Source organism: Vigna angularis, chromosome 7, assembly GCF_016808095.1.
Source record: "Vigna angularis cultivar LongXiaoDou No.4 chromosome 7, ASM1680809v1, whole genome shotgun sequence".
NCBI lineage: Eukaryota > Viridiplantae > Streptophyta > Magnoliopsida > Fabales > Fabaceae > Vigna > Vigna angularis.
This window is the reverse complement of record NC_068976.1, coordinates 7,381,903-7,453,991: the sequence shown is the minus strand read 5'-3', so window position 1 is coordinate 7,453,991 and position 72,089 is coordinate 7,381,903. Positions and strand designations below refer to the sequence as shown.

Sequence of the window (72,089 nt, the reverse complement as noted above, 5' to 3'; positions counted from 1 at the left end):
ACTTCACAAAGAACGCGAGGATGGGTGTGTTGGAAGTCCCACATCGACTAGAGATAAGGTCAATTCATAGTTTATAAATGGGTGCAAACCTCACTCTACAAGTCGGTTTTGTGGGGTTGAGTTAGGCTTAAAGTCCACTTCTAACATGATATCAAAGTCATGATTAGAGCCTATCCTAGCGATATTTGTTGTTTGCTGAGCATATTGTTCCACCTGCTATCGGGTCGCTATCGGACCACCCATTAAAAATGTCTAATCCCACGCTCGAGATGTATATATCTCGGCGTGAGGGGGGTGTGTTGTAAGTCCCACATCGACTAGAGATAAGGCCAATTCATAGTTTATAAGTGGGTGCAAACCTCACCCTACAAGCCGGTTTTGTCGATTTGAGTTAGGCTTAAAGTCCACTTTTAATATCTATTGCTTCGCATAAGTCCATAATGAAATTTGTGGTTCTCATGATGGTGAAAAAGTAGAATTATTGTTGAAACGATAAGAATATATTAATCGATAATTATGACTCGACCCACTTAACCTATGAGACAATTATACAACTCACAACAATTTTTTTTAAACAATTATCTCACAAAGAATTAAACATGTGAATTTGATTCTTATTCGTTATAATATCTAAAGAATTAAACATGTGAACTTGATTCTTATTCGTTATAATATCTAAATTGAATTTTGTAATATAAAGTTAGTAAATTATCTAACATTCTTATTAAGTTATTAGCTTTAAAGATATTATGAAAGAACTAGAAAAATCTTTGTCATCCACGAAAATATTGAATTATTATTTAATTTCAAGAAAATAATATATCAATTGTATTTTTATGAGATGAGATTACAGTGTAAGAATGGTATAAACTCTTGTGATCCAATCACACCAACACAGTCATTCCAAACCTTTTGACTCCTCTGCATGATTTGAACATCAGTGCTCTTGAACTTTGTCTTGGTCAAAACAAATTTTGTCATATCATCGTGACACGCTTTTCCTACATCGCTCACAAGTTCTAGCTAATGCTTCCGGAATCTCCCTTGAAACTCCTGTTTTCACCATTAAACCCAGGCTAACTGTAAGTACCATCATGACACAAAATTTGTGGAATGTAGTCATTGTTTCAGAGGCGAAGCTTTTCACCATGAATTGGAAAATTTGATGATGGCTTTGAAATGGTTTGGAACACTGTATTTATAGATGAATTTTTATAACTTATTTACTTTAGTCAGTTCTTATCATTTTTATAATTAATTTGGATTAAAAGTTTGATACAACGTATGCTTATAACTTATTTCATGAATCAACGGTTTTTCCTATTCCTTATGTTTGCATGCAAATTAATTGTTTCAAACATAAATGCATAACACCTGCACAAATCATATAACATCTTTTACAATAATTTAATTTAGAAGAATTATATAAAACATATTTTACAAAAACTCCGACGTATATTTCAATTATTTTTTTTTTACTTTTTTTTCCTGAAAAGTAATATTTAAGGAGAAATTAATTGAATGCCTGATAAGTTGACTTCAAACACCATGGTGTACGTACACATTCTATATGAATTAACATCAGTAGGATTAATTCTATGTTTTATAGAGATCAGAGACATAAAAAGGGACGGAAAAGAAAAGATGAAGAGAAGAAAAATTGTTTTTATTGTTATTGTTATGTATGATTATTAATATTGATTTACTTATTTTTATTTTAATAATGAAAAGATAAAAAATTATAATAAAAGAAAACCTAATTGATGTGTCCATAACGAACACTTCATATCAACTTCATTTTAACAATATAATTTATTCTGTAACATGTTCAATTTTATTACTATATATTATTGTTTTATTTGCATTTCTGGATAGTTTTGTTAAGCAAGGTCATTCTCCCACTCATTCCCTTCTTCTTGCTCTATTTTTTTTTCTTTTTACTTTAGCATCTTCCTCCTTCTAAACCACCACACCCTTTTACATTTTCTCTTTTCCATTTCTTCCCAATTTCCATTAGCCCATGCAAAGGAACAAAAAGAGTACAGTAATATGAAGTTGAAAGAATTTTAAAATATATTGGTCAAGTTTTTTTCTTCAATCCACACTAATTTATATATTTTCAGTTTGACAAATTTAAATAACAACTAAATATATTAAGGTGATCATGGATTATAATTTTTAATATTTAGTCTACGTGAAATTCAAATTAAATAAAATATATTGGATTCAAAATCTAGATCCATTTCAACTAAATTACATTAATTTAAATTTTTTAATATAATCTAAATTGAATTAAATCTAGGTTAAATACATTTTCTCAATTACATTAAATTTAATGTGAGGTTGACCTAATCAGCCTAACGTGTGATCAACTCAACTCAACTTGACATGATCTCAAATCATTATAAGTTAAACTTATTGACCAAAGAAAAACTTTACACAAATTTGTCAATTATAAAGTATCTAGAAAAAAAAAACTAGAAAAAAAAATTAAATAGTATTAATGGAAAATTTTTAGGAAGAAAATATTTAACAGTCATTGTCAAGAATTGAAAGAGTATTATTGCAATGTCTTGATATAATTGGAGCTTATATTACTTCACATAAGTCCATAATGAAATTTGTGATTCTCATGATGATGAAAAAATAGGATGATTGTTGTAACGAAAAGAATATTATTAATCGATAATTATGACTTACAGTCCACTTAAGCTACATGAGACAATTATATAACTCGTAACAATCTTTTTTTTTAAACAATTATCTCACAAAGAATTAAACATGTCACCTTAATTCTTATTCATTATAATATCTAAATTGAATTTTGTAAAATAAAGTTAGTAAATTATCTAACATTCTTATTAAGTTATTAACTTTAAAGATCTGATGAAAGAAATAAAAAAATCCTTAATCCACGAAAATATTGAATTATTATTTAATTTCAAGAAAATAATATATCAATTGTATTTTTATGAGATGAGATTACAGTGTAAGAATTGCATAAACTCTTATGATCCAATCACACCAACACAGTCATTCCAAATCTTTTGACTCCTCTCCACGATTTGAACATCACTGCTCTTGAACTTTGTCTTGGTCAAAACAAATTTTGTCATATCATCGTGACACACTTTTCCTACATCGCTCACAAGTTCGTCACAGCAATCTTCAATGACAGTTGTGTTACCATAAAACACAGCAAAGTATATGTCTCTACCACAAATTGGATCTAAATTTGAAGCACAATTAGCCAAATAACTTTCGTACGATGGTGACACTGGCCCAAGCCAATTTGATGGTGCCGAAGCAACGTTAGAAAGCACAATGTTGAACGTCACTGACAAACTCATCATAAAACATAACAACATCACACAAAAGTTGTTGAATGTTGCCATGTCTGATTATGAAAGAAGTTCTTGATGATGATAACTTAATTACAACGACACGTTGATGATGGTGCTGAAATAATTTTGAGAAGTTATATTTATAGCTAAAAAATATTGCTTCTAATTAATATGAATGGTTCGGTTTTAATTGTCTTTTTGAAAAGAAAATCGAAATTTATGTTAGTGATTAATTAACAGTTAAAATACAGAAACCTTCTCTTAACTTACATATTAACGTTTCCACTTATGTTTAATCCAAGAACACATTTAATTGCATGGGAGAAACAGTAAAGACACGTTACTACTGGTAACTTCATATGGTAGTAACATTGTAGTTAATTCACATGAACTTCAAACTTTTCAAAATAAAAAAAATAATAAGAAATGTTAAGACGTTTTTTTTCTTTATTTTTTAATAGTTAGCATTAGCACTCACGTTTTTTCTATTGTTTAGTTTAAGTGAAATTTAGGTAAATTTGCTAGGTCATACAACCAAAATTAGTAGGACTTGCTTAAACATCACGAATATTATTAGTAATTATGATTTTACCCTAGTTCTTTCTTTTCTTTTCTTTTTTCTAATACAATAATTTGTGTTTGGACTTGTACATAAGAAGGGGCTCTTCAATTATTTTGGTTGTAATGCTCGTAAATTATTTTTGTTAACGGTTATCATATTTATTTTCTAAGATACACAAGTATTTAGTAAAGTCATAAATACTACTATGAATACAGAAGGAAGGAGAGCTATATAAATAAAATAAAAACTTTATTCTCTCCCTTTATTTACTAGCTTTTTTCTTTTTATAAGACCTTGTGCACATTAAAAATGTCTTATAGTGATACTTAGTCCTAATTTAACACAGTTTTTTAGAACAGAAAAAATACAATTGTCAGTTATAAAAGGGTGGTTGTAGTTATCGTTTGCTCATGAGATTGGTCCATAGTGGCGAGAAACAGTTTGAGCGGATAAATAAAAGTGAAAGGCTTCTCCGTATAACGACGAGCATCCATGGACTCTTGGATAGTGGTATAACGAGTATCTCGTGTGGAGTGTGGCTATGACAACTTGAAATTGAGATTGGAAATTAGCCAACGTATCCATGATTTTTTACAATAGACTGTATATCACTATTTTATTAGTTTGTATATTTAAAATGGATTAATCTTGAGCTATCACACAACGATTGTAAAAACGTCGTAAAAAATAAATTTTTTTCTAAATAAAAATAGGAAACTTTATTCTCTCTTTATTTACTAGCGTTGTTCCTTTCTATAAGGTCTTGAACACACTAAAGTGTCTTGTAGACATTTGACCCTAATCTAACAGAAATATTTCTTTAGACCAGTCAACTCTTACAAATTATAATCTCTAAATTTATTGGACTTAGGTGACTATCCATGTAAATCTAAATAATAAGTGTTGTTATCAAATAGCAATGCTCGTAAATTATTTTTGTTAACTATTATCATATTTCTTGTCTAAGAATCATGCACAATATTTAGTAAAGTATTTACTTTGTTATTAACTTATTTTACTAGTTTGTAAACCATATACAAGTATATTTAGTATGATATCAAAATAATTGATGTTCAAAAAGTTGTAGTTTATAAGTTTATCTATTTTGACTGATTTTTTGAACTTTTAGCTCATAAATCATTTTTTTTCTACTACTCTCCGTTCTTTTTTAACATTTTCTTTTTTTATTAATTTGGGATGTAGGATTAATATCAACGGTCCAAAATATAGTGAATTGTATAAGGTTTGAAAGCAAACAGTTTAAATCTTAATAGTGTATAGATGTAAATCACCTACTTGCTTATCTCAAACTTGTATTTATAGAGTTTGGAGTGAGCTTTGATTACCACGGACCTAATTATGATCTAATTGTGGATAATCACAATTTACCTCTAAGTTGATCAATATTAAGGTTAATTATTTTAACTCATGACCCTGGTTCACTTCCATGATCAATATTAAGGTTAAACTAACACCAGTTTAAATTGAGAAAAAAAAAGTTTTACATTTATGAAAAATAAATAAAAACTAAATGTCATTAATATACATGAACTCGTCTTATTTTAAAAAAAAATAACTATTTCAAAAGAAAACGTATACCAGTTTTAAAATATAAAGAAAAGTACTAAAAAGTTAAATATTTTTGAAAATATATAAAATCATAATTACATAATAATATATATTTTCTTAGATAATAAAAATTTTGTTTATATAATAAAATTTATATAGCTTGTCATGTCTATTTTGTCATTCTACACATTGTGATTTATCAATAATTTTATCACACGCTTATAATTCATAAGTTAGTTTTCAATTCGAAATTTATAAATTAAGAGTTTATCAACAAATAGTTAAGTGTGTAAATGAGAGAAAGCAAAATCCAAATTCTACCTGAATTTAAAGATTGCTTTTGTTGGGAGTATGAAGAGATGCCTGATTGGATACGAACTTGGTTGAACATCGATTGGTTATTAAAGAAGCCCCTCGAAGATTTGCACTTAAGTGGTAGATAAAATCAATAAAGAAATTGAAAAGTTGCTGAAGCCAAAGTTTATCAATATGTTGATTGGATTTCGAATATAGTTATAGTAAATAAGAAAAATGGCAAAATGAGTATTTGAATTGGTTTTAAAGATCTTAATAAGACTACTTTAAAAGATAAATACTCTGTATTAATTGCACATATGTTAATTAATTGATGAGGTGGCACGAAATGAAATGCTAAGTTTGTTAGATGGATATTCTAGAGACAATCAAATTTTCAAACCTATAAATGACATTTCAAAAACAACTTTGCAATGCCCGGGGCATTAGAAACATATGAATGGTTGGTAATGTCTTTTTGATTGAAAAATATTGAAGCTACATATCAAAGAGCTACGAACTTGATTTTTCATGATTTAATTGGTGATTTTATGCAAGTATATATTGATGATATCGTGATCAAATCGAAATCGAAATGCCTTCATTTAGATAATTTAAGAAAATCTTTTGAAAGAATGAGAAAACATGGAAAATGAATCCATTAAAGTGTGCTTTTGGTATAAGTGCAGGTGAGTTTTTAGGATTCATTGTTCATGAAAAAGGCATCGAGATAGATAGAAACAAGGCCAAACCAATAATTGATATAAGATTCTTGATAAATAAGAAACAACTATAATTTATTAGGAAAAACTTATGTGTTTTCTCTTTTTTTTTTAAGATTAAAGAAAGGGTAAAGAATTCAAGTGATATAAAGAACACGAGAAAACTTGAGCAGGTGAAGAAAGCCAATATTGATACCAGTAACTCAAGGAAAATCATCAAAGTCATATATAAATGGAGGCGAATGTACTATTTATTATTTGATTAGAATGTTGATAAACGTTGAAACTCGATACATCGACATTCAGAAATTGTGTTTATGTTTATTTTATTCTTATTTTAAGTCGAAGCATTATTTTGAGACATCATGAAGTTATTGTCTTTTCACATAACAATGTATTAAATTCTTTTATTAAAACCTATTTTTCATAATCGAGTTAGTAAATGGATACTAGTATTAACTGAATTTTTCCCATTTGAAAGTTTAAAAGTGATTAAAGGGTAGTTGATATTATGACTCATCATACATAAAATTGTAGGAAAAAATTACTTTATTTAGAAAATGACCAATTAATATTAGATCAAGCATCAAAATAATAATGTTTCCCCTAAAGTGTTGTATGAAATGCAACCAAATTATTCAAATAATTGTTGGGTACAAACAAAGTCCCACGTCGGATAAAATAAGAGATGAACATGAATTTATATACATATAAGATACATCTATTGGTAAGAGACCTTTTGAAATATCAAAAGCAAATCTGTGAGGCTTTGATCCCAAACAAACAAGTTAATTTTGAACATATATTTCGAAAGTTTATTTGTGAAGTCATTGATTTGGCATAAACAACCTAGAAGTATAAAATTTTAAATCTAAATTTTGATAAGTTGATCCAAATAAAAGAAAAATATACCTAACTAAAGATAAATATAAAATATCTATCTAAGATATCTAATAATATAATATATTTAACAAGTTGTATAAAAATTGTATGGGGATTATTATAATACCTTGGTATAAATGGATCTTATATTGTTATGATAGAAGTCTATAATGAAATTTGTTGATCTCATGCATGAAAAAATAAGATGAATTGTTGTGTCTATAAGGATATTATTGGTCAATAATTATAACTTGATCCATTTAACCTACATCATGATATAATTGACAAATTTTCTTTAAATAATTGTGTCACGAAGAAGATTAAACATGTGACCTTGATTCTTATTCATTATAATGTCTAAATTGAATTTTGTAAAATAAAAACAGTAAATTATCTATACTGAAGACATTCTTATTAAGTTATTAACTTTAAAGATGTTACGAAAGAAGTAAAAAAAAATCCTTGCCATCCATGAAAATATGGAATTATTATTTAATTTCAAGAAAAAAATATATCAATTGTATTTTTATGAGATGAGATTACAGTGTAAGAATTGTATAAAGTCCTATGATTCAACAACGCCAACACAGTCATTCCAAACCTTCTGGCTCCTCTCCACGATCTGAACACCACTGCTCTTGAACTGTGTCTTAGTCAAAACAAATTTTGTCATATCATCGTGGCACACTTTTCCAACATCGCGCACAAGTTCGTCACAACAATCTTTAATGATAGTTGCGTTACCATAAAATACAGCAAAGTATATGTCTCTACCACAAATTGGATCTAAATGTGATGCACAATTAGCCAAATAACTTTCGTACGATGATGACACTGGCCCAGGCCAATTTGATGGTGCCGAAGCAACATTAGAAAGCACAGTGTTCAACATCAGTGTCGAACTCATCATAAAACATAACAACATTAGACAAAAGTTGTTGCTGAATGTGGCCATGTCTGATTATGAAAGAAGCTCTTGATGATGATGATAACTTAATTACAACGACACGTTGATGATGGTACTAAAATAGTGTTGAGAAGTTATATTTATACTTGAAGAATATTGCTTCTTGGTTCAGTTTTAGTTGTCTTATTGAAGTAATGAAAATTTATGTTAGTAATTAATTAACAGCTAAAATATATAAACGTTCTATTAACTTACATACTAACGTTTCCTTTAACCCAAGAACACATTTAATGTCATGGGAGAAACAGTAAAGACACGTTACTATTGGTAATTTCATATATAGAATTCGATTGTTTATTTAGTTTTTTTTTTTTTGTGTGTTATTTTTCTGTTGAGCTTTCCATATAAATATAACAGAAATCCAAATTTTTTCATATAATAGGAGCATAGTTGTAACTAATTCACATAAACTTCAAACTTTTCAAAATAAAGAATAAAGAAATGTTAAAAACTACACGTTCTTCCTATTATTTCTTTTTTAAGTGAAATTTAAGTAAATTTACTAGGTCCTATAACTAAAAATAGTAGGACTTACTTACACATCACGAAAATTAATAACTACAATGTTTACATTCGTGTTTTCTCTCTTTTTTTTTCAATACAATATTATTTTTTGGACTGGCATATAAAAAAATCGTTCTCTCAAATTATTTTTGTTGTAATGCTCGTAAATCATTTTGTTTTAATCATTATTATAATTATTGTCTAAGAGTCATACACAAGTATTTAGTAAAGTCAATTAACTTGTTATTAACTTGTTTTAGTAGTTTATTAATACTAGTCAAATATATTACGTAACATATATCAGAATAATTTATTTTCAAAATTTTGAGTTTATAAGCTACAAGTTATTTTCATTTTTGTTTTAACTTTTAGCTCATATATCATTTAAATTTTTTCAACTACTCTCCATTCCTTTTAACACGTTTTTATTATCTTCTTAATTTTCTTATGTCTATTGATTCATGTTTTCATTTTTATAAATATTATTAATTATTGTAGTACTTTTAGTATTTTTTTTCGATTTTTTCTTAATTTTTTTATGCAGTTGAAATTAAAAAAGAAATTTAACATTACAAATTCAAATAACTAATATTTTAATAAAAAAATCTTATGTGAAAATTACACATAACGAAAACGATAAACAAAAAACTAAAGATAGTTTAAACTAAGAAATAAAAAGTTTTACATTTATGAAAAATAAATCAAAATTAAATGTCCATAATACACATTACATAAAGTTATTTTAAAAAATATTTGTCCACATAAAACATATACAACTTTTAAAACATAAATAAAATTATTAAAAAAAATTAGGTTTAATACCTATTTTGGTCTTCGGTTTGTAGGGTCTGTTCAAAGTTGTCCTCCTTTTTTTCAAAAGTTCACTAACATCCTATATTTTGCAAAAACGATTCACGTTAGTCCATTTTGCTTACGGCGTTAAAAGGGATAACGACAGAGTTGTTCAGCTGGCAAAATCAATTGTTGATTCATCCTATGAGCAAAGTGATTCGTGCTACAGTGAGCAAATTGTTGTTCCCAAATTTAAAAGCAAAGGGTTAGGGTTGTTGGTGATTCATGGTATAGTGACGGAAAGGGTTAGGGTTAGGAATGACTTCTTCACAAAGTTGTTCTTCTTGTTCGAAGACATAGGGCAAAGGATTTTCGCATTCTTCACATGGTGGTGGTTCGAGGGGAGGTGGGATAACCCGTATTTGCAGGTGCTGCTCGCGATGAAGGACAAGGTTGTCTCGAGGTGTAGAAAACGAATATGATGGAGTGATTTTTCGATTTGAGATTTTGCATATTAAGAGTTTTCTGATTTAGGATTTTAGAGTTTCTATGCAGGTTGTGTGATTGAGGCTGAAGAAAGAGGAAATTGAGGTTAAACGAAATGGAAATAAGTTGATTGAGCTTAAACTTGACTTCTTCTTTTAAGAAAGTTGAGTCATGTAGCTTCCAAAATGGAAATAAGTTTATGGGAGGAGTAGGAAGAGACAAAATCAGAGTTGAATTTGTAGTGTGATAAATGAAAAAGACCAAAATGTGCGACCAAGCACTCGAGATATAGAAGATAAAGGGTAGATGAGAAAAGCATAGGCTAAAACGTGAATTCAAAGGTCGTTTGGTGGGTGGCTCATTTATATTACAAAATTATTGTCATGTAATAAAAAAGCAATTAATATGCATTAATCAATCTATATTGGAAAGAATGAATAATATGAAATTGAGAAAAATGAATAAGAATTCACAGAATTTTCAATATTTTCTCCCCTTTCCCGTGACTGAACTTTTATTATTCTGAAAGAACATAGATAGAGCCATTGGAAATTGTATCACAAATAGCTAAAGTCTTCTCTAAATTGACCACAATGTCAGTCATGGTTGGTCTATCTTTCCCTTCTAATTCACATAATGGATATCTATATAGGCCATTAATTCCACTTGAATATAGCTCTCTTTATCACTCTTTGTCGTCAATACATTTTTATCTCTTTTTTTCCTTCTTGACCTATACATTCAATTTTGTTTTTCAAATTTTTCTTTGTTTGTGATTTTTCGTTTTGACAGAGGAGTTTACACGGGACTTGACTTAATGATCTCATGTATATTAATTTTCCGAATTCTTTATGCTATTTTACCAATATCAGCAGCTCCATTTTCAAAGATGAACAATAAGAAATGAGAGAACACGACACAAAGAAGAAGAACGAGATGGAAGTGTCACTAACAATGACGCCAAAAACGGCGTCGACGACGTCTTCAGTTGCACCGCAGTGGCACAGTGGATGGTGTTGGCGATGCTCCTTGGTTCCTAGGTGAAGAAGCAAATCCTAGTTCACATCATTTACCCCCAAATTGTTAATGTTACCCTAAATCGCAAATTGGCCAAATTCACAAATTGGTGAAGAAGCAGATTGTTGAACCCAAAATCGCCAATTGATTTTACTTTAAATGTAATTTCACATCTTTAATCCCTCAATTGATTTTGACCCTCTGATATAACATTTCCACGTTATTTACTTTTATTCTTAACATTTCAAATGACCTCACTGTGCCACGTCATCGAGAAGTGTACAAATAATTCAGTTTTCGCCATGGGAGAAAGTCTGTCGTTAGCGTTTTTAACGCCGTAAGCAAAAAGGACTAACGTGAACCGTTTTTGCAAAATATAGGACATTAGTGAACTTTTGAAAAAAAGGAGGACAACTTCGAACAGACCCTACAAACCGAGGGACCAAAATAGGTATTAAACAAAAAATTTAATAAAAATCTAATTATTTTTAAAATATACAAAATTATAATTACTTAATTTACTTACCTTGTTTAATATTTGAGTATTTCTCCCAACTTTAGGGTGTGTATGCGTGTGTGTGTATATGCATGGGTGTGGGTATGTATGTACGTGTGAATGGATGTGTTCGTGTGAGTTTGTGTGTGTGCGTGTGTGTGTGTGTGCGTGTGTACATGTATGTGTATGTGTGCGCGCGCATGTCTACGTGGGTGTGTGTGTTTGTTTGTGTGCATGTGTGTGTGTAAGAGAGAGACAAAGAGAAAGTGTGAAAGAGAAAGAGAAAGTGTGAACGAGAAAGATAAAGTGTGTATTTGAGTGTGTGTGTGGAATATTTAAAGACTATACCACATGAACCCAACCATCTCTAATTTGTTTATGATATTTCCTTCAAGTTGTTCTTTTAATAACTTTTTCCAAACTTGAATGACACTAATGATTTTAAAATGTTTTTCCTTCAAGATGGTCAATTATTTTCAATTAGACTCAAGGGTTAAGTTCAAACATGAAGAAAATTTTCTTTTAATACTTATTGCAAAAAGGTTTTATTCTTGAAAAAACAAAGTTCATTTTTTAGGTCAAACTATGATGCAAAGAAGAAAAGAAAATACTTATTCTTATGTAGACATGCAAATAAAAAATAATTAGCAATGAAACTCAAACAAAAAGTTAATTATAAGTGAGGTAGCACATAGTAGTTATAAACCTAAAAGCACAAAATCTCACAGGATTCAATTATTGGTTGCCAAAAGCAATATACACTCTGCCACAATTATTAATTACAATAAAACAATGATAATTTCAGTATATAAACATGAGAACAACGAGAAGCATATGTTTTCACAAATGACATCATAATCTCAATATATATCTAAAATCACTTTTTGAGCAAAAAAAAATGGTTATCAATTAATACCATGCACAACTCACTTAAAGTGACAAAACCAACTATTGTCATATTTATCAAACTATCCAAGTCACTAAGCATTAATTTATTATGCCCGAAAAATTAAAATTTAAAATAAAAAGAAAAATCAAACCGTTTTTGGAAGGGATAGCTTGTTGCACCAATAGATTGAGAACTAAACATAGTCTATGTAGTTAGACAAATTAGTATAAAAATATAATAAGTATTTCTTTTTTCTTTCATTATCTCTTCACATTACTATTTTATATCCACACTAACTTAGAAGAAGAACCATCTATTGAACACGAATAAATAAACATTTGAATAAGTAAATCAATAAAGCACTAAAGTTACATCTTTTAAACCTCACAAGATGAAACTATCACAATTGATTATTTGATATATAAAATTATCATTTAATTATTCATAATCAGACTACTTTTGTGAAAAATGTGAAAAAGTTTTCAAAAGCACAATTTAATCATTCCTTCATGTGTAGATTGATTAGTCAAGTTTAGGATGGATCTAACCAGGAATCTGAATCAAGAACCACTTAAGGCTATCAAGATCATTGGATTCTAATTATATGATTAAGAAGACAATTGATACTGAACATATGGAGGGGTAATGATAGGACTCCTAATAAGGATCATAAGGTGGGAAGTGTACATGGGCATGTTACTCAGCAAGGAAAAATTATAGAAGAAATAGATAGGCCCAAAATATGGAATGTTTATGTAAGAAGAAAGAAAGTGGGGTTAGGAAAAGAAATAGTGAGAAGTTAGTTAGGATAGGGAATGACGTGTCAAGAATCCAAGGATGGGAAATTCTGTTATAGGAGATAGTAGGGAAAGTGTGAAGGGGGTACCGTAAGAAAGTGGTGAGTTGGTTAGGAGGAGAGTCATCCTCTGCAAGAGTCTAGTGCTCTGGTTTCTCCTTGTTACTGTAAATCTACCAGCTCAATAACTTTTATTGCATAATCTTCTCAATAATACAAACTTGATATTCAATTATTTCTTGGTTCTTATCATTGGTCTGACTTGCCGGATCTTGAGAAGAGCTAGCATTGTTGTCCATGCCACCCAAAATGTCCGACTGAGTTGAAGCATTGGAGGAGAGATTGTTAGCGATGGAAGTGTCAGTACGAGAGACATTGGGGGAATTTCGCCAATTAATGTTGGAAGAGTTTACTAAGTTACGTAACGAGCAAGGGGGAGATCGTCGAGAATATTCATTTTCAGATATGGAGTCAAGGGCAGAGTATAGGATGGCAGCAAAGAAGGTGGAATTGCCATCATTTGATTGTACTGACCCTGTGGGATGGATTACGAGGGCAGAGACATATTTTGAAGTGCAAGGCTCAATAGAGGAGGTGAAGGTCTGATTAGCCAAATTAAGTATGGAAGGTGACACCATTCATTGGTTCAATCTTCTACAAGAAGCATAAGTGGGATTGTTGTGGACCAAGTTAAAAAGGGAGTTGATCGGTCGTTATGGTGGTCGTACTAGCGATAATCCTTTCGAGGAGTTGAAAGATTTGTCGCATACGGGTAACGTAGATGAGTACTTGGCAGAGTTTGAGTACATCTCGTCTCAAGTATCTCGTTTACCGGAGGAGCAATATCTTGGCTATTTTATTGGAGGATTGAGATCGGAGATTCGACGGAGGGTTCGCACCTTCAACCTTGTGAATCGTCTCCAAGCCATGTGCTTGGCTCGAGATGTGGAAGCAAAATTACAAGGAGAGGGATTTTAGCGTGGAGGAGGAGTATGGGGTTGGAAAAGCAATCGAGATTAGGGTACGGGTCAGGGAGACAAATTTGGATCAGGGTCGGGTCAAGGCCCAAATTTAGGAAGATTAGGAATTAGATTAGGCCCAACACAGGGCACCCAAACTAAACCCTTATCGGTAGGAAGTTTGAGCCCTCATGAGTCACGCTCGGTGACACAACAAAGCAGTCGCGTGTCCGGAGATCATTCTCCAGCTGCCGATCGGAATCGCGGCACAAAGCATTTGCCTTACTCTGAATTGATGAACAGGAAAGCTCAAGGGCTTTATTTTAGATGCGGTGAAAAATATCATCCCTTGCATCGATGTACGGAGCGACAACTAAGAATTGTGGTGTTAGCTGACGACGAAACAGTAAATGAAGTGGGGGAGGTTATCGAGAGTGAGATGCGAGAAGAGGAAGATGATCGTACCTTGGAGTGTGGTTCGATGGAGTTGTTCGCAAAGGTTGAAGTGTCATGGGGTGGTCGGATTCGCCCTTCAGCTCTGCGCATAAAGGGTCGTCTCAATGGAGTAACCTCGAGAGTGTTGATTGATAGTGGGGCTAGTCACAATTTCATCTCTCCTCATGTAGTGGCTGCTCTAGAGTTGAAAGTGGACAAAATAAATTGGTTGGGGTGTGTCTAGGATATAGGCACAGGGTGTGATGGAAACCAATTCCCAGCTGGAAACGTGTAGGAAGAGGCTCTAGACTAGAGGAAACCAATAATGAATAATTGTGCAGCGGATGGTTGAAATGATGCAGTGTTTGAGGTGTTTTAATGGAGGAAAGGTGTATGTGTGAAGCCTCACAGCTCAGAGGGCCTTCCTATAGAGGAAGGAAGCTTGAGGAAAGGAGAAGAAGTAAGAATTCAAAGGTGACTTAAGAGCACAGAAGCTGGAAAACCAATTCTGCAGCATATCATTAAGCTCAAAAGTAAGTAAATACAAAGAAAAGGTCCTCTTATTTATAGGTGAAGAGGAGCCTAATTTCTGATTTTAATTCCCTCCTAAATTCAAATTATTCAGCATAGAAGGCACATTTATTTTTATCAAGCAAGGTCCATGCCTCATTCCAGCTCAGCCAGCAAGGTGTATGCTTCTTTCCAAATAAGCCAATTCACGTGGAAAATGCTGGTGCATTTTTCCATTCCGTAAGCACCTCCTTTTTGGCTCCTTTGCTTGGTTCTATTGATTTAACTTCTTGGATGGCTCAATCATGGTCTCCAAGATTTATTAATTTCTACAAAACAAAGTATAAGTGCTTTAGTTAAGAGAAGAAGGATTTTTATAAGTAACCTTCCATAGAAGTAAAATGTTAGGTGATCCTTCTTCTTCTTGAATCTTCCTTGCCATTGCTCTAGTAAGAGGTCCAATGTGATTTCTTGATGGTTTTCCATCAGACCCTCCCTCTTGAAAAAGATCTGTCCTCAGATCTGCTTCATCCTGTTGATCATCTCCTGTGAAAGGAATTAAATCGCAGATGTTAAAAGTAGGACTGACACCATAACTTTCAGGAAGGTCTAATATGTATGCATTATCATTTATCCTTTTGACCACCTTGAATGGACCATCTCCTCTTGGACTAAGTTTGGATTTCCTCTGAGAGGGAAATCTTTCCTTTCTCAAATGAAGCCAAACTAGGTCTCCTTTTTCAAAAACGATTTTCTTTCTCCCTTTGTTGTTGTATTCTGCATATTTTTGAGTTTGTTTTTCAATTTGGATTTTAACTTTCTCATGTAACTTCTTGATAAACTCCGCTTTAGAAGCACCTTCTTTATGAAGAAAAGAAGATGATTCTGGAAGAGGTAGTAAATCAAGAGGTGTGATAGGGTTAAAACCATAAACAACCTCAAAAGGAGAAAGATTAGTAGTCTTGTGGACTACTCTATTATAAGCAAATTCAATATGAGGTAGATGTTCATCCCAAGATTTGTTATTTCCTCTTAATATTACCCTTAATAATGTAGATAAAGATCTATTTACTACTTCAGTTTGCCCATCAGTTTGTGGGTGACATGTAGTAGAAAATAGAAGTTTAGTTCCAAGCTTTTCCCATAAAGTTTTCCAAAAATGGCTTAGAAACTTCACATCTCTATCAGACACTATAGTTTTGGGTAAGCCATGCAATCTCACTATTTCTTTAAAGAAGAGTCTAGAGATATAGCTAGCATCATCTACTTTGTGGCAGGGTATAAAATGAGCCATTTTACTAAAACGATCTACTACCACAAATATAGAATCATACCCCCTTTGAGTTTTTGGCAATCCTAAGACAAAGTCCATGCTTATGTCCTCCCAAGGGGTATTAGCTATAGGAAGAGGTGTATAGAGTCCATGAGGCATAATTTTGGACTTAGCTTGTAAACAAGCTATACATTTAGAACAATGCCTTTGAACATCTATTCTCATGTGTGGCCAATAAAATTTACTTTTCAAAATGTTTAGAGTTTTATCAACTCCATGATGGCCCATGAGTCCTCCTCCATGACTCTCTTTGATAAGAAGTTTTCTAATGGATCCTTGGGGTATACAAAGTTTTCCTTTATTAAAAAGATACCCCTCAGAAAGATAGAATCCATCAAAAGGCTTCTTAAGACATGATGAATAAGTGGATGCAAATGTTTCATCATTTTCATATAACTCTTTTATGTCATCAAATCCTAATATTTGGGATCCTAGGGTTACTAATAATGCATGTCTTCTAGATAAAGCATCCGCAACAACATTAGTACTCCCCTTTTTGTGTTTGATGACATAGGGAAATTGCTCAAGATATTCCACCCACTTTGCATGTCTTTTGTTTAGCTTTGCTTGCCCTTTAATGTACTTGAGAGATTCATGGTCAGTGTGTATGATGAATTCTCTAGTTACCAAGTAATGCTCCCAAGTTTTTAAAGCTCTAATGAGGGCATACAACTCTTTGTCATAGGTAGGATAGTTCAAGGTAGGCCCCCTAAGTTTTTCACTAAAGTAAGCTACGAGATGTCCTCTTGTATTAAAACAGCTCCTATTCCTACCCCAGATGCATCACATTCTAGTTCAAAGGCTTTGGAAAAATCAGGCAAAACTAGAATAGGTGCATGTGTTAACTTGTGTTTCAAAGTCTCAAAAGACAACTCTTGCTTATCACCCCAATTAAAAGGCATATCTTTCTTGACTAGCTCATTTAAAGGAGCAGCTATGGTGGAGAAGTCTTTCACAAATCTTCTATAAAAACTTGCTAACCCATGAAAACTTCTCACCTCTCCTACATTTTTAGGGGTTGGCCATTCTTGTATAGCCTTGATCTTCTCTGGATCAACATGTACACCTTCTTTTCCCACTTTGAATCCAAGGAAAATCACACTTTCTTGACAAAAAGTACATTTGTCAAAGTTGGCAAAGAGATGATGTTCTCTAAGAAGAAGCAAGACTTTTCTGACATGGTTAAGATGTTCTTGAAGGCTTTGACTATAGATTAGGATATCATCAAAGTAGACCACTACAAATCTGCCTATGCATTCCCTAAGCACATGATTCATTAATCTCATGAATGTACTTGGAGCATTGGTCAAGCCAAAGGGCATGACTAACCATTCATACAAACCAAACTTGGTCTTGAAAGCAGTTTTCCATTCATCTCCTTCATGAATTCTTATTTGATGGTATCCACTTTTAAGATCAATTTTGGTGAAGAGATTTGCTCCATGTAATTCATCCAACATGTCATCTAGCCTAGGAATGGGATGCCTATACTTGACAGTTATGTTGTTGATGGCCCTACAATCTGTACACATTCTCCAAGACCCGTCCTTTTTAGGGACCAACAACACAGGCACAGCACAGGGACTTAAACTCTTTTGGATCCACCCTTTGTTCAACAAGTCATTAACTTGTTTCTCTATTTCTTTTGTTTCCATAGGGTTGGTTCTATAGGCTGGCCTATTGGGTAGGCTTGCCCCAGGCACCAAATCTATTTGATGTTCTATTCCCCTCAAAGGTGGTAATCCACTTGGTACCTCTTTGGGAAATATATCATCAAATTCCTTTAAAAGTTTTTGCAACCCCTTTGGTAGAGAACCAAGTTCATGAGTGATTGAAACAAATGCCTCTTTGCAATAAAGAAGGAAATGAGGTTGTCCAAGAAAAAGATTTTTGGAAATATTCAAGGTTTGAGGTTGGACAACTTCATGGGCTGAGACTCTCTATTTTGGCCAGCTACACCGAACTGGTTTTTCTTTGCAGAGTTTGTGAGTCATTCATACTTGGTTTTAAATTCTTTGCCAAGTTCTGATTCAAATTTTTCCAGTATTGTCTTTGTTTCGTTAGCATCTAGTGTAGTAAATGAATCTGCAGAATTGCATTAAAATTGTTTACAACAGTGATTGAACTTAGTTTGATCTACTGAGTTTGTGATCCATAGTGTGCTTCACTGTTTTCACTTTGCTATCAATTCTGCAATTGAGAATAAATTTTTGTTCACTCAAGGAAGCCTAAACCAGTGATATTGAAACTATAATTGTGGCTGAGAGTGATTAGCCTCTTGTTTTCCTTTGGATATTTTTTTTTAGTTGAATCATTTGTTTCTATCATGACTCATATCTTGTGAAGTTGAATTGAAATAGAGTCAAATTATATGTTGTGAATTGTAGCAAAAGAAAGTGAAAGTATAAAAGCATGAGTTCTTGTGATTTGAAAAAGAAAAAGCAATTAGAAAAGAAGTATTGATTGAACCACATAAAGAGTCAAGTGGCAAGTGCAATTCACAACACAGTTTCACTCTTAATGTTTCTCTCCTTTTCCTGGTTCATCATATAATTGGATTGGAGTGAACATTTTAGAGCAATTGGCAATGCATTATTCTATTTCAGTTGCAAATCTGTTTGGTCATGTATGATTCAACTTGCTGTGATTTTCTTGTGTTTTTAATCTGTTCTAGTTCTATTCCTTAGGTTCTATTTGTTGTGCTTACTTTGATCAAAAGCTTTGTTTCTTGCTTGTCATTGTTGAATGTTCTGGTTTTGTCTCAGTGCACGTGTAAACTCTGATCTGTTGTTCCTAATTGAAGTTTTTGTTGCTTTCATAATCTGATCTAGAGTTTATCTTGAGTCAGTTTCTCTGCTGTGCTGTCAGTTTCATTATCTGGCTTACATTGTCTTGTGGCTGTCCTGTTCTGGTTTCTGATTTTGACCTTAGCCTAGCCATTCTTGATTGAGAAGCTTGTTACACTCTGGTTTCTGGAATTTGAAAGAAGGTTTGTGTGCTTGGTAGCATCTTAGGTGGTGGTGGTCTGAAAGACTCTCCAGCTTTGAACTGCCAAGGGAGAATCTCCCTTCCAAACCTTTCCATTTTGAGTGCTTTAAGCTTTAAGAGAGACTGATTTTTGTGAGCTTTGTGTGGCTGCATCTAAGAGCCAAATTTCTTGTTGAGAGTGTGTTCTTGTTTAAGTGCTGAAATAAGTTTTGAACTTGAAATGTGCTAACCATTTAGTTGTGCAGTTTTTGTTCTGATTAACATTTACAGGGAGTAAAGTTGTTCAAAAGCAGTTTGTAAGTGTGGGAAGTCTAACACAAGAGTACCTCAAGTGGAGCAAAAGGAGCTTTGCTACCTGCATAAACTACACCAAGCTGAATAGGGAGTCTCTTTATTCTATTGTGTAGTTTCATGTTAGATTTGTGCATGACTAAAAATAGTAAACCATAATTGCTTGAATATTCTGTTTGGATATCATATGGTTTCATTTTTTTCCTTAACATGCGCAAACTGTTTCTTTATGTTAATTCAGACTAATAAATTGGATGTTGTACTTGTTGATTGAAAGCTGACATGATCTTTTAAGGGTTCAGCAACACCAATGCAGGGAGAAAGTCTAGATTAGGGCTGGGATTTGTTTTCTGTATTGATAATAATCCAATCTGAATTGTGCTGTTATCAATTCTGAATTTTTATTGTTTTTCTCTAGGATCTTGGTGTATAGATAAACTGCAGCATTGAGTGGGATTTGGGAGTGCAGACCAGAACCTTCACTGGTACAGTTATAGCACCTCAACAGAGTATAAATTAAGCAACCAGAGGCAGAAACACTTCTTGTGGGAGTGTTGAACTAAAGAGCTGATACTTGAGAGTTTAGCTTGAGCAGAAATTTGCTGAGAAGACAAAAACCTAAGCACTTCATGTGGAAGCTTTGAACTGAAGGGAGTTATTTACTTTAATTGCTTCTGATTGTTTACATTGCTTTGGTTTAAAATTGTTCATTGTGGACTGCATGAACTGCTGATTTAGTGTGAATTTTCTGTGTAGTTTGGGAAAAGCAATATTGATGGTACTGTAGCATATTGTAAATTGTGAGCTGTTTCCGTGAAGACAGTAGCAGCCATCTGAACTAAAGGGAGTTTCTTTTATCTCAAATTGCTTTTGATATGCTTAAATTCTTTAGTATGGCCTGCAATCATTAGGATTAGAATTGTTTGATCTGCTGATTTAGTTGGAATTGTTTGTGCAGTATAAGTTGAGACCATTAATTGAGCAACAGCAGATTCTTAGTGGAAAGCTTGGAAAGCTTGTGCAGCCAAGAGAAAGGGAAGTTCTTACTGCCCTATATCTTCTTTTGCAATCTGTTTTAACTAAGTGAATACTCACAGCAGTTTTGTGCATTTGTGATTATAGGATAAACCAGAAGCTAGAAAAGGGGCCAAAGCTGGCCGAACCAGCAACAGGAGTGTACATCTTTTTGGCACAAGGACTTGGCATCAAAAGTGGATTGTAGTTGACCAGGACCAGGACCGTAGCATAGTTTGCTTTCTTTGTATTTGATTTGTTCAAATTGTTTGTAATAGGCTGGTGTTAGCCACTGTTAGCTTTAGCTTTTGTTTTGTAAAAGGGCCTTTTATAAAGTCCAAGTGTTTTGGAAGAGTCCTTGGTGCTCTTTCAAAATCTTGGCAACTTTACTTGCTTTAAATTTAGCATAGGTAGATAGATGAATGTGTGATTTGATTTGTGTTTCTCGTAGGGGTCATTAAGAGTCTGCTGGATTCTTAAGTGTTGTGTTTGTTTGATTTTGTGTTTCACGTTTAGGGGTGATTTAGGCTAAAAGGGATTAAACTCTAAGCCTTATCACATTAGAGTCCGAGAGTTTAGTCTTTTAATTGTGCTTAATTGTTTGTGATTGTTTGAGTTGTGTACTTTGTTTCTAAAGGTGATTTTAGTTTAAGGGGTAATTAGTTAGTAGCCTAAGACATTTCTGGCAAGGCAAGACTTGGTACTTAAGCAGCTCTTTAGCTCACCTCTCTTACCTGGGACTTGTCTAAGTGAAAGTTTTGAACCCTTTAGATTAAGAAAACTTTTAAAAACAAAGATGTCTTCTTATGGTTCATATAGGTCTTCTAGGTTAGATAAAGTTGATGAAATGTTTAAACAAGCTAGGAATCTTCCATCCTTTGGTAAAGACATAGGTGCATTAACATATCTAGCTTGGGAAAAAGAAATTGATAAAATAAATCCTTGGTTTTATGAAGAGAGTGAATATTATGTCCTTAGCATATATCTCTCTAAGTTAGAAGAGCATGCAAGTGAGTGGTGGGATGAAAGACAATATCATGTTAAGAAAGGTAGAAAGTCCTCCATACGTGATTGGCATGATTTAAAAGCTTGCATGAGAAGAAAGTTTGTGCCTTCAAGCATTAAAAGAAACCTAGAACTAATTAGGGATTGCATTAATGATGGAAAATTATTTCTTGAGAGTTTAAATGATCATTGGTTTCTTCGTAGAGAATTAGAATTTGGGGCAAGACTTAAGGAGATCAAGGATAAGAAAAGAGAAAGAGAGATTGAGAGAAAAGAAAAGGAAGAAAGGAAAGAAGAAGAGAATAGAGAGAGAGAACAAATAGAGAAAAGAGAAGAGAGAAGAAGAGAGGAATTAAGAAGAGAAGAAGAGAGAAAAGAAGAAAAGAGAGAAAGGCAAGAAAGAGAGAAGAAAGAAAAGGAGAAATTGTTACTGATGACAAATCCTATTCTTTCAAAGACTGTGGAACCTAAAAGGGAAGGTTTCCAAATCTTAACTTCTTTTCCAATAATTGATTACTTTTCAATTTTTGACTTCTCTTTCAAACCAATTGTCATGAAAACATTTTCAAAATATGACAATTCAAATCTTGAGTTATTGTTATCTTTAAGAAAACAATTAACTCAAGATAAAATTGAATTTGGACTTCTAAAATTTTCAAAGATTACTAATCAAAGTATTAGAAGTTCTTATTCTCTTGTTTTTAAAGAAAAATTCTTTCTTGGATTGATATTAACCGAAGATATATTTGATGTGTATTGCAGATTCGTGTTTGATCCAGGAGGAAGAAAACTAGATCTAAAAGAATAAGGCCACTCCAAGATGGCCATGCCCCTAAAGATTGTGTGGAGCTTCTTCATAAGGCGATTGCCAGATTTGAGGACAAATCTTTTTTTTAAGAGGGAGGGTATGATGGAATCGTACTTGACGTAGTCCTCCTTTTGTATTTTTACTTTTTATAGTTTAGCTCTTAAGGAGCATGGGTTACTATAAATACCCAGCTCCTCTATTGGATTGTTACTTTTGAGATTAATGAGAATTAGACTTTCTGAAATAGAAACTATTCTCTCTTGAAAGTAAGGCTAGAGAGTCCAAAGACTCCCTCTAGCCACCTTCCAAGCACACTCTCATTCTTCCATTTCTCCAAAATTTCACGGTGCTACTCATTCCTCCACGTTACCTCTCCTTCGCTGCCACCTCGCATGCGTCAGCGTTTTCATTTCCTTCTTCAGCCACGCGTCCGCTCCCTCATTCCACATCATTTGTTTTTCTTCTCACACATCAGACACGCACAACCACATTCTCTCTTTCGTGAGAGCTTTTCTCCATCTCGCAGAACCACGTCTCGTTCTTCTACTCGAGAGTCTCCTCGTCGCCAGCCATTCTTCATCACAAATCCATCTCTTCTCCTCCGTAAGTATCAGATTCACAAGTTTTTTCATCTTTCTTCCACTGTCACCAAATCATCTGCACATTTGTCTAGGGTTTCTTCATCCTTCATCATTTTCTCTGATTTTAGCCGATTAAAATCACTCTTGATTCGTTCCAAACCTTTTCCACCGTTCAATCTTCATTTTGAACCGATTAATCGGTTCATATTGGGTTTCCTTCCATTTCTAGGGTTTCTATGGAGTTTAACCCTCTATTTTTGTCATTTTCTGCTGCGTATTCTTCGTCGGAGAAGCTTCGAGGAGGTCCGGTTCGTGTTCGCGCAGCTTCAATCGACCTCTCCTCGGGCGTTCGTCCATCAGGGTGTCTACTGCGGGGAAATGTGAGAAGTTGGACGTTCAATTAGGAGAATTCTCTACTATAGTGGAGCCATATGTGTTGAAGTTGGAAGACATAGACATGATTTTAGGAGTTTCTTGGTTGCGGAGATTTGGGAAGGTTACTTTTGATTGGGAAGAGATGACTCTAAGTTTTCTTTGGCAAGACAAATATCTAGAACTACAAGGTCAGAAACTGAAAAAATATGAAGCAATGTCTCCAACAAGATTACTTTAGCCCTTGCCTATTCCAGATAAAATTTGGGAAGATATTTCTTTAAACTTCATTACGGGTTTACCAAAATTGAAAGGGTTTCAAGCTATATTTGTAGTGGTGGATCGGTTGTCTAAATATGACCATTTTATTTTGCGGAAACATCCTTACACTGCAAGGAAGATTACTGAATTGATTGCTAAGGAAATTGAATTATTTTGGTTACAGGAAACAACTCTAAACTGAGTTCTTCTTATCATCCTAAGCCAGATGGTCAAACGGAAGTGGTAAACCGATGTTTAGAAGCTTTTTTACGATTTTTTGTGTCAGAACAACTCAAGAGTTGGTCATATTGGGTACCTTGGGTAGAATTATTATATAATACTATTTTTCACGGATTGACAGGAAAGACTAATTTTGAAATCGTTTATGGGAGAACACCACCTACACTAGTGTGCTTTACACAAGGAGAAACGCGTGTGGAAGTTTTAGCCACTAACTTGGGTGATAGAGATGAAGCTATTCGACAATTGAAATATCACTTGTTGCGAGCTCAACAGCAAAAGAAGAAATTTGTAGACAAAAAATGTAGATTCATGTAGTTGGAGGTAGGAGAGTGGGTATTTATCAAATATGCAGACAAAAATGTAGATTCATGCAATCGACGTATTAATCAGAAGTGGGCACATCGGTATTACGGGTTTTTTTTGGTAGTGGCAGAAATTGGAGAGGTGTCTTATAAGGTGTAGTTGCCGAAATCAGGCAAAGTACATCCAGTTTATCACTTTTCTCAACTGAAAAAGGCTATTGGAAACTATGCAGTAGAACCGACTTTATGAACAAAGTTGAGTCTTGAGGACAAAGATAAGGAAGAGCATGAGGCAGTGTTAGCAGCCAGGGAGATTCCGAAGGGTGGTAACATCATCAAGCAATGTCTGGTGGAATGGAAGGAAAGAACAGAGGAAGAGACAACTTGGGAAGATGAGGTGCTACTACAAAGTCAATTTCCTTCTTTCAGCCTTGAGGACAAGGCTGCTCTTGCAAAAGGGAGTAATGATAGGACTTCTAATAAGGATCATAAGGTGGGAAGTGCACATGGACCTGTTTCTCAGCAAGGAAAAATTATAGAAGAAATAGATAGACCCAAAATATGGAATGTTTATGTAAGAAGAAAGAAAGTGGGGTTAGGAAAAGAAATAATGAGAAGTTAGTTAGGATAAGGAATGACGTGTCAAGAATCCAGGATGATAAATTCTGTTATAGGAGAGAGAAGGGAGAGTGTGAAGGGGGTACCGTGAGAAAGTGATGAGTTGGTTAGGAGGAGAGTCATCCTCTCGAGGAGTCTAGTGCTCTGATTTTTCTTTGTTACAGTAGAGCTACCAGCTCAATAACTTTTACTGCATAATCTTCTCAATGATACAAACTTGATATTAAGTTATTTCTTAGTTCTTATCAGGTAATTTTTGTCCTATGCAGAAGAGGTGCAAACAATTTCGCAAGAACCGGCTCGAGGTATACACCTAAAGCTATGCAGGCTTTTAAGAAAAGTCATGCATGAAGTATACATGAATAAGTGAAGAGTGATCCTGTTCCTGCAAATTCGAGGCACCAACAGTTAATGTTGGTCTGAGAAATCTCCTTTTGAGGTCTGCAGGTCTTCAACAGAAACTGTTTAGGTTCTCAACGTATTCAGTTGAGCCTTGAGTGTAATCAGTCACTGCAACTGACTTTTCATTTCTAGGTTTGGTTTACTGCTATCTGGTGTGTGGAATTTTTTTCAAGGTTTGGTTGACTGCTGTGTCTTTTTTGTATGGGGATTTTTTGGTGATGTAGTGGTTACCAAGTATTTGTATTCCTTAAATGCAAATAGAAAATAGCCACTTTCTTTATCTGGCTTTGCTTTGTCTCTACAGGTTGGGATACCCAAGTCTCTCTCTTATATAATTCTTTCTTGCTGACAATAAATAACTTCGTCCTTTTAGTACTTAACCTGCGTGTGACGTCGTTTTTTAAATTTAAGGTTTAATAGGTTCGGAAGTCCCTATATTTGCGGATTAGTTTCAATTGGATCCTTCAATTTTGGAAGTGATCAATTGAATCCCTGTTTTGATAAAATTGAATCAATAACGTTCTTGCCGTTAATTTTAGTAAACGGTGTTAACTTTCTAGCGATGTGGCATGCTGAGGTGGCTTTTAATTAACACGTGGCACGTTGTGTGTAAACCTTCTCCCCTTCCCCTTCCCCTTCCCCTTCCCCGTTCCCGAAACCTTCTCCCCTTCCCCTTCCCGAAACCTTCTCCCCTTCCCCTTCCCCTTCCCTAATCCAATGCTTCTCATTACTTCATTCGATCCCTTATCTTATCACTCTCCATTCTCCACATTCTTCTTTTTTTATTCTAAAGGTTTTACTTTTAATTCCTTTTTATTGTTGTTGTAACCTGTAAATTCTAACACGAATTACAAATGTTAACGATTCGGTGCGTGCGTTCGTTCGTCTGTGCCGCCTATATATTTTCATACCGATTATGTCGGTTATGTGGCTTTCTGATTCCCCGTTTTTTGATGAATTAGGGTTTCGAGTGACGTTCAGAATTTGTAATGGATTATGAGGCTCATGGTTTTGGTGCCAATGGCGAGGGAGAGAGCAAGAGAGTGGGTGAAGGCGTTTCTGAGGAGATTGTGGTGGGGTCCGACAGTTTGAAGAGTTTAGATGTAGAGGAGGATTTTCAGGAGGCAATGGAGCCACGGGAGCAGGTTCGTGATCAAGGATCGGAACTCCGTCCGGAGGAGGCGGTAGTTGATAAACTGGATGATACCAACGCTGGTAGTTCATTGACTTCAGCTTTGGTGGATGAACAAAGTTCAGATGTCGTTCAGGAGCCTGATTCCTCTAAGGAGGCCATTGGGGCTGATTCTGAGTATGGGAACCTGGGTGAAACTGATTTAATTGCTAATCAGGATTCGAAATGGGATGAGCCGGGAAATGATATTGTTCATCTGGATGGTGTTGATTCTGGAGTGTTTGGAGATGATGATTTTTTTTATGGAAATGGAAATGGTGATGCCGAAGATGAAATCTCATCCTCTTTGAAAATTCCCTCAACTAAGGAGACATTGCCTATTCAGGAGGGTAGTGCGGCTGATCCAAACGACGGAAGTAATAAGGATGATCAAGCTCAGATTTCAGATGAAAAGGGGAAGGGGAGAAGGTTTCGGGGAAGGGGAAGGGAAAGGGAGAAGGTTTGCCACGTGCTAATTAAAAACCATCTCAGCATGCCACATCGCTAGAAAGTTAACACCGTTTACTAAGATTAACGGCAAGGACGTTATTGATTCAATTTTACCAAAACAAGGACTCAATTGATCACTTCCAAAATTGAAGGACCCAATTGAAACTAACCCGCAAATATAGGGACTTCCGAACCTATTAAACCTAAATTTAATTAGAGAACCATATGCGTTAAATTCAATGGTCTTGAACTTTGCAGACGATCATTGGACAGGGGCAAGAATCCATAAACAGTTTGCACCCTTTTCCTGTGACAGATACAATATAATCAAATTAACATGGATTTATTCGATTGTACAATAGCAAAGACAGTGTGACAAAAAGTCACTAAAGACCAGATTTCGATGTCAATTGTTCGTGTAAACTAACTGAGGTGTTTTTACTTTGATGTCAATAAACTTTTCATGTTTCCCTAAATCGGAAAGCAAAAGGACAGGCACTATAACTTTAGGAAAATCAAATGCCTACTTATTCCCTTTTAAGCAACACTTTCACAGTTTACTGAAACCAATTACAGGGCCTAAAACAAAAAAAAAGAAATTCATGGCACTACTCATAACTGCTGAAAACAATAATCAAATACAATAATTGTATCTTATATATTTTAAAACTAACACCGAACCTCTAATTAACCTAAACCAGAGTTAGTTCTTGACACAGGCCTCGACAACGAATGATTAGGAGCAGGCTGCACATTACTAGGGCCATTGAACATCGAATTTGAAGAAACAGCCTGTGATTGTTGTATCATAGATAGGGGCAACCTTTGCCCTAATCCAAACATTGAAGGCCGCGGGACAAAGGACATGTGTGGATGAACTGGTTGGCTGTTGCCATACCCTGAGATGCTAGGCTGTGAGGAAGAAGCAGAAATCATTTGCTGCCTACTGCTGTTATTATTATTAATCATGGAAGGACCAACACCTGATACATTCATTGGAGGAGTGGTTCCACCGTTTCCAAGACGTGCTGAAACAACATGGGACCGTTCAGAAGCAAACCTCAGCCTCAGCTTCTCAACTTGTTCACATTCTTTCATCAACTGTGTTTCAATTTCTGCAAACTGCTTCAGCTTCAGTTCCAATCTTTTCAACTGCCAATACACATAACACGTTATACACACCAAAACACTAGCACAGGCCGCTTTTAAATTTTCCCAAATTGTTTTCATTCACCTATACTGCAAGAAAAATATTTAACTAGTGCATACACATACATATATATGCACCCAGATTGAAAACGGTGGACACATGGATAAAGTATGTAGCCAGTTAGGCTGAAGCAATTAAGTTAAGAAATAAAAATGAAGCAGTTATACCTTAGTATTAACAATATTAGCACATAGCCTCTGAATTTCTCGCTCTTCATGATCAGCAAACAATTTAGCTTTCATTGCTGCAGCAGAGAGGCCTGCTTTGGCAGCATCTTTGACTTTCTCAGCAGACAGCAGGGTCGACCCAGCATCATCTTGAGCACATGAACCAGGTACTTTTAACTTGTCCTCTGAATTCAAATGAATCACTTCTCAAAAAGAATTACACGCTGGGTATTACCACTTCACCAGACAATGGGGGTATAAAGCAACCATAAAATAACCATAAAAATGAAGCAACCATAAAACTAACCATTTTTCTGACTCGAGTTTGCAACCACTCCATGATGGCCACCAGCTCTATTATTTATGCTTTCTGAATTTGCCCTTCATAGAAGCAAATAAAAAATCCTAATTATATGAACAATAAAATAAGGCTGGCTCTTGGTGCAGGGGAAAATAAAATTATGGACGAAGAGAAATGAAAAGAACAATAGCAAATGACAATGTATCAGTGTACAAGTTATAAATGAAAAAGGAATAACTAGGAGAAAACACTTCAAACAAGAAATGAAAGTCACTGACACTCACCTGTTATCATTTTCCAGAGCTTCTATATCTGACGCGCTCCCTGAATTATTCTCTGACAATGCAGCTAATGCTGCGTGAGCACAAGTTGCAGCTACTCTTGGTCCAACAGCAGAGGCTAAAAAGGAAACCTTTACAATGCACCCACCAAAATCAAATACGTAAGAATCCAATCAAAAGAACTCCAGAATATAATGGACAGACTGATTTGTTGTGATATTCTGACACTATCATCACTAATTGAATCTTTGGGAAAGATTTTCTGGATGATTTTTTTTTCTTTCAAAAACTGTTAAAGCTGTCAAAAACAATGATTTTACCCAAATAAACTGAAGGTTTAATTGCTTCCTTTGTCCCCAGTTTGGTTGAATTGTGTCAAATTCATCCTTATTTATAAAAAAGTTTCATTGTCGTCCTCACGTGGTGTAAAAGTTTCATTGTCGTCCTCACGTGGTGTAAAAGTGTCAATTGAATCCAAACATAGAAAAAATTTGTGTCAAAGTAGTCATTTTTCCTATATCTCTGTGTCTTCCTTTCATACAATCAAGTACAGATATTCATTTTACCTTATCCAATTTAAGGCTTTTCATAGCTCCAGAGAAGTGACATATGAAAGGAAGACACAGAGATATAGGAAAAATGACTACTTTGACACAAATTTTTTCTATGTTTGGATTCAATTGACACTTTTATACCACGTGAGGACGACAATGAAACTTTTTTAAAAGTAAGGATGAATTTGACACAATTCAACCAAATTGGGGACAAATGAAGCAATTAAACCTAAACTGAATCAAACACACATTGAGATTTTCTCCTTCAAAGAGGTGAAATGCAACTAAACAAGTTAAAATGACAAGATATTAGATGCAGCACTGATAACCACCTCATTGTCTTCTAATTAAGCATAGTACATCCATTAATAAATGACAAACTGAAAAATATCATTTCCAGTCACATACCAGTGCCATAACTGGATTTCCAGAATTTGCAAAAGGAAGCCTGTTATCAGAATCTTGGTTGTTATGTATGGGTCCTACAAGAACACGGATATGAAATCAAAACCATATCACAAGCAGAGGTTACAAAAGTTTCTGTTTTGGTAAGACAAACCTGCTGAATCCCCATTTGAGCAACAATGCAATCTTCCATTACCCTCTTGATTATTCATATTGGATGACAAGGAAATACTTGATACATTGATGTTTTCTAATTTTCCATCTTCTACAGGTAGACGGAGAAAATGAAGAATGCATTGCGCTTTTGACTTGGTACCAACATGCTCAGCAATTTCATTCCAATTCTCATTGTAAATCTCCACTGCTTCAAGCAGCAATAAAGTCTCTTGATCAGTCCAACTATCCCCATCTAGATCACCATATTCTGTAGTTGAATCCACTGTAATGAAATCTATACTAGAATGACCGGCAACAAATCTCCCATCGTGAAAGCAATCAGTGCAGAGTAAAATATCAACCTGCAATATGGGAGGTCAACCACAAATAATGACAAATGTTTCCAAAGAGCTTCTACAGCTTAGTTTTGGACTTGGGTCATCATAATGTACCCATATTTGTAAACTTCTAGAAATATCAATGAGCGTAATCCTTCCTTGTAGCAGAATGGAAACTTTTAAAATAACATAGTAGATAAACAAGTACTGTCTATCTTATAGACTGGCAATCACTTGCCAACTGTCAGAGTTTGTCGTGGTTAAATGGAAGACTGGCCATTCAAATCTGAATTTTCAAGACATGAAGACAAGCTGCAGCACAAAGTGCAGTTTTAGCTTCAAATTAGTACGTTCAACTATAATTGACATGGAAAGATATGTTTAACATTTGTATTATAAGAATAGGACTGAAGCCACAATGAGTACAAACACAAAAGAAAACAAAATACATGAAGATTATTCCAATTGGTTCCCTTTAGCGGAGAGAAGCACACAGGAATTCAAGACACTAATCTATAATAAGGAGTGGGCTGGTACTCTAATTATGAAAAGAAGTCTACCAAAAAGGTATCCTGAGTAAATTTCTGGGAGTTGATAACAAAGCCAAAGTTGACTTTTAGTTTCTAGCCTTTTGTATTGTATACTTGTTTGCACTTTGTTTATACCACTCCTATAGCCTATAGGGCTCTTGTAGACTATGATCACATGACACAAGAAAAAAAAATGCTTATAGAATGCTCTATAATAAATTAATATCAAAACTCATCAGATATTTCTCCATTGAGACCTTCAAATATCTGTTTCTCCCACATATAGTATTTTCTTGAACTCTAAGACACTTGATTAACAAAAACAATGCAATATTAATAGAATTTTAGTTCAATGTACCAATATAACCAAACCTCATAAAAAATAGAAGCCTAAGACAGACACTAACATGTGCCTATTTTGATGCCACTTCACAACCACTTCAATTTATAATAATGATGTTCCCATCCCATCCTATAGAAAAAACCAAAATTATTTTGTATGGGGTAATCTGTTACCTAGCATTTTTAAATTTGATTTGTTTTTCAATCTATATTAAAACCAAGGAAATGGATTGCCAATAATATAAATGGTATGCAACAACATAATGTATAATCTCTTAACTAAAGGAGGTTTGTCTCCAACAATCATATGTACATAAAATTCAACAGTGTCCACTCTTCATACCTATGCACTGCCATGTGTTAATAACTCTCATTCCAGCATATTAATCAGAAAGGTAAATTGGACAAACGTAATCAGCAGTGACAGATTTATTCATGATAGGGTGATGAATCAGTTGAATTTAAAACAAAATACTGGTGTACCTCTTTCTGTGATTGGTAGTATACAACAGGAAGAGAACGAGAACAATAGTGGCAATAGTTTTCAGATAGATACTCTCTTATTGTGTCATCCAAATCAGAAATATCTGTATTGTGCATTGTTCGACATGAATAAATTTCATCTGCTTTGAATTTACACTTGGGCTTGTCAAACTCAATCAAACTATCTATGGATCTTAATGTCACTGATGGCACACATAGTGCACCACTAGTGTCCTCCATCAGGCAAGAATCATTGTCCAAATACTCATGCCTTGGCTCCTGAGCACAGTAATTAATAATTCCCCATTGATCAAGGAACCTTACAATTCTAGTTAAATCTTCGGTACCAACACCAATAGACAAAACCTGGCAACTAGGGACTGTAATCCTCTTTCCTGGGTCCTCCATGTATCTTGCAACAATGTAATTCCTACATTCCATGTACTTCTCCGGCGTATGATCTGGTGACTTTCCAGAGAAGAAATGTGGCACTGCTTGTCTCTCAAGTCGATGCACTGAAGCTGGAGAAAACCAATCTGTCCATATATATTCAACATGTTCAATCACTCAAAATTCATTCTTAACATACCATATCTAATCACCCACAACCAAAGCATAAGCTTAAAAATTACATATAATTCCATCAAAGGGAAAAAAACATGTAAAGGATATTTAAACTCATTAAAACAAAAAATATTCCATACATTTCGAAGAAAAGTTTCATTTTAATAAATACTCATTGTAAAGACCTTTCCTCTACCATATCCTACATATGACTTTTAGAAACTATTACATAAGTCAACAATTTTGATTTATATATCAATTTAGAATAAAAATAAAATAAAATTGCATTCCAATTAAACTGTTGAATAAACTATATATAAAAAGTTCTCATTCAAATTTAAGAAGTTACCACATCCTGCACAAAAACATAAGAACTCCTTGACAGAGAAATTCAATAAATATAAAAGAGTTGCATCCTATAAAAAAACAAGTAAAAATCCCAGAGTGCGAAAAACCTGAATGCATAGGAACCACTAGAACCCTAGTGCCAAAACGCTTAACAACGCCGGAGCCTTTCATAACTGGAGGAGGAGCGGCGACAAAGCTCAAGCCCCCGAGACATTCCGCAGACACATTCGAGGACGCCTGAAGCTGGCCGTGAGACACATTCTCGAGAACCGGAACGCCATGCTGCGAGTGCCCCCTGCCGAACTCCAGAGCCGCAATTGCAGTGACCGCTGCATGAGGACGGATAACAGTGCGCCTGATAGCCGGCGGGAAGCGCGAAATCTGAACTCCATCGGGCGAGACGACCTCGATCTCGACATGCGAGTCGGTGTTGGGAGTGGCATTAGGGCTGCGGAACTGGTCGTCGGAGTCGTTGTCATCGTCATCGGAATCGTTGTCTTCGTCATCTTCGTCATGACGCTTGGAGTGGCGTTTGTGGGATTCTCGCTTCCTCTTCCTCCGCCATTTGTTTCGGTTCTCTGTGAAAAATAAAATAATAATAATAATAATACAAGAGAAGATATTTATAAAGTGAAAGAAAGAAAATTGGAATTGAAATGAGTTTGACTTGAGTTGAGAAGGAGAAAAGATAAAAGAAAAAAAGGAATTAAGGAGAATTTTTAGGTTATTGTGGATACCTGAAGGGAAGGAAGGGGAAGGTGGCATGGGAAGTTAAGGAGAGAGTGAGTGGGTGTGGGGGTGAAAATTAGTGTGGGGTCGCTGATTCGCGCAAAGGGTGGTGCGGAATTTGGATTTGAAAAATGGTTGTGTTGTGTTTGTGTCAGGTTTGTGTGGTATGAGAGAGAGAGAGAGCGAAGAGAAGAAGTGAGAGAGGCAATGCTATGATTTAGGGTGTTGCGTTGGGATGGGGCATTGAGGAAAAAATTCCAAAATTGTATGTGTGTTGATGTGCTTTTGCTTCTGGCTGGGTTCATCGACACGTCATTTTAACGCCGTTTTCCGAGGAGTGGTTCACACGCTATCTTTCTAGATCAGTGTCTTGTTTAGTCTTCCAGTCCAGGCCAACCAGTTAAAATCCTTTAATTTGAGGTTCTCTTGTCTGTGATCTGATTTTTTGTAGTGGTTTTGTGTCAGTGATTTTATTATGTTTTCAAAATAATTTATTTTCATAAATTAAAATAGCTTTTAACATATTTAGAATTAGTGTATGTTATTGTATTTTAGAAACATATTTGGATAATGAGTTAATTCATATGCAAATAGTTGTTCCTTTCTGTGCAAAATGCATGTAACTTGGATAACGAATATTAATAAATATTGTAATTGAAAGAATATAGTTAACTATAATGAGGTTTTTTTTTGTATTTTGACTGGAGAATCCAAAAATTTAAATGACATGGGAATCAAAACGTGTGCATAGCTCAAATTTAAGAAATATTTTAATTTATGCTGCAACTATTCTTTTTGGTTTATTTATTTCACTTGGTTTTATATTTTACAATTTTGACTCCAATAAGTTTTTATTCAAAAAAATATAATGAATTTTTGCTTTGAATTTCTAATAAATACTTTTCATTTTAGTTCTAAACAAATTAACCATTTTAATTTAGTATTTTATGTTATATGTGTAGGGTATATTTTTCACATATGTATATGTTGAGAATGTTTTAGGCCTTTTTTCTTGTAAAAAATTTAAGAAAAATGTAGAACATATTATTTTATTTATAACCAAAGTTTTGTAAAAAAAATTAAACATAATTTGTAAAATAAATATGTTTTTAATTCTAATAATTACAATTTGGAATGTTCTCATGGAAGAAAAGAATAAAAAATTTAATCAAACTTATTCTTTACATTAATTTTGTCATACTATAAGATTAAAAAAATCTTCTTATTTTGTTTATATCAAGGACACAAATGTGAGAGAAATAGATTTGATCCACTTGTTTCTTTTATTTTCAATTGGAAAAACAATGGACTTGAGTTTGGGTATGTAATATACAATTTTACTATTTTAATTTCTTATTAAACCTAAACTTGTGTATTTAAATAAAAAAATTCAAATTACTTTTAATACATTCTAACATCTATTTTTATTTATTATTGATAGTTTTTCTTGATTCTCATTTTTATAAACTTTTAGAAAATTTTCTACAGATTTTATTAATAATGAATTTGGCAAATAATGAATTTGGCAGCGAAGTTACCAAGGGAATATAAAATTAGTAATAATTTATGTTTAAATAAAAATCAAATATGAAACAAATATCATTGTACATTTAACAATAGTAAATGGAATGAATAATTTTCATTGAAATTAAGTATTTGCAAAAGTGTACATAATTAGTTAATTAGTGGTATAATAGTAATCATAAAAAATTAACGAGGGACTAAATTATAATTATTAAAAATATTCAAGGACTGAGTTGCAAATAAAAAATATTTAAGAACTAATTTACAATTAATAGAAAATATAGGGGTCAATTTATAATTTTAAGAAATTTTAGAGACTTTTATGTAATTAAGAAAATATTTTTGAGATTAAAAAAAAGCAATCAATTTTTCTCTTAAAGGATATAAATTACATTTTAAGTCAATCATAAAGTTAAATAGAAATAATAATCAATATTACTTTCTATATTATGTGCATAAAAAAAATAAGGTGTTAAATGTTAGAATGTGTATCCTCTTACCTTATTGAGAGTTTATTAGTGTTGATATCATCTTGTTTAGTAAGAGTTGCTTAAACTTATATCCTCTTGAATGTCTTTGCAAGAGTTGATTATTTGTTGCTTGTTGTCTTAAGTTTATATTTGTTAAGTAAATGCTTTGTACAAACTTTTTTAATATGGTAGAACTAGTTATTTTAAGGTTGAATATATATAATAATTGCTAAGATTGAGCTAATATAAATCTTCTTTATCATTCTTTTTATTCTTTTATCCTTTTTTTATATTTTTATCCAATCTTTATCAATCAATCTTGATTCCTAAATTTATTACATTATTTTTTCAAACTAAAAATGTTTCAAAAAGAACTTACAAAAAGGGAAAATCACTTGAAAAGGTTTTGAAACCTATTCATCCCTTTTGGTTTAACTAAATCATAAAGTCTTTTATAACAATCACTACATTTATTTTGTATGTTCTTATCAAGATCTAATTAATAAATATATAATTGTTTCTCATTATGTCACGTGCTTTAAGTCTTTTCTTTACGTGATTTCGTTATTGAAATGATAAATCCTCTAATTCTCTTACATGTTTAGGAACGTGAAGTCCTTGATATGATACAACAAATTGTTATCACAAATCCTGTTTTTAATCATTCATCATTTGTGTATGGTTTGTGATGGTAATCTTCTAGCTAGGTTGAACCAAAACTAGAAGGAAAATCATGGAAGGTGGTCATGATGGTGTTTTGCAAAAATGATGATGTGTGAAGGGAGTTAAGTGTCTCGGTCAAAGGTTGTTCTATGGTGATGCTTGGTGTGATTAGTAATGCTTTAAGAAAGGTTGGGCCAACACTTGGAGAAAGGTGGCTAGAGGATGTCACTTGGGTTGCTCTAGCCTAGACTGACCTTACAAGAGTATTATGGCACAAAAATGACAACATAATTTTACTCTTTTTCAAAGGTGAATACAAGAACGGGAGACATATCTCCGAATTTGTAAAAGCTAGACCTAAAGATCCACCTTGGCTAACTTGGAGAGCAAGGAGAAAATCCTCTCCATTAGGAGAAGGACAAGTGGCACAAGTTCTCTCCAAGTAGAGGAGGACATGTGGCCACTACCTATGAAAAATCCTCTCCATTTCTAGAGTGACATGTGGTACTAACTAGAAGGAAAAACTCTTCAAAGGGAGGAGGACAGATGACATGGAGAACCCATTCTTAATTGTCTACCAAGTTAGATGAAAACTTTGACCCCTTTGATCAATTAAGCCAAATTTGCATCCCACTTTGGTCAACATTGTTCTTTGGCCATTTGTTGACTTGAGTGGTCAAAAGCCTATTCTACTTGGTTCAAAATACAAGGCCCAAAATAAATCCTACACTACTCGGCCCATAATACAAAACTCAAATAAATCATAGACTACTTGACCCACAATACAAGGTACAAAATTATTCTTACTCTATTACAAGCTTCATGATGGCCCAAGATGGCCCAAGACAGAAGCTTAGGATCATCTTCCACAAATGATTCCAACTCTTCTTGAATGTGCTTGGCCATGACAAGGGGTATGTCAACTTTATCCATGACTAAGATCAATCCCTTTGTTTGTATTTGTTTAAAATATTTAAGAAGTCATTCATGAATGTGGCAAACACATCAAGATCTAGAAGTTTACAAAAACTAAAATTTTTAATCTCTAGTGCATTAAGATGTGTGCCTTTGTCAAAAAAGTAGAGTTTGGGCCATTATCCAGCAATATTGCATATTTGGAGGAGTCAATTTTTATAATTCAATAAGAGAAGGTGATAATGCTAATTCTTACCATTATCTAAGCATGAATTTAAGAGCAAAATCAACTCCTTTCTAGCTTGTAACTCGCTAAATCCTCTCTTTTATCTTAGTTTCGTGAATAAATGTGTTTTAGGCTATATTGATGATATTTCATCTATAATCCCTTTATTTTGTAGTAATACAATGATTGGAAGAACCTCCACGAAAAGTATAAAGCTGAACTAACCACAGAAGCAAGCAGATCTGCACAAAATAGAAGAAAACACAATGCTGCTGCAGAGACTCACGCCGGGCGCCTTCTGACCTGGGCGGCGCCGGGCGTGAGGTAGCTGACCCATGGCGCGCCGGGCGCCGGTCTGTCGGGCCGCCGGGCGCGACTTTTTGCTGATGTGGCAGAAACGCTTTATTTAACCCTGGAACGCGAAGGGCTCGGGGTCTTTGGTTCTTTGGAGGTCCGATTCTTCTACTGGAGCTCATGGAGGGCGTGAGGAGCTGCTGGGTTCCTCTACTTCTCTACCTTTGGGTCTCCTTCTTCTTCCATCTTCCACTTTGTAAGCTTTAGGGTTCTCCATGGAAGTGGAGAACCAGATTCGTTTTGTTAGGGATTGTTGTAGCCTATGGATTCTTGTGTAATGGATGATTGATTTGATTATATATATGCCTTTTCTATCAATTGCTAGTATTCTTGTTTCCAATCTTAAAGCTTGCATGTAATAGGAATGTTCATGACTTGAATTTGGGGTTTCATGGATTATGGGGACGTAAGATGGAACCTAGAACTGAAACAAGAGTCCTTGTGGTCATTGATTCTAGGGATGGAAGATGATTCACATGTTGTCTTAAGATCCTAGCTCTTTAATGCGGGTTTGCTTGTTAGATTGTCCAAGGAATTGGAGTTTAATAGGGAAAACCTAGGCTCTTTCACTTAAGGGATTGAGGCTAGAGTGTTTTAGTGGATTGACTTTAGTAAATTGATAGAGAGGAGATGAAAGTGGTTATACACAAGAGTGCATTGGTGAAAACTAGCCTTAGCAATGTCATTTCATACCATTTCTAGTCTTTTCCATTTCCAAGTGCCTTCAATACCAAAGTCCAACCTTGTAATTATGTATCAATTTATCTTTTTGCACATATTCTTAAATGATGAGTTGTTCTTGAGTCTATATGAGTTGTTAATCGCACAATTCTCTAGTATTACGAGTCTCTTGGGAAAACGATACCCGGTCTTACCGGTTTATTACTTGAACGATTCGGTACACTTGCCGAAGTCTTAACAGAAGGCTTATTCCCTTATTTTCTTGTCTATTTCACATAAGGTTCTTTACAGGGTAGCAAGTGTTGAAACTAGGTTATGGTTAAAGTTGGAAAAGTTGTTGACGAAGTCCATCTACAATAAGTTATTTCTCAATAAACGTGTGTTTGTGTTTCACATGAATGTCAAATTGTCATTGAAGGAAAATCTTGATGAGATTGATGCATTTTTATAGAGATGAGAGACCTAAACATGAAGATGGAAGATAAAGATTTAGTGGTGATTCCTTTGTTTATTTTCCCCCCTCATTTGGTAATTTTGTCAATTCCTTAAGCATTAGTAAAGATTTTATCATGCTAAAGGAGGTGAAATCTTGTCTATACAAGTGGACTATTTGACATAAGGCAAATGGTGGAAAAAACTATATTAAGTGAGGGGAAACTAGCAAAAAGAAAGGTAAAGTCAAGACCAACCTCAAAGACATTTATAATTATTGCAAAGAATTGGGTCACAAGAAAAAAAAGTGTCTCAAGAAAAAGAGCTAAGATTTTCTAGTGACTATGGCTCATGATGGTTCAAAGCTTATTGAAGATCACCTAGTACTTGCAATAAGTCATAAAAATTGGATTATTTTGAAGCGTGGATTATGGATTATTTTTGAAATTTCCATATGTGGTCTGTATGTTGAGGCCTCGGTCTATGAAGGTTTAGTAAAGTTTTCTGGACAATCTTTTAATGATGGAATGTGCATATGGTTAAAGGCTGGATCACTTGGAGTAGGTTAGAAATTGGCCAAAATCATTATTGACTTCAATTTGGGTTGAACTCACTTGACTATAATTACCTGGTTGATCAAAGGAGTTATACCAAGATTTAAATCCCAATATATGTGAGGAGAAATAATGACAAACCATAACCACTTGGGATAACATGTCAAGATACTGATATCAAATATGTTTTTATTTTATTAACTATTTAATGACTTGAAAGAGATTTTTCAGGGAAAATATAAAAAGGTTTTTATTTGATTATTGTGTTTAAAAAATTTATAACTTGTAACAGAAAGGTTTATAAATAAAGATGTTGAAGTGTTGAAACATAGTAAAAATCATTCTTGTGCGTTTATTTTCCCGTAGATTTGATTATTTTCTGTAAATCAAAATTATCATTTGTAGGATTTTTATGAATTTTTGGTTCTGTAGTTTCTCCTAAATTATGAATTTTATTTTATTAACTATTTCATGATTTGAAAGAGATTTTTCAGGGAAAATATAAAAAGGTTTTTATTTGATTATTGTGTTTAAAAAGTTTATACTTGTAACAGAAAGGTTTATAAATAAAGATGTTGAAGTGTTGAAACATAGCAAAAATCATTCTTGTGCGTTTACTTTCCCGTAGATTTGATTATTTTCTGTAACTCAAAATTATCATTTATAGGATTTTTATGAATTTTTGGTTCTCTAGTTTCTCTTAAATTTTATTTGATACACGTGTTCTTAGAGTAGTTGATCTGTTACTCATGCCATATCAAATAAGGACAATGATATTATGACTCCTCTTTTTAATAACATTTTAACTTCGCCACGATGATTGGTCTAGATGGTAAAAAAGAAAAAAGAAATGAGGTGAAAAGTCCAAAATTAGGGGTTTAAGAGGTTTCATGTTTGCGCTTTCTCTTTCTCCTCATTGGATTCGAAAATTCATTTTGGAAGTTACAAGAGAGATGATTGTGCGAGAGCGCAAGGGAGAACCATTATCACTGCAATCGTCGTTCGCCATTGTTGTAATCGTCGTTCGTCATCGTTGCAACCGCCGTTCTCTGTCACCACAACCATCGTTGGTTTCGAAGCACCGTTGAAGAACAAAACCACCATTAACATGGGTTTTGGAGGTTCCCGCCGTTCATTTCAGATTTCGCAACCATTTGCAGTTGTCGTCGTTCGTTTGAAGCATTGAACCGCCGTTTGTCTTTTCTTTCTTCTTCTTGTTCAGTTATTTATTTTTTTTCAATTTTTTCATTTATTTTATCATTTTCGGGTTCTTATTGGGTCTATTTTTTTGCCTTTTTTTTTCTAATTTTGGATTTATCCTAGGTATTCTAGGAATGAAGGAAGTTGTGAGCAAAGTGAACTTTGTCATGACAGGACGAATCTGAAAGTGTTAGTTATAATATTAATCTAAAAATTTTAATTATAATGTTTATCTAAAAATGTTTATTATAATGTTAATCTACAATACTAATGGACTCACTCCTACAAGAATGTTTGAATCTAAAAATGTTAATTACAATGTTAATACACTCCTAAGTTATGATCACCAAAACATACATTAAGTGGGGATTTATGTTAGTTGTTTTGCACATGAAGGTAGACTGACTTGTACATAAATCTTTCAAACTTTAAAAATTGATTATTAGGTCCATATACCCTTAAGTTAAACTTGTTATACTATGATTAAAACATATACTTTATGTTACAAAATTACATTAAAAAGTAAGAAAGAAACCTGCAATATTCGTTGGAGACCAGTGCTCAAATAAGTGAGAACTTAAGTTACTTGTTTTGCACAAAAAGGTATATTAACTTGTACGGAAATTTTTTAAACTTTAAAAATTGATTACCATCTCCATACACGCTTAAGCTAAATAAGGTTGGTATATCATGACCAAAACATACACCTTATGTCACAAAACTACATTAAAAAATAAAAAATAAACCTACAATATTCGTTGGGGACCAATGCTCAAATAAGTGGGGACTTAGGTTATAGGAAGGTAGACGGACTTGTGCATAAATGTTTTAAACTTTAAAAATTGGTTCACAAAATTACATTAAAAACATACTTTATTTTGTGACATAGGGTGTATGTTTTTGTCAAGATATACTAACATGTTTAACTTAAGGGTGTATGGACATGATAATCAATTTTTAAACTTTAAAACATTTCTGCACAAGTCAGTCTACCTTCATGTGAAAAACCAGTAACCTAAGTCCCCACTTATTTGAGCACTAGCCCCCAACGAATACTGTAGGTTTATTATTTATTTTTTAATGTAATTTTGTGACAAGGTGTATGTTTTGGTCATGATATACAAACTTTATTTAACTTAAGGGTGTATGGACATGATAATCAATTTTTAAAGTTTATTTTTTTTTGTACAAGTTAGTCTATCTTCTTGTGGAAAACAAGTAACCTAATTTGAGCACTAATTTCCCACGAATATTGCAGGTTTCTTTTTTTATTTTTTAATGTAATTTTTTGAAATAGGGTGTATGTTTTAGTCATGATATAACAAGTTTGTTTAACTTAAAGGTATATGGACCTGATTATTGTTAGGACCTCGGCAAGTGTATCAAATCGTTCAAGTAATAAAACCGGTAAGACCGAATATCATTTCCCAAGAGACTCGTGTAACACTAAATGATCATATAATTGTTTAACTAATTAAGACTAAAGAATGATCCCATTAAGTAAGGTTTAAATGCGAATATCATCAGCAAGTGTCACACTCAACGCCTAGACAGGAGGGCACTTAGGCGAGCTTGCGAAGCAATGGCGCTCAGCACCCCTAGAGAGGGCGCCCAGGCGAGATTGCGAGGCAGTGGCACTCAGCGCCCCTGGAGAGGGCGCCCAGGCAAGGTTGCGAGCCTTCATCAGCCTTCTAGTTTGGTGCTTTTGCTGTTTTTCCTGGGTTCCAACTCCTTGATAGCTTGATGCTCTTCCAATGCACACAAATTGCCTACAAAATTGTGGGAATTAGTGATGAAAACCACTAAGTATAACCTAGACTAACTTATTCACAAAAGTTAGAGAAAAGAGAAGATTAAACAAGGTTCAAGCTCAAAGAGATTTGATTTGGTATCAAAATTGCACCATAAATAATGGTAAAATTTACCGTTATCAATTATCAATTTTTAAAGTTTGAAACATTTATGTACAAGTTAGTCTACCTTCATGTGCAAAAAACTAACATAAGTCCCCACTTATTTGACCATTGGTCCCCAACTAATACTGCAAATTTATTTTTTATTTTTTAATGTATGTTTTGGTGATCATAACTTACGAGTGTATTAACATTGTAATTAACATATTTAGATTCAAACATTCCTGTAGAACTGAGTCTACTAATATTGTAGATTAACATTAGAATAAATATTTTTAAGTTAACATTATTATTAACATTTTCACATTAATATATAATTAATATTTTCATATTCATCCTGTCATGACAAAGTTCACTCTATTCACCAATTCTTCCATTGCAAGAATACTTAAAGTACACGAAACAACGACTTCAAAATTAGATAAAGAGCCAAAATTAGACTCAACAACAACCCCAAAATGATAAAATAAATAAAAAAATTGAAAAAATAAAACAAATAACCGAACAAGAAGAAGAAAGCAAAGACGAACGACGATTCAATGCTTCAAATGAACGATGAGAACCTCCAAAACCCACGTCAATGGTGGTTTCATCCTTCAATGGTGCTTTGAAACCAATGATGGTTGCAGCGACGATGAACGACGCTTGTAGGGATGACGAACAACGATTGCAACGACGATGATTGCAGCGACGGTGGTTCTCTTTCGCACTCTCGCACAACTCTCTCTCTCTCTCTCTCTCTCTCTCAACTTTTAAAATGAAATTTTGAATCCAAACAGGAAAAAGAGAAAGTATGAACATGAAACTCATTAAATCCCTAATTTTGGACTTTCCACCTTATATATTTTTTCCAACTGGACCAATTATCGCTTGACATGTGATTGTTGTTAAAAAAAAGTCAGAATATCATTGTCCATCAATGCCTCACATTTGACTAGAGCACTTTGTTAGACAACATATCGTATATGTATAGTGTGTGCGTACATGTGAAAGACGCTTTCGAAGAAGTTGTATATGAGTTTCATAGCTTTTAATGCTATGATATCTTTGATTTTTCAAATTTTAATGAAAGATTAGATGAAAAATGAATTTAAAAGATTCACTAATGCAACAAAGGGAAACGACAGCAGTTGTTTTTGACAATACACTTTGGTTTTTGAACCAAGGCATTTACTGGAGAGGTAAAAAGATGGGGACTTTTGGCCTCGGTTCCAACCGAGATAATATCCCTAAGTTTTCTGCTTCAGTTCTTCTGCACCCGAGGAAATAACATGGTTCTATGGCAGCGGTTCAGGCTAGAACCGATGTCAAAGCTCTTTATTTTTTTTCAAATCACGTGCTCTTATATGAAATTTAAAAAAAAACCCAACTCGAATAGAAATTCCCAAAACCAGAACAATTAAAACCCTAATTACAAGAAAATTTTGCAAGCATAGAAACTCCAAATTTCCAAATCGTAATCCAAAACCCTAGCCTCAAAACACAGGAATCAGATTAAAAAAAAATATCCCAAATCGATACGAGGTCAGAAACCCTAAACTTTGTGCTGGAGTCAGACGCGACTTCCCTTCACCGCGAAGACACCAGAACATGAATCCTCGCGGAGGCGCCGCTGCTACCCACATCATGAGAAAGAAGAAAAAGAAGAGGAAAAAGAAGTTTGTGCCTCCCTCACTACAAGGTGAAATGAAACAAGAAGAAAAGAAAAAGAGGAAGATGGGTGCTTCCCCTTTCTTGTGAAGTCGCGACAGAGGAGTGAAGAAGAGAACAAAACATTGGCAGAAAGAACCCTAAGAGCGAGAGGAGCAGCGACGCAATTTAAACCGAAACGAAGGTCTTCTATCTAAAAATGCCTCTGTTCGCGAAATTTAAACCTAAACGCATGTTATTACCTCGGTTATTTTTTAACGGAGGCAGTAAGCCTCTACCGCCTCGGTTTTATAAAGAACCGAGGCCTAAAGTGCCTAGAAAAAAAATTAAAAAATTATATTTAATGGCATTTTTATAATTTTAATGAACCTTTTTATCTCGGTTCCAAGGAGAACCGAGGCCAAAACCCCTGCACAAAATTAAAGTGCCCAAAAAAAAATTAAAAAATTATATTAAATGGCATTTTTGTAATTTTAATGAACCTTTTTACCTCGGTTCCAAGGAGAATTGAGGCCAAAACCCCTCCACAAAATTAAAGTGCCCAGAAAAAAAATTAAAAAATTATATTAAATGACATTTTTGTAATTTTAATGAAGCTTTTTACCTCAGTTTCAAGGAGAACCGAGACCATAGCCCCCTTTCAAAAAGTCTGTCAATTCAAACGTTAGAGTACATAGCGAGAAAGTCAGTGGTGCAAAGGGGTTTTGGTCTTGGTTGGACTCGGTTCTGAGAGTAACCAAGGCCAAAAACCCTGCACAGAGATATTTGTCATACTGCTGATAGGATTCTCAGTTGGAGCAGGGGATTTTGGCCTCGGTTAGGCCTCGGTTCTGAGGATAAGCGAGGCCAAAAACCCTGCACAGAGATATTTGTCATCTGAAAAGTCTTTGCTTAGCAACTTTTGCGGGTTTTATGGCTTCGGTTAAGATAGAACCGAGACATATACTTTTCCAATAATTTCAAAAATACCATCGCCTTATTTTATGCTTCGGTTTCTGACCAACCGAAGCATAATGGGCGCGTTAGTAGCCCCGTTTTTTACTAATGATTAAAATGAGATAAAATCGCCAAACACAATAAATGGAAATGAATTAAAATAGAAAATCAAAATATATGAATTCAACATGTAAATTATGAACTAAAAAATATGAGGAAAATTGATTAACTCTTGTAGATTTAAAGCTAACATTGTAAACATTTGATCCTAAATTAATGACATTGCGTCCTCTATTTTCTAGAATGAATCTACAATAGAAAAAAATATTGAAGTAGAAACAAGATTTATTTAATTTTAGTTGTATTCAAGTGTTGGTTTGCTCGAAAAAACAAAAAGATGAATTAAAGCTAGAACTACTCTATTCTAAACTAAATTTGAATAAAAAAACAATAATTAATAACTAAAACATCCCTAAATGGTGAAATAAAAATGCATCATATTGAATGAGTGTTATTAGAGATCTTTATACAAGTTCAAAACACAGGCTTTAATAAACTTAGCATTCTCCAACCAGAATTCTCTATCTCAACCAGTCAATGTATAGGGTTAACATTAAAACACCTTTTAATAATTGCATGAAAAAGACTATATTTCTATCACTATTAAAAAATTAATTCATTCTAACTTTCTTCACAAAACAAGCTTGAAAAGTTAATGCAATATTGAGATTTGCAACACTTTGTTTTTGACTCAGATGTAATAACTATACTATCAACATTGTCATTTTTATTAGCTCTTATCCTGATTTTAACACTTTTGTTATTTGTATTATTATTAATATTATTTTCACACATTTTACTATCTTCATTAGAAATTTTGCATAATAGTCAACATTAGTTTAAATTACCTATTTATGTTGTAGTGTTATAAATGAAATTGTCACGTTATTAATCAACTACAAACAATTAACTTTTAACTAAGTACACGAAAGTGTAAACATGGGTGGTAAAATTTGTAAATAACACTACTTAAGTTATAAAACGTCCAATTAAACAAAATCTATTTCTATTTATTTATTTTTATTTGGTGGCTTAACCCCAAAGAAATCTGGGATGCTCTTCGTCTTCAAATACCAACATTATTTTACGATTTAACCCCAAACCCAAACCCAAACCAAGAATCTGCATCATCCTCGCCGGGATCAAATTCAAAGCATGTCGATCTTCGAGTACAACGGAAGCGCCGTCGTGGCCATGGTCGGCAAGAACTGCTTCGCCATTGCCAGCGACCGAAGGCTCGGCGTTCAGCTCCAAACCATAGCCACCGATTTCCAACGCATTTCCAAGATTCACGATAAGCTCTTCATCGCTCTCTCTGGCCTCGCCACCGATGCTCAGACTCTGTACTCTTTACTCTCCCTTCTCGATTTCCCAATTCATTACTTTTCTGCCAACACAAATCTTATTTTTGACTGTATTTGTTTTCCATTACTTACTTTAAGGTATCAGCGTCTCGTTTTCCGGCACAAACTGTATCAGCTTCGTGAAGAGAGGGATATGAAACCGGAGACCTTTGCCAGTTTGGTCTCTGCCTTGCTCTATGAGAAAAGGTAACGCCGCTTAGATCTAAGGAAAAAAAAACGGTTCTGGATTTCTTTTGAAGGAATATTTGTTGTAAGTTTTTATTTTTTGGTGCTGTTACAAATGGGGTTTTCCTAGTGAAGTATTGTAGGTTGTTATGGGTGAGTTTTAGCTGAGTTGATTGATACCCTTGTGTGTAAAGTAGTTTTCTTTTTGTATATGATTCACGGTTTGCCTTCAAGTTGGCAAGGTGGTTTTAAATTTTTATTTTTTTTACATTGAGGTATATTAAGTAGTGACTGTGTTTGTATGTCTTTTTCCTGAAGCCCCAACAAGACACATAGTAACACTCCTGGTAATTGGCTTTTGTCAAATAGGAAGTGGAACACATACAATTTTGTTTCTGAAATTAATTTAACTAATAATAGAACATACTTAAAAGAATGTGGTAAGGGCGTATTGCTAGTATATTTCTGATAAATATTCCTTTCTGGACTTAGCTGAGACTGAAGTTCCGTTTGCAAAATACCTGTTGCACACTCCTTTCTATTTTTTGCGTTCCCTTAAAAAAACAAGATAGTTTTCCATTTTCCCTTCATCCTTCCCATTTTTACCACTCAAGTAGTTTATCTATTAATCATGACTTGATTTGATAATGAGCTAGATTTTGGTCTTAAATAAATAACTAAAAAAAAACCAGGACTTAACCGGGGTGGAATCTAGTTTGTTACTTGTGTACTTGAGCATGTTTTACACACACGAGCATACTAAGTCAATGATTGGCCCAGTTGTTTTGGCTTTTCTTTTAAGAAAAAGCCGGGCAACAAATTTGGAGAGAAACACTTCAGGATCATATTTCTTCTAAATTTGGAGAGAAACACTTCAGGATCATATTTCTTCTAAAAGAAAGCGGGTTGGGGGAGCTTTTAAGCTAATATTTCCAAACTTGGTCTTATAAGTTAAAACTCTCACAACGTTTGGTTTTGTTTTTAAAGAAGAATACTTGTCAAAAAAGTTGTGCCAAACTTAGCGTTGTCAAAAAATATCAGGGTTTTGATAATTAGTCTACAATAGATAAGCTTTATTATTGCGTAAGATGTAAAATCCTCATTAAATTGTTTTGGCAACTGAAATTTAATGTGTAGAGTTTTGAAATGAGACTGAGTTATCAGTGCTATGTGAAGGTTTAGTTTAAAGATGGTTTGATTAAATCTCCTTTTTGACTCAGCATATGGTGTGGGGGGAGTCATTTGGTTGCATTATGGTGTGGGGGGAGTCATTTGGTTGAATTCATTTTTTTAATGTGTGACCAATAGCTCATTGTAGGTTGAAGTTGAACCATACTTAATTTCTGTATTTACTTTTGGCTCCCTCTGCATGTTTGTAGACGGGGTTACAACAAAGCACAGTAAACTATAAGATTCATAAGTTTCTTGTTATGTTAAATTGTTAATAAACTCTAATTTATAGTAGTGAAAACAAGTTTTCATCTTTTGCTTTTCAGGTTTGGTCCATATTTTTGCCAGCCTGTAATTGCTGGATTAGGGGACGATGACAAACCATTCATTTGCACAATGGATTGTCTTGGAGCAAAGTAAGTTAAATTTTTCTACACTACTGTCCATATTAAATCTTGTAGAGGGATCTTGCTGGTATGTGTAAAAACTTGCAAATGTTAGTATCATTTGCTTTTCAATCCGTTTTCAAAGATTAGTATAGGTACAGATAAAACCAATGGAAAGTTATATTTAGTGTTTCTTATTGGAAGACAGAACTGAATTGAAGACAAGGTGGTAGCTTTGTAATTGAAAAAGGAAAACAAGAAATGAAACTGGAAGTAAACATGCTCTAATAAAAGATAAAAGCAAGTTGTAGTTGACAAACAGCGTGGTTCAAAAAAGAAGTGATAGAGATGGACGGAATTTGTGAGACTAGAAGCTAAAATTTTGTACTTATCAAACAGAAATGATGTTGCCTTTTATGCATTTTTTCACTTAAATTAAATAAACTTTTAAGTTTGCATATCGTCATATGCACTGCATGTATGTAATTGTTTATCTTACAATTTTCTTGTATGCAGGGAGCTTGCAAAAGATTTTGTTGTTTCTGGCACTGCATCCGAGTCCCTGTATGGTGCTTGTGAGTCAATGTTTAAGCCTGACATGGTTGGTCACTAAGATTATCCTGTTTTGTCTTTCAGATAACTCTTTAATGTGATTATTATGCAAATCAATGTAGTCATGTTTTACGTTACTTTAACATGGATACTTTATTATTGTTAGGGTTGTTCCTGAGTGAGTTTTAATGGAGTTGGAGAGAAAATAAAATTCAAACCAATAAATTTCATTGGTTTGGGTTTTTCGACAGAAAAAAAGATCAAAATCAGAACAAAACCAACCCAATCAAGAACTGGTTGGTTGTATTTGGATCAATTGGATCTAATTATGTGCAAATATACCAAATTCTATTTTGAGAAAAAGAAAAAGAACATAATTTTTCCAAAAAGTTTGTACATAATTTTATCATTAATTTTGCCCAAAACTTTGTACTTAGTTAGGTTTGGTTCATTGGATTTGTAAATCTTAAATCGACACCCCAAACTAATCACCATTGAATTTGATTGGTCTGGTTTGGGTTAGATGCAGTTTTTCTAAAAATCCAACTCTATTTGATTGGTTTGGTTTGGATTATAAGGATGATCCAAACAGATGAACATCATTCATCTATACATAATTAATCAAATCATCATGGGTTTTATTTAAAGCTTAAGAAGATTGACTAATTATTCTGCAAGTAATTTCATGAGATATCTTGTTTGGTATGGGAGGAAGTAACTGCAGAGACAAATTGGGTTACCAAACATAAACTTTAGTGAAATGTCTAATAACTATGGGGTTGTTGGATGGGCACGAGATGTTTTATGTTGTGTTAGTCTCGGATACAAATATAAGAGACAAGTAATGCTTTGATATTGCCTTGATTTTCCGTTTGGTTTCAGTATCAGAGTTTTCCACTGTCATTCTAGTGATTTAACTACAAAGGTTTCTTAGTCATATTTTTTCGGTGTTTGTTAAAGAGATGCAGCTTAAGATTTTTTTGCTTGGCTTCTGATCTTGACACAGGAACCAGAGGAGTTGTTTGAGACCATCTCCCAAGCACTGCTATCGTCTGTAGATCGTGATTGTTTAAGTGGTTGGGGAGGACATGTCTATGTTGTGTAAGTTTACAAATTCTGATTCTCTTAGTAATTTGGTGTATATGCTGTCATTGTCAATTTCGGTGCCATTACTAGAACATTTATTTTATATGCGCTTGTCTTTCTAACCAGCCACGAGGCACTAAGTTGTGACTTTTGCATGTGCATGAAATAATTTTGATAAGAAGCCATGATAAAACATCCATAGTAGGGAAACTTCCTTATGCTATTTAGTTACGATTCATTTTTATGGATTGTAATTAGAACCTTGGGAGAATTAAACTACAGAAGTTAGTTGTCTCATTTGGAGAATCCAGAGATAAACCCCCTACTAAAATATCATATTTCCAATGTTGGACTTAAGCCCCAGCACGGATGCAGCTGGCTGTGCACTAGTTATTGGAGTAGTTCTGCCTCTGGCAAACACTGCAGTAGTCAGCCTCACCACCCACGCATCTCGTCTGCAGCCGAGAGACATGGTGGAAGGTGCCCATACCAATTTAATAGGCACAAAGTTGACAAAGAATATAGAGTTGAACTTGAATTTTGACAAAACTCAAAACACAGCATCGTTGGTGCCAAGGCAAAAGAAATACTAAATTGGCTACAATGACTTGAGAAATTTCTCAGAAAGTCAGTACAGTCATAATTCAATCTTATAAAACTCACATGTAATATAATTTGGTAATATTTTTAGTCAATGTGAGATTTCTTCCAAGAATGTCCTTACATAAATGAAGAGCATCTGCATATCCTCATGGCAATACATCTCTGTTTTCTTTTGTCAAATCTGCCCCCTCCAACCTATTGCCAGATGCCATTTATTTAGGTCTGGTTTTATGCCTGTTAATTTATTCCAAGGGCTTATTGGTATCTTGATTTGTCTTATGCAGTACACCAACTGAAGTAAAGGAAAGGATTTTAAAGGGAAGGATGGATTAACTTTGTAAGACAACTGGGTTTCTGTTTGGTTTGGAGCTGAATAGCATGGCATTTACCATTGTTGTAGAGTGGTACCTTGTTATTGTGGCTTTTAGTTAAAATGTACCCTGACTGTTTTTATAGACGGTCTCAATTGTTCTATATTTAGATTACCAGGGAAAGGAGATTCTTGAGTTTCTATGCTTCAGGCAGACAGGGTTGAATGATACGAGAATTGCCTGATCTATATCTCTCCCGTTTATGTTTTATTCTATCAGTGTCCTAGTATTAATTTCGAGAAATTGATAATTCTTTTTCAAAAATTTTCTTAGTAAAGCTAGTTGAATGAAGGGATTATTTTTCTCAAAATACACTTATTTTTAAGAAATTCTCTCAAGAAGTTAATAAAAGGTAATCACTTATAATAAGCTGCTTAAACTGTGGTCTAATATCTCAAAAATAAATATGAAAAATTTCCGCTGTTCGTTAAGGCTATTGCTTTATGTACCCCGTCATTTTTCTTCCAGTATCCTATCGCTTCTGGATTGTATTTTCCGGAACACTATAAACAGCATTGGAAATTTTTTTCCTGAAAGCAGTCACCCTCTCCTATTACGGAATTTTTATTTCGGAAGCTTTTTATGGGGTGGAGGGAGAAATTTGATAGTCTCTGTTTACTTTAACCTTTTTTTAATTTTTCTTACTGCACCCTTACAGGTTTTGATAAAATGAACATTTTACTCTCTTCTTTGTGCCCAGCCCTTGTACCTAGTGCCGCACCTCTTTCATCGCACTTCCGTTTCTGCCGTTTCCTTTACAAAGAGGTGCAGATTCAAAATTGCAGCTTTCTCCCTCATCGCAAAAAGTGCAGCTTTCACCTCCTTTCTTATCCACTAAACTCGTTATAAAGCTCCTTCATTAGCCACTCCTTCCCAAGCTTGGTGGTCACATGCCGGCGGCTTCTTGGAAATGGGTTGAGAAAAAGTGGTAAGATGACGAGATCAAGATGGGTGCGTGAGATGTGGATGCATTTCGGTTTGGTATTTCAGAAAGTAAAAGTTACTATGCACTTATTTATTTTAGGATTAAATCGTCTTATGGTCTTTATATTTGTTGAAGAATCTTAATTGAGTTCTCTTATTGAAAACAATCTTAATTGAGTTCTAAATTTTGAAAAATCGTAATAATTAAATCTTTTCCATTAAGGGTTGACATACAATGTTAACAAATGTTGACGTGTTGCATAGTAAATATGCTGATGTTAATTATTCTATTATGTGGAATTATTATTTAAATTAAAAGATTTTGACATGACAAAATTTAATTGGTCATGTTAAAATAATAATAGATTAAAGATTTTATTTTTCTTTATGTTAGGGCTTTTTGAACCAAATAGGATTAGAGAAAGAGAAAAATGAAAAGAGAATTAGAGATGGAGGAAATCATCCGTCCTTTGCATATTCATTGATAAGGAATATATACAAATTGCAACCTATAATTTAGGTTGTCATTATAACTGACAAGCTATAATTGAGGCTAACCTTTAGGCAACTAATGCTACCAAATCTACTCAAAATAATAACAAATTATTTTATAACAGATCATATCTAACACACCTCCGCAGTCAAAGCGGAAGGTTTACAAACGCTTAGACTGTCCCGAAAATCATCAAAGAGTATGCGCGGAAGGCCTTTGGTGAAGATATTGGCAATTTGATAGCGGGACGGAACATGAAGGACACGGACTTCGCCACGCGCAACTTTTTCACGTACAAAGTGAATGTCCATTTCAATGTGTTTTGTGCGTTGATGCTGAATTGGATTACCTGATAGATAAATGGCACTCATATTGTCACAATACACCATTGTAGCTTTGTGAATTGGGCAATGAAGCTCAAGAAGGAGGTTTCGAATCCAACAAGATTCAGAAACAACATTAGCTACTCCTCGGTATTCGGCCTCAGCACTAGAGCGGGATAATGTAGGTTGTCGTTTGGATGACCATGAAATCAAATTATCACCGAAGAAAATACAATATCCAGAGGTAGATCGTCTAGTATCCGGACATCCACCCCAATCGGCATCTGTGTAGGAGAGGAGGTTGCCAATGGTGGATTTATACAGATGCAGGCCAAAATCAATAGTACCCTGAATGTAACGTAAAATACGCTTGAGAGCATTCATGTGATTTTCCTTGGGATCATGCATATGTAGACATACTTGTTGCACCGCATAAGAAATGTCAGGCCTTGTAAGAGTAAGATATTGTAATGCACCTGCAAGACGTCTATACTTAGTAGGATCCTCATAGGGAATGTCATTAGAGGTACCAAGTTTGGGCTTTGTATCAACCGGTGTGGGACAAGTTTTACAATTAGTCATCCCCGCTCTTTCAAGAATTTCTTCCGCATACTTTTTCTGCGAGAGAAACATACCGGTTGCATTACGGGTAACTGCAATCCCTAAAAAATAGCTCAGTGGACCAAGGTCCTTCATAGCGAACTCTGCACTTAATAATGACATAATTGAATTTCTAAGAGAGTCAGAGGAGGCTATTAGGATAATATCATCAACATACAACAGAATATATGCAATGTCAGATTCCTTATGATATATGAAAAGTGAGTGATCAGATTTACTATGATTGAAACCGATTGTGGCCACATGATCTGCAAAACGCTTGTACCAAGCACGAGGGGCTTGCTTTAGACCATAGAGTGATTTCTTTAACAAGCAAACATAATCAGGATGATATGAATCTTTAAAACCCATGGGTTGATGCATATAAACTGTTTCATTGAGAGTACCATGTAAAAAGGCATTTTTGACGTCCAACTGATGAATGGGCCATGACTTTGATAAAGCAATGCTCAAAACTGTGCGAATGGTTGCCGGCTTCACTACCGGGCTGAATGTTTCATCACAATCTACTCCTTTCTTTTGTGACCTGCCATCACCTACAAGACGGGCTTTATGCCTCTCAAAAGAACCATCAGAGTTGTGTTTATGTCGAAAAATCCACATAGACCGAATTACATTCACATCAAGAGGTCGGGGTACTAACTCCCATGTCTTATTTTTAATTAGAGCATTGTATTCATCAGTCATGGAATTTTTCCAATTTAAGTCATGAAGAGCACTCACCGGATTTTTAGGTAAAGGGGAAATAGAGGTGGTGGTGGAAGTACTCAAATTATGGGCATATTTGGGGTTTGGTTTAACTATGCCATGTTGACTACGAGTGGTCATTTGGTGAGGCCTGGGATTGGGTACTGGGGGCTGATGGCTAGTGGTCAGAGAAGAAAGAGGAGTATTTGGTGAGGCTAAGATTTGAATGGTGGGAGCTGGTGGGGTTGGTTGAGGAGAAGGTGGTCGAGAGTCTTGGCCTGGATGTGTGGTGGGGTTTGTAACATGGAGAGTGGGCCATAGGTGATGAGTTAAATGTGGAGAGGTGTCTTCACCTAAATGGTCATACACACTTGGGGATGGATCATGGATTTTTGAGAAAGGAAATTGTGTCTCATCAAAAATTACATGACGGGAAATAATAATTTTTCCACTCGAAAGATCATAGCACTTGTAACCTCTATGATGTGATGGGTAGCCAAGAAAAGCACATGGGGTTGACCTTGCTTGCAACTTATGAATTGTAGTGGCTGGAAAGAGTGGGTAGCATAGACAACCAAAGACACGAAGATGGGAATAGATGAGATCTTTCCGATAGAGGACTTGCGTTGGGGAACAATATCCGAGAACTTTGGTGGGAAGAATGTTTAGAAGATAAGTGGCCATTTGAAGAGCATGGTGCCAAAAAGAAGGTGGCATGGATGAGTGTACTAATAAGGTCCGCATAATGTTATTGATTGATTTAATTTGCCTTTCAGCTTTGCCATTTTGAGGAGAGGTGTGAGGACAGGAGAATCGAAATTGCATTCCACTTTGTTGGCATAATTTTTGAAATTGACTATTAGCAAATTCCTTGCCATTATCACATTGGAAATTCTTGATGTCTCTTTCAAATTGTGTTTTAATTAGAGTTTTGAACGATTGAAAGAGGGGAAAAACTTGTGATTTTTTAGAAATGGGAAAAGTCCACAAGAATTTGCTAAAGTCGTCAAGAAACAATACATAATATCGATGGCCAGAAGAGCTAGATAAAGGTGATGTCCAAATATCACTATGAATAATATCAAAAGGAAATTCAGTGAACGAACAAGACGCATTAAATGGCAATTTCACATGTTTACCAAGAGGACAAGAATTGCAAAAATCATTACTGCCTTTATTACAATTGATAAAATTTTGACGACAAAGAGAACGGAGAATAGTAGGTCCTGGGTGGCCTAAGCGATTGTGCCACAAATTAGGAGACAAGACAGTTAAGGCTGAAGGAAATGTTGGGGAAGATATGGCCTGATTTTTGGAAGGGATGGGGTAGAGATCTCCGGAGCTGTTACACCTCATTAGATGGTTCCCCGTCTGCAAGTCCTTAACAGAAAATCCAAATGGATCAAACTCAACAGAAACCAAATTGTCAGTAGTAAATTTACGAACAGATATTAGGTTTTTAATGAGTTTTGGGGCATGCAACACATTTTTTAGGTTTAAAGGAGGGTGGGGTGGGGATAGTGTAGTGCTTCCATGACCATGAATAGGAATCAAATGACCATTACCAACAACAATATTATGATCTTTGCTCGAATAAAAATAAGATGAGAGTGTACCTTGGTCCGCCGTCATATGAGAGGTAGCACCGGTGTCCATATACCAGTTCTCATCTGGTTGAGATAGTGAAAGGCTATGCATGGCCGCATTAATATCTGTAGGTGTGTAACCAACATTGGATGGTGCTACAAATGCATTGTATGCTTGTTGTGGTGGTCTTGATCCAAGAATACCAGCTTTGCGTTGAGGTCTAGGTTGCCATGAGGCTGCTAGATAAGGACAGGGAGGTTGGGCCCACCCTGCCCAAGGATTAAAGAAGGGATGCTGGTACGGTGGGTAGGTTTGGTACTGCTGCTGTTGTGGTGCACCGCCCTTTCCAGCGCCTGCAGCCCAGGCACCACCACGTCCGCCTTTGCCACCGCGGTTGTTGTTGCCTCTACCGCGGTTGTTTTTCTTGCCTCGATTAGAATTATTACGACCTTGTGATGAAGTGATGTTGCTGTTATGGTGTTGTGGCTGTGAAGAGAAGCCTTCATCCACGGTTAAGAGGGCAGTGGAACAAGATTCACGGGTTGCTCGCTCCTTAATTGTGGTCTCTTCCATCTTTAAGCGAGAACATGTTGTGGCAAAATTGGGCAATTCATCTTTCTGTTGCATAATCGTAACAAAACTAGCATAGGCTTCGGTTAATCCAGCGAGCAAGCGGAGCACAAGACGTTGATCTGAAACAGGAGCCCCGACATTAGATAATTGGTCAGCAAGAGATTTGAGGTGGTTGTAATAGGCGGAGGTTGAGGAAAAATCAGTCAAGCACGTGTTTGTGAACTGAGTTTCAAGATACATCGCCCTAGAGTTTTTGTTATCTTGGAATAGATCAGCAACATGCTGCCAGACTCTTTCAGCCGAATCATCAGCCACGAGGATCGATGTGAGAATATCAGGAGATATAGTCGCATAAATCCATTGAAGGACAACAGCATCAAGACGGTTCCATAGTGGGAGATCAGCGACCTTGGCTGTTTGATATGCTGTTATGGCTGCGGCATCCGTAGGGGGATGATATGTTCAAGCACGAAATGAACTTTAGCTTGGACCTTAAATAAGGTTGCCCATGAGTGATATTGGCCGGTTTCCATGTCCAAGGTGATTGGAATAAGATGCTTGACGTTGGTGACAGCTAGGGCGGAGTGAAATTTGGAGTTTTCGGCCATTGATGGGCAACAATGGAAAGAAGGAAGGAGAAAAAAAAATTGCTTGGAAGAAGAGAAGAATAGTGACGGCTAGGTTTTTAGGATTTGAGGAAGGTAACCTAATCTGATACCATGGAGGAAATCATCCGTCCTTTGCATATTCATTGATAAGGAATATATACAAATTGCAACCTATAATTTAGGTTGTCATTATAACTGAAAAGCTATAATTGAGGCTAACCTTTAGGCAACTAATGCTACCAAATCTACTCAAAATAATAACAAATTATTTTATAACAGATCATATCTAACAAGAGATGTACTAACTTTCTCTGGGAAGCCTAGAAAATTAGAAGAGAAAAGAAAACCCTTTACATTGTATACGGTGATGTACGTAACAATATGAGAAAACAAAAACAAAATACAATAAAAAAAATGTAATCTAGGATTGGATCTGTGGATTCGATTGTGTTTCGGAGGTATCAAACAGTTGGAGGTTGATGACAAATCCTTGGATGGTGAATCTGTTGAAGCTGTAAACTTTTGAGTGCATGACCCAATCTTCTTTTCCAGAGACTATCCAAATTTTTTCCTTCCTCCAACTCGGGAACTCTTTTCACCACAGGCAAAGGAGGATCCATGTCTTTAATGCTCATCATGCAAACACCATTGTTGTTGTTCTCACTCTTGAGAAACTTTTAGTTTTTGAGCACATTCGAAAGCTGTTGCCTTGATATGCAAGTTGGGGCGATGGAAGCGGCGACGACAGTGGATAAAGAGACAGAGCGTTTGTTCATGTTATTCTCACTCCTTTTTTCTCTTTTTGTTTGATTTTCCTCTTTTTTTTCTTTTATTCCCATGAGTGAGAAATGAGGGGAAGAAAGAAGGGTAAGAGACTTGAAAACTTCTATAGTGGCGCTTCTCTGGTTCGGGTTTTGGTTACGATTTGTGGCTTTTCACAATCTGAGTTTTCTGGTTTTTAGGTCTTCATGAAGACACGATTATAGTGCAGTGGTGGAACTCGCGATTTATATGATTAGGGTTTCGTCACAGTGGCTAATTCTGTAGTGATGCGTTGAAGAAGATGAGTCCCCCTCTACATCAGAACCCTAATTTGGATGGGGAATTACAAATCATAATTTAAATTTTTCACGTAATAAAATGATCCCGATCAACATCACTACAACAACAGACTTTAACGCTGTTTCTAACCACTTAACGGTAAGAGCTTAATTGTTACGATTTTACAAAATTTAGGACTCAATCGAGATCGCTTTCAATAAGAGGACTCACTTGAGATTCCTTAACAAATATGAGAATCATTCAAAGGTTTAAACTTTTTTTTAATATATTCCAAGCTAAGTTGAACCATACCTACCTTTTGTCATCCACCCTAGCGCCACACTTGTTGTGAGACTAATAGAATTTTTTTTTTACTATCTTAGCTTGGTGGTTAGTCAAACTATCGATAAACTATATTAGTGGATTATCATAATGGATGTTAGATGAAAAGAAAATAGGGAGATAAAGCCTTAACTATATGCATAAACTAAGGTGTCCAAGGATGTTGGAGTAGATCTGAATCATGTCATGGTTGTAAGTTCTTTTGATGGACTCATCAACAAATTTTTAGAGGACCTAATCATCCATCTTACCCTTTGCTAGTTTACAGTCATTCTTGGGGACCACCCATAAATATTCCTTCAATCGTTTAATTTATCACTATTAGCCTACCTTGTATTCTAAAATAAATTTATAGCCAAGCTTAAGTCTTTCCCTTCAAGTCCCTTTATTTGTCCAACCAGTAACATTTTGTGGCATCCTAATTAAGTATGTTATAAAATAATATAAAGACTATAAACCCAAAGAAAAACATAGAATAGATTTTTTTCTATTGAATATACACAATGGAAGAAAGGAGGTGATAACGTTGTTGTTGACGTAATCAAATTAATACTACTAAACTATAACAACTTCAATATGACTAAGATAGTAGCCAACAAAATAGGAAGGATAAACTCAAACCTAAGTTGTCTCCTAACAAACACAAAATTGGTTTCTAACAAATTAGTTCTTATAAAAACTATACAAAAGGGGTTAGTCAAATAAAATAATAGAAGTAATAAAAGAAAATAAAAGATTAACGAACAAAATTACAAAAGATAGAAATAAATAATTTATAAAAAGATTTAAAAACAATGATAAAGAAAATAGGTTGATTTCACTGTTTTTTCGAAATAGGATTCATTATTGGTTATCTAAAGATTATTGTTCAATTAATTATTATTTTAGATTTTCAAATTAATCAATGTAAATTCTCAATTAATTTGTTGGCATTCTCACTTTAACCAAAATACATTCTCAACTAAAAGCAAGAACTTTGTAGATTAATAATAATAAATTTAATCAAAGTACATTCTCAATTAAATACTATTATTTCTAATCATGTCTATTCTTTTACTCCTTGTATCAAGTAAAAAACTAATTAACTAAAGCACATTTTTGATTAATTCTTGTTAAAGTTTTTATCACTAATCAAAGTACATTCTCAATTATTGGCAAAAACTCATTCAATCACATGCAAGTTTCTAAATTTAATCGAAGTAAATTCTCAATTAAAATTAAAAATCCTTAGACTCATATGATTGATATGTTATGTAGATTCTTGATTAATTCTTGTTAAAGTTTTTATCATTAATCAAAGTACATTCTCAATCATTGGCAAAAACCCATTCAATCACATGAAAGTTTCTAAATTTAATTAAAGTAAATTTTCAATTAAAATTAAAAACCCTTAGACTCATATGATTGATATGTTATGTAGATTTAACACCATGCTTACTTGCTATAATGTAAAAATAAATACTTTTACTTGATTTAAGAAGCAAAAGACATAGATAAAAATAAATCATAAAAAAATCAAAGGAACAAACAAATTTATTCATCTAACCTCACAATCCAGTTAAGAAATTACAACAAAATCAATCCTAAAGGCTTAACACTCCATAGAATGTTGAAATAACATGAGAATAGAAGAAAAGAGGGTGGGAACATGAAAGAAGAGAGAGGACGAAATTTGAACCCCCAAATGATTCCTAAGCCCCCTAATGTGTTTCCTTAAGTCTCTTTATATGGAAATTGGATTGGACTTTGTTTCAGGTTTTTTTCGATGTTGTAATCTTCCTTATGATAATGTAATATTTTCCAATTATCTTCTAAATAATCCAATATCTTCAAGATATATTTGATTGTTGTACAAATATAATAATATTTGATAAGATATTTGCTAGATTAAAAATTTGACAAATATTATCTTTTAATATTTATTGATATATTTATTGTAATATGATTTTTTGGATTGCAACGCTCTAGGATGATTTCATTTAATTCCTTTGCTTCTCTAATCATATCGCTTTGTTCTACCATGCTAGATATTATTCTTTGCAATTGCAATGAATGACTTATTATCAACCCATATGACAATAGGTTCATCATGTAGTTGTCTTACATCATAAATTAAGCCAAATGGCTTGATTTGTAGTTGCTGCAACTAAGATATACTCAACTTAATTTGTAGATTGTCAAGTACCTGGAAAAACACTAGAAGGGGAGAGAGAGCAAGAGGGGTGGGTTAAATATTGTTATAGGAAAACCTTTTGCAAAGGACAGTTTAACAACTTTGTTGAGGATTGAAAAGTTTATGTAAGTTGTTAAATGCTCAACTTGAGTATTCAGTTTAAACTATAAGTTCTTAAAGAAAATATTTTTCAACAGTTTAAATCAGTTTGCTGCAATGTTTTGATAAAACTAGATCTTAAAAAAAGGTGTTCAGTGATGAGAGCTTTTGGAGCGGTTTAAGAAATATGCAACTACAAGATTTGTGACAAAAGTGTTTAGTAAGAATAAATCAATAATCACACAATTAATTTTATACTGGTTCGCTCTACCGAGCTACTTCCAGTCTCCTCTAACACCTTGGGGGTTTGATTGAGGTCGTACCCGAATAAAATTAATTTGCAATTAAGTGCAGTATAAGCTAGGAGAATGACCCCTAGGTCGTCTTTCAAGGACCAAATGTGGTTCAAGCAATAGGTCAAACACATGGTGGGTGGGGGGGGGGGGGGGGGGGGGAGGGGGTTTGAAGGTGGTTTTGTGGAATGAGATGAACCAATTAACGCGCAATTTGAACACAAATTTAAACAAAAATTAAAGACAGGTTGATGTTATCTCAACTGCACTTGTTTCCAATCACAAATTTACAACAAATATCCAATCCTATGACCCTTAATCCAACACAAACTAGACAATTAAGTGAAGTCTAAAATGGTCTTCATAAAATGCGAATTAAGCAAACACACTCACATAGATTCATCAGTTCTGCACAAACACAGTAATCAACTAAGCGAAGATTATCATGCTCATATTAGACTACTAAGCAAGGACCAATTGCACATAACAAAACACATATATGTAGGGCACACAAAATAGCATTACAATTAGGCTCCAATAATCTCAAGGAAACTTTTGCAACCTCACAAATCACCTACCTAGCAAATTAAACTTCCATTAACATGAATTGAAATAGCAAAATGCAATTGAAACAGTGCTGGAACGAAATGACACCCAAAAATGAAAATCCAATGCACCAAAAACACAATCCAATCCAGAAAAAGGCAAACCCAATGGAAAACAAAATCAAACAAAATATAAACTCAATGGAAATGAACTCAAAAAGAACTGGAAAAGCTTAAAACGAAATTGCAGCGCATGGAATTGAAAGTGCAGAAACTAAATTGCAAGATAAAGAGAGAAAACGAAATTGCAGAATTGAAATTATATTACTGGAATTAAAAGTGCATTGAAATGTAAATGAAAATGTAAAACCCCAAAATGAGGGAGCTCTCCCTTGTTGTCCAAAAGTGCTAGAAACGTAAAATGAGAGAGTAAGTGACGTTTTGCCCCCTTTGGGTCCTAAACCCTAGTCCAAGGTCAGCCCACAAATTGGGCTTTTAGTATTTTGACTAAAATGGCCCAATGGTCCAAATCTGTCCAAACATACACTAAAAACGAATTTACAATTGAATTAAATCTAAAACGCCTATGTGAAGAGTGGTTGTTGACGTTCTTTCCCTCTTGAAGTCCCAAAATAATATTCCAAACAATTCCCTACAATTAATAATGGAAATAATTAGCCTTAGATAATTCAAGTGAATTAAAATAAGAATTAATGGTCAAATTAAGTCCAAATATCAAAACTGAGGAAATATTGGACAATTAAGCATAATTCCCTAATTAAATGTTGTACAATAAGGTAAATGTATAATAGAAAATACTTATTCATCAGGGTTCCACTATAATCTTCAACAAGATTACAACTGAGTATTCTCACAACTCCTAGTATCACCTAAATCACTCCAAAAATGTGTATTTGTGATTTGTGATAGATACATATTGTTGATAGGGGGAGCAATATGAGGGCTGAACCCACTCCCTGATGTGTTTGTTTTTTATGATGACAACACATTGATTGTAATAACACAAATGTTGTCATGACACTACAAAAATATGTTTCTGTGTGATGAAATACATATGTGAATATGGAAATTCTTATTGCTGATAAATGCATATGTTGACATACTGTTGGTTCTGCATACCACTGCTTATAATGTGTTTATATCTTTGTATGCATATTGTATGTTATGTGTGAGGAAAACCACAAGCACAATAGTAAATCTGTATGATATAATCGATTACAGTATTTTTGTAATCAATTAAGTTCATCAGACAACTTATGTTTTGAATTGTGGCAAAATAACAAGTTTGAATCGATTACATTAAGTGTTAAATTGATTAAAACTCGTGTCTTTACATAGATCTTTTTAAAATGTGTTGTGATGAGTTTTTGAAGAGAAAAAGTTTTCAAAATCTGTTTAAGTGCTTAGCTTAATCGATTACACAAGTTATGTAATCAATTAAGTCTGTTATCTTTTGAAAACTGTTTTCAGCTTAGTTATAACTGCTATAACGGTCATATTTTTAAATATGTTTCACTAGAATTAATTGCAAATCGATTACATTAATTGTACATTCAATTAAGAGTTGTGTTAGTTGTAATTCTGTTACACCTGGTTTTTATGTAACCGATTACATTACTAACGTAATCGATTACTTTGTGTCTCATATGATGAAAACTATAAATTGACGCATTACTTGTGCTTTTTAGACTTTTGATCAATTGTATACTTTCATATCTGACATCTTTGATCTGAGAAAGTGTAACAAATTACACATACACTTCAAGAATCAAGAAATGAAGATTGTGAAGAAACTTGAACGATTCTTGAGAGGATTGTTGAGAACTTGATTGGCTAATCTGATTCACATTACTGAGGTGTATCTGCTGTGATCAGAAAATGTTTCTGCACTTGTTGATTGTTTTGTGTCCCTGGTCGTGTGCGACAGGAAGAAGAGTGAGGAACTCTTGGACTTTGAGAGGGGTTTCTCAAAAGGTTTCTACAACAAGAACATGTGGTTCTATGTGTGTGATAACGGTTGAAAAATCGTTATTTTTATACTTAATTTTGATAATCAATCAACCCTTTTTGACATAGAAACTTGCTTTAACTCATGTTTTTGCTTTAGTTTTGTGAATAAGAGAGTTGAAGGTGAATTTAATGGTTTTATGCTAGATTCCTCTGATTTTGTAAGTTATTGGAATGATTTGAAAGAAGAGTTAAAGTATCGAATGGTTGGAATGCAGAAAAGTCAACTAGAAACCAGAAAAGTCAACCAGTCAACCAGAAAAGTCAACCAATCAACCAAAAAAAGTCAACCAGTCAACCAGAATGCAGAAAAGTCAACCAGAGTGTAGAAAAAGTTGTGCTGAGCAGTAATTACCGCTGAGCGCCACTTTTCAGGTGCCGAAATCACCGCTGAGGGGCAAAAACAGTAGCTGAGGGGCAAAATTGAAGACCCACACTTACCACTAAGCGACATTTTAACTTTGTGTGATTTTTTATTAACTTTGACTTGATTTGTATATTTTTATCTTTTTGATTTATCTTTTTTTTTTTTTTTTTGTATTTCTAATTTTATTTGCTTTATCTTTCTATTTTCTATTTTTTATCTTCTCTATCTTTTTGTGCTAACAATTGTTTCTAGGAACTTGTCTTCTTGTGTATGCAGGAAGCAATTCGAACAAGAAGCAAGAAAAATTCAGAACCTCTTCTTGAAGGCTTGGACGAGAGTAGACGGAGGAGAAGAATCCGTACATCTAGAGAACTCTTCCCTCCTCTAGAAACTCTTTTACAACCTTCACCACAAAGGTCTAACCAAAGCACTGAAGATATGGTTGATGAGAATAATGGTAGACGCACTCTTGCAGATTATACCACTGTGGTTGGCCCTCAACATTTTAATAGTATAGCAAGGCCAAGGGTCAATGCTGCAAACATGGAGGTGAAACCAGCATTGATACAACTGGTAAAGAGTAATTAATTCAATGGGCTATCACATGAAAGTCCATATGAGCATCTCACTACCTTTAATGAAATTTGTAACATCGTGAAGATAAATGGGGTGCCGGATGAAGCAATCAAGCTTAGCTTGTTTCCTTTCTCATTGGGAGGCAATGCTAAGTTATGGTTAAACTCTTTTCCAGAAGGAAGCTTTACAGAGTGGGAAGCTGTGGTTGCAAAGTTTTTAAACAAGTACTTCCCACAATCTAAAGTCAATAAAGGGAAGCAAGAGATATCTTCTTTCAGACAAGGCATGGAGGAGACATTAGGTCAAGCATGGGATCGGTATAAAAGTTTGTTGAGAAAGATTCCCACGCATGGGTTTGATGAAGCAATAGTAGTCCTACTTTTCCTTGGAGGTCTTGGTTCACAAACTAAGTTGATGCTAGATGCCTCAACTGGAGGTAATATCAAATGGAAGACTCCAGAGGAAGCAACAGAGTTGATAGAGAACATGGCTACTAATGATAACGAATTACACAATGAAAGAGGAACTCCAATTCAATAGAAAAGGGTTCTGCAATTGCAATTAAATGATGCCTTGCTTGCTCAGAATAAAATCATAACTCAACAGTTTGAGAGTTTAACAAAGACGCTTGCACAATTGCCGAAGGAGCTAAAAGGAGTTGCACAGGTTCAACAACAGATGTGTGAACTATGTGGTGGTGACCATATTAATGGTCAATGCGCTTTTCCACTAGAGGCTTTGGAAGATGTAAATTTCATGGCTAATCAATTTCCATACCGCCAAGGTAATTACAACCAAGGATGGAAACCTCACCCAAGCATGGGTCAAGGTCAGGGACAAGCTTAACAAGCTGGGCAATCAGGGCAATTTAACAGACCACAGCAACAACCATCATTATGGCAACAAATGTCTACACTCAATGAAAGATCAATGAAGTTGGAAGAAACTCTTCAATAATTTATGCAAGTAACCATATCCAATCATAACAACACTCAAGCGACCATGAGAATTAGCTAAGAAGTTGGAAGAAATGCCTGATAAGAGTTTTGGGGCTAATACTGAGGTTAACCCTAAGGAAGAGTGTAAAGTTTTAGTGAGTGTGGATATTGAAAGAGTTGAGTTAGAAAGGAAAGAAGAAAAAGAAGAGAGAAAAGAAGAGAGAAAAGGAGAGGATGAGAGAAAAAATAAAGAAGAGAAGAAAAGAGAGGAAAATTTGAAAAAAATTGAAAAAATTCTTCCTTATCCAACAGAGTGTGAGAGAATAGAAAAAAAGAGACAATTTAAAGATATCTTTACTCATGCAGATGTTGATCTACTTGTGAATGAAGCATGGCAACAATTTTCAGCTCAGGTAAAGCATATGGAGCAAATCTACAAAAGAAAAAGATATATAGAAGCGGAGATTAATGAGTATAAAGTTGTTAAGAAGAAGCCAATTCCTCCAAAAGTGAAAGATCCAGGAAGTTTTACCACTCCTTGCGTCATAGGGAAGGAAAAGATAAGGAAAACCCTACTTGATTTAGAGTCAAGTGTCAATGTGACGCCCTTATCTATAATTGAGCGAATTGGAGATCTTGAAGTTAAGCCAACAGAGATGACTTTACTAATAGCGGATGGATCTTCAAAGAAGCCTTATGGTGTAGTGGAAGATGTTATGATTTATGTAGGAAAACTACAATTCTTGGTGGACTTTGTGGTGATGGAGATGGAGGATGAAAGGGTTCCTATTATTCTTGGAAGACCGTTTATGAAAACAGCCAAGGTCATCATTGATGTAGATGAAGGAATGGTAGTGCTTCAGGACCAAGAAGAAAGGGTGATTGTTGATGTCTTCAAAGAGGAGCAGCAGATGCAAAAGGAAGAGGCTAGCCATAAAGCTACATATCAAGATGTACCCATGACTAGCTCTACAGATACAAAGCCGGACTTCAAAGGTAAAAAATATTTCTTGTCACAGGTTAGGGAAGAAGAAAAAGATGCCAAAGGAAGAACGATTCATGATGACTTGATGCACACACAACACCAACTTGGTAAACATGTAAGATTCAAAAAGAAGTTGTGGGTTGTGAAAGACTTTAAAGAGGATGGAGTGATAGAGATTGAATCTCCACTTTCGAGAAGAGTCAAGAAGGTGGACCGGAAGCAGCTGATGAGTTGGTGTGATGACAAAAAAATGAACACCAACATTGAAGATGGAACGTGAGCTTTACTGGGTCAAGCTAGTGACGTTAAAAGAGTGCTTGCTGGGAGGCAACCCAGTGATTTGAGAACTTTTGTTTTTGGTTTGATGATGTAATTATGAACTTTCTTTACTGTTGTTTTAGTTATAAAATTTTTACAGGGATTGCATCTATTGAAGGATGTTAAGTGGAGGAGTATCTACTGAAGGATACTAGGTGCAATTGCACCTACTGATGGGTGCTGGAGGATTTTGGGTCAGGCTCGTGACGTTAAACAAGCACTTACTGGGAGGCAACCTAGTATTCTAAATTAGTTAGCTTATTTGCTTATGTTAGTAGAATATGGTTGATGTACCCAATTTGAAACTTGTCTGTTATGATGGTTTGCTTGTGACTGTTGTGTGATAAGTAATGCTTGATGATGCTTTGATATTGATTGATGTTGAGATTGTGCACAATATATGCTTATATAGATGGTACACGAGCTTTGTGAACAAATGCATGATGTTGTGATTGTGATTATGGCGCTAAGCAGGATGTGTATGTGGAATGAGAATGAGCTTATATGTGAGGTTTTGAGCTCCAGAGTTGTTGTGATTGAATGCTATTACTTTGAAAGCATGAATGACTTTGCCCAGGTTTTCCATGATTGAATTATTTTCTTGTTTGCATCATATGATCAAGGTCATTTGTTGGTAACCCTTTTGTTAGCCAAATGCATGATTTTAGCCCAATTAAAGAGAACACAATGTCTTATATCCTTTGAACCCGTAACCTTGAACAATATAGAAAACCCTTTTTGAATTTTTTTTTACCTTGAGTTAAGTTGAAAACATTTTGTGGTATTGATAAATGTTCAAGTTTGGGGTTGTTGGGAAATTTAAAAAGGGAAAATAAAAAGCATTGAGCTAAAAGTTAAGCATGTGAAAAGCAAAAGAAAAAGGAAAAGAAGAAAAAGAAAAGCTCAATGCAAAAGAAAGTTGGGAATAAGTAAGAATGGTTGTGTTTAAATGAGGAAAGTATGAATGACTCTCTTAACTTAAGGATTTTGTGATCCAGAAAAACCAATTTTTCTTCTTAGCCCAGCCATATTACAATCCATAGAAAAGTCCTTGGGATGATAATTGCTTGTGAGTATATTTAATTATGGTTAAATGAAATGCAAAGTTAATTCATGTGACATTGTGATAGTGGAGTGAATGAGTGACCTCTTATACACTTATGTGTTTGAGTGAAACACTTTATCTGGTGAGGAAAGATTCCATGATTAAATCTTTGCTTGGTTAATTGATCATTCATGAGCATAACATCTGTTGAATATTCTGTGATTATCTGAGCACCACAATGAGCTTAATTGAGTCAAGGCATGTATTCATCTTTACTGATATTCTTTATGATAAGCTGATTTGAGCAATTACTTCTCTTAAAAGAAAAGGTTTTGAAATGTGTTGAATCATTGCATTGATTGGTTGAAAGCTAACTTACATCTTGTTTGCTTGAGGACAAGCAAAGTTCTAAGTTTGGGGTTGTGATAACGGTTGAAAAACCGTTATTTTTATACTTAATTTTGATAATCAATAAACCTTTTTTGACTTAGAAACTTGCTTTAACTCATGTTTTTGCTTTAGTTTTGTGAATAAGAGAGTTGAAGGTGAATTTAATGGTTTTGTGCTAGATTCCTTTGATTTTGTAGGTTATTGGAATGATTTGAAAGAAGAGTTAAAGTATCGAATGGTTGAAATGCAGAAAAGTCAACCAGAAACCAGAGAAGTCAACCAGTCAACCAGAAAAGTCAACTAATCAACCAGAATGCAGAAAAGTCAACCAGAGTGCAGAAAAAGTTGCGTTGAGCGGTAATTACTGCTGAGCGCCACTTTCAGGTGCCGAAATCATCGCTGAGGGGCAAAAACAGCAGCTGAAGGGCAAAATTGAAGACCCGCACTTACCGTTGAGTGGTAATTACCACTGAGCGGCGTTTTAATGAGCCTTGGGCCACTTTTATGTAATTTTTAGAAAGCTATGTAAGGTTTTAGTCGACCTACGTTAGACATCTTTGGCTGGAACGAAGTAGAAACACACTCTTTCACCCCTTGGAGGAGGACTTTGGATGCTAAGGCTCCTTTCTCACTTTCTAGGGTTCTATCTTTTCACTCTTTCATTGTATTTGATCTAGTTTCACCATGAATATGGTGAACTAAACCTTTATTATTGTTGGGGAATCAATGTAATCCTTTTAAAACTCTCATGTATTGAATTTGTTCTTCAAGATCTTTTATAAGATACACGCTTTCTTTCATTAATTGTTAGGGTTTTTCCTCTTTGCTCAAAGCATGCATTGTTTAACTCATTCGATGTCATGATTATTTGTTTTGTCGATATGGACACATACGGGAAAATCTAGATCTGGGGAATCTCTCCCAACAGTAGTATAAACCTAGACATAGGAATATGATGGTTGGTTGGTTGTAAGCTTCTGTTCACTATAATGAATGATTAATTGATAGGGAGACAAGACATTGTAAACTAGTGATTATGATTAGGCCTTCTTCGCCGAGACATCGGGTTTAAGGAAATTTAGAGAGTGACATTAACATTAATGAAAAGAAAGACGAATTCATGAATACATGAGAGTGGATAGGATGAAATTGATAAACCCCAACAACATATTCATTCATATAATTCAAATCACGTGTTTTGTTTCTTCTTGCCCATTGATCAATACATGCATACATCTTTACTTTTCAGTATTTTGCATTGAAATATCAAGTAATTGTTTGTACAAGTCTTAGCTAATCAATAAATCACATAACTGTCTAGGCCATGAGTCCTTTGGGAGAACGATACTTGGTCTTACCAGGTTTATTACTTGATACGATTCGGTTACACTTGCCGAGGGTTTAATAGTGTGCAGGTGTTTTCTTTTCTATATTTGATTGTGAGAGGGAAAGGTGTGTACATTGTGAGAGTGTGTTCACTGTAAAACTTTGGTGTAATTCTCAAATCATTATAGTGAAATATCCTTCAATCTAAGGTTGATTGGAAGGGTGACTGAATGTAGGCATTGAGGCCGAACCAGGATAAAAACCTTGTGTTTGTTCTTCTTTCCTTATCTCTTTTACTTTGAACTGCATACGCGTTTACTTACATTGCAAGAAAGTTTTCAAGATCATTCTAATTTTGCAAAAGGATTTGAAAAACGTTAATTTTTATAAATCACCAATTCACCCCCCCCCCCCCCTCTTGGTGTTGAGAAACAAGCCTCTTTATTTCTAACACATATGTTGCTATGAAAATGTTTCTTGAAGAATACATATGTTGATATGTTGTTTAGTTTGCATACTTTTGTGATCATAATTGTGTTTATATCTCTGTGTGCATACTAAATGTTTGTTTGTGTTAAAACCACAAGCACAAAGCAACTCTGTATGAAATAATCAATTAGAGTGATGTTGTAATCAATTAAGATCATCAGATAACTTATGTTTTTAAACTGTGGCAAAACAATAAGTTTTAAATGGATTACATTAAGTGTATAATCGATTAAAACTTGTGTCTTTGCAAACATATTGCTGAAATGTGCTATGATGAGTTTTTGAAGAAAAAAGGTTTTCAAAATTTGTTTAAGTGAAGAGCTTAATCGATTACACTGGTTATGTAATCAATTAAATCTGTTATAATTTGAAAAATCGTTTTCCAGCTTAGTCATATTTGAAATAATGGTCATATATATTTTTAAATATGTTTGACTAACATTTATTACAAATCAATTACATTAATTATGTATTCAATTGGAAATGTGTTAGCTGTAATTCTGTTACATCTGCTACTAATGTAACTGATTAAATTACTAATGTAATCGATTGTTTTGAGTTTGTCATGAGGAAAATTATAAATTGACGCATTACACATAACTCTGTAACAAATTGATCATTCTAAACTTTCATATCTGATATTTTTTATTTGAGAAAAGTGTTACAAGTGTTGAGACGCTCCAAGAAACAAGATTCATAGAGCTTGATACATCTTGAAGGTTTCTTGAAGAACAAATCTGAATTTATATTACTTATCAACTACTGCACGAGTGAGGTGTATTCTTGCCTGATTAGACTTCGTTTTCTACAATCTCGGATTGTGTTGTTTCCCTGTGCGTGCGGCTAGGAAGAAGAGTGAGGAGCTCTTGGTACTTTGAGAGGTGTTCTCAAAGGGTTCTGCAGTGAAGACATGTGGTTCTTTGTGCAGGTGTTATCTTTCTATATTTGATTGTTGAGTAGGAGAGGTGTTTTGAGAGAGTCTTTCTAAACCCTTTGGTGTAAAACTCAAATCATTATAGTGAAAGATCCTTTAATTTAAGGTTGATTAGAAGAGAAACTGGATGTAGGCATTAAGTCTGAACTGGTATAAATCCTCTGTGTGTATTTCTCTCCTTATCTCTTTTACTTTCACTGCATACGCGTATTACTTAGATTACAAGAAAGGTTAAAGATCATTCTAAGTTTGTGAAAATATTTAAAAAGCATTTATTTTTATTGTTCACCAATTCACCAATTCACCCCCTCCCTCTCTTGGTGTTGAGAAACAAGGCACTTCATTTCTAATAATTGGTATCAGAGTTGGTTTTTCAAAATTTATTTGAAAAAGAATCGATTACCCTTTTTGTGAAATCGATTAATTGATCTTGATGGCCTCTGTTTCTTAGACCTTCGATGAAGGTACTTCTACAAACAAACCTGCTTTGTTTGCAGGAGAAAACTATCCATTCTGAAAAATTAGAATGAGAATCTTTCTTGAATCTGTAGATAAGGGCGTATGGGATGCTGTTTTAAATGGTCCTTTTGAACCCACAAAATTAGTTGACGAAAAACCTGTTTTGAAAAACTTTTCTGAGTGGAATCAAGAGGAAAATAAAAGAGCTTAATATGATATAAAAGCTAGAAATGTTATCTCTTCTGCACTTACCATCGATGAGTTTTTTAGGGTGTCAACATGCAAGAGTGCCAAGGAAATGTGGGGAGTCCAAGAGGGGACTCATGAAAGGACTGATGAAGTGAAAAGAGCTAGAAAGAACTCTCTAATCCCGGAATACGAAATGTTCAGGATGAAAGCTGGAGAGACTATCTATGATGTATAGAAAAGATTCACCCACATTGTCAACCATCTGATTGCACATGGCAAAGTTTTTGAGATCGAAGAAATCAATATAAAGATCTTAAAGAGTCTCAATAGAAGTTGGCAACCAAAGGTAACAACTATATCTAAATCAAGAGATCTAACCACTATGAATATGACTACACTTTTTGGTAAGCTCAAGGAACATGAATTGGAGCTGGGAATATTGAAAGAAGAAGAGGAGACTGAAAAAAAAGTCAATTGCTCTCAAAGCAACCAGCAAGAAAGCCTCCAGGAGAAATGAGTCTGATGTAGATTCTGATACAGATATTCAAGACAAAGAAGTAATGAACATGATGGTAAAGAAATTTACAAAATTCATGAAAAATAGAAAATTTGTATCTGGTTTTGCAGGGAATTCTATAGGAGGAAAAAGGAATGCAAAAGTTGCAACTATCATATGTTATTATGAGTGTGGAAAGGAAGGACACATCAAGTCTGACTGTCCAGGTCTGAAGATGAAGCAGAAAGCTGATGTGAAATACAATCAAGACAGAAGGAGGAATAAGCGAAGGAAAGCATACATTGCATGGGAAAACAATGATGAAGACTCGTCCAGTGATGATGACCAAAGTCTTGAAGAAAAGACAAACTTATGTCACACGGCTAGATCAGTGTGTTAGAAAGCAGCAACAACAACTTTGAAAATAAGCCTATTGAAGTCAGATATGATCAACTGCTGGATGTGTTTCAGGAACTACATACTGAGGCAATGAA

The 72,089-nt window shown here is 34.5% G+C and overlaps 5 protein-coding genes across 6 annotated transcripts; 2 read left to right on the top strand and 3 right to left on the bottom strand.

Annotated features, from left to right (window-relative positions):
* Nucleotides 1-3,008: 3,008 nt before the first annotated feature.
* Nucleotides 3,009-3,395, bottom strand: LOC108336933 (protein DOWN-REGULATED IN DIF1 11). Its single transcript, XM_017573377.1, has one exon. The coding sequence runs from the start codon at nt 3,393-3,395 to the stop codon at nt 3,009-3,011; it is 387 nt and encodes a 128-aa protein (XP_017428866.1).
* Nucleotides 3,396-7,938: 4,543 nt separating this feature from the next.
* Nucleotides 7,939-8,328, bottom strand: LOC108336934 (protein DOWN-REGULATED IN DIF1 11). Its single transcript, XM_017573378.1, has one exon. It carries the CDS (start codon nt 8,326-8,328, stop codon nt 7,939-7,941), a length of 390 nt encoding a protein of 129 aa, XP_017428867.1.
* Nucleotides 8,329-27,568: 19,240 nt separating this feature from the next.
* Nucleotides 27,569-33,765, bottom strand: LOC108338309 (SWI/SNF complex subunit SWI3C). 2 transcript variants are annotated; one of them, XM_017575106.2, is made up of 9 exons: nt 33,480-33,765; nt 32,850-33,320; nt 31,831-32,366; nt 30,136-30,499; nt 29,985-30,058; nt 29,026-29,153; nt 28,748-28,821; nt 28,441-28,643; nt 27,569-28,215 (listed from the first exon to the last, which is right to left on the bottom strand). In XM_017575106.2, exons 1-9 carry the CDS (start codon nt 33,505-33,507, stop codon nt 27,751-27,753), a joined length of 2,343 nt encoding a protein of 780 aa, XP_017430595.1. In that variant the 5' UTR covers nt 33,508-33,765; the 3' UTR covers nt 27,569-27,750. The 2 variants fall into 2 exon arrangements, with proteins under 2 accessions (XP_017430595.1, XP_017430596.1); XM_017575107.2 differs by having other exon boundaries at nt 28,441-28,625; nt 33,480-33,763.
* Nucleotides 33,766-46,088: 12,323 nt separating this feature from the next.
* On the top strand, nt 46,089-50,934 carry LOC108336177 (proteasome subunit beta type-3-A). Its single transcript, XM_017572511.2, has 6 exons — nt 46,089-46,392; nt 46,492-46,599; nt 48,075-48,164; nt 48,651-48,735; nt 49,693-49,787; nt 50,660-50,934. Exons 1-6 carry the CDS (start codon nt 46,205-46,207, stop codon nt 50,706-50,708), a joined length of 615 nt encoding a protein of 204 aa, XP_017428000.1. The 5' UTR covers nt 46,089-46,204; the 3' UTR covers nt 50,709-50,934.
* Nucleotides 50,935-51,071: 137 nt separating this feature from the next.
* Nucleotides 51,072-68,479, top strand: LOC128197720 (uncharacterized). Its single transcript, XM_052880116.1, has 2 exons — nt 51,072-51,674; nt 63,302-68,479. The coding sequence occupies exon 2, from the start codon at nt 65,057-65,059 to the stop codon at nt 66,227-66,229; it is 1,173 nt and encodes a 390-aa protein (XP_052736076.1). The 5' UTR covers nt 51,072-51,674; nt 63,302-65,056; the 3' UTR covers nt 66,230-68,479.
* The last annotated feature ends 3,610 nt before the right edge of the window (nt 68,480-72,089 follow it).

Excerpts from the sequence above, each read along its gene's own strand:
- LOC108336933 (XM_017573377.1), bottom strand. The coding sequence starts at position 3,395 with ATGGCAACATTCAACAACTTTTGTGTGATGTTGTTATGTTTTATGATG.
- LOC108336934 (XM_017573378.1), bottom strand. The coding sequence starts at position 8,328 with ATGGCCACATTCAGCAACAACTTTTGTCTAATGTTGTTATGTTTTATG.
- LOC108338309 (XM_017575106.2), bottom strand. The coding sequence starts at position 33,507 with ATGCCACCTTCCCCTTCCTTCCCTTCAG. Across the intron at positions 30,500-31,830 it reads ACTACCAATCACAGAAAGAG|GTTGATATTTTACTCTGCAC; the intron begins GTACACCAGTAT and ends CCCATATTGCAG. Across the intron at positions 28,216-28,440 it reads CTAATATTGTTAATACTAAG|TTGAAAAGATTGGAACTGAA; the intron begins GTATAACTGCTT and ends GTGTATTGGCAG.
- LOC108336177 (XM_017572511.2), top strand. The coding sequence starts at position 46,205 with ATGTCGATCTTCGAGTACAACGGAAGCGCCGTCGTGGCCATGGTCGGC. Across the intron at positions 48,165-48,650 it reads ATGGATTGTCTTGGAGCAAA|GGAGCTTGCAAAAGATTTTG; the intron begins GTAAGTTAAATT and ends TCTTGTATGCAG. Across the intron at positions 48,736-49,692 it reads CAATGTTTAAGCCTGACATG|GAACCAGAGGAGTTGTTTGA; the intron begins GTTGGTCACTAA and ends ATCTTGACACAG.
- LOC128197720 (XM_052880116.1), top strand. The coding sequence starts at position 65,057 with ATGCCTGATAAGAGTTTTGGGGCTAATACTGAGGTTAACCCTAAGGAA.